At 45.6% G+C, this 72089-nt stretch overlaps 2 protein-coding genes across 3 annotated transcripts; one reads left to right on the plus strand and one right to left on the minus strand.

Annotated features, from left to right (window-relative positions):
- Nucleotides 1–32565: 32565 nt before the first annotated feature.
- On the plus strand, nucleotides 32566–37327 carry LOC125517125 (uncharacterized). 2 transcript variants are annotated; one of them, XM_087531207.1, is made up of 4 exons: nucleotides 32566–33549; nucleotides 33664–35145; nucleotides 35240–36994; nucleotides 37074–37327. In XM_087531207.1, the coding sequence occupies exons 1-2, from the start codon at nucleotides 32635–32637 to the stop codon at nucleotides 33856–33858; spliced, it is 1110 nt and encodes a 369-aa protein (XP_087387333.1). In that variant the 5' UTR covers nucleotides 32566–32634; the 3' UTR covers nucleotides 33859–35145; nucleotides 35240–36994; nucleotides 37074–37327. The 2 variants fall into 2 exon arrangements, with proteins under 2 accessions (XP_087387333.1, XP_048538268.1); XM_048682311.2 differs by having other exon boundaries at nucleotides 32566–35145.
- Nucleotides 37328–39160: 1833 nt separating this feature from the next.
- On the minus strand, nucleotides 39161–40906 carry ATXR6 (TRITHORAX-RELATED PROTEIN 6). Its single transcript, XM_048678914.2, has 5 exons — nucleotides 40532–40906; nucleotides 40124–40440; nucleotides 39937–40037; nucleotides 39629–39841; nucleotides 39161–39533 (listed from the first exon to the last, which is right to left on the minus strand). The coding sequence occupies exons 1-5, from the start codon at nucleotides 40830–40832 to the stop codon at nucleotides 39374–39376; spliced, it is 1092 nt and encodes a 363-aa protein (XP_048534871.1). The 5' UTR covers nucleotides 40833–40906; the 3' UTR covers nucleotides 39161–39373.
- Between the last annotated feature and the right edge of the window lie 31183 nt (nucleotides 40907–72089).

A 72089-nucleotide genomic window follows, 5' to 3' on the forward strand; every position in this document is an offset into this window, starting at 1 on the left:
GAAACAAATAACAGATTTTCAGGAAACAAATAATACATTTTAATCTAACTTTCCTAACTTATCTAAATCAATCGATTTCTTTTATTAGTGAAATTTGTTTTAGGAAACAAATAACACACACGTCACAACTTTCCTCCCAATAAATAGTTTCTTAACATTTGCAAACTTTCCTAATCAGACACGTCACAAACGGGCAGGTACTGATATCACGTTACCAAACAATAAAACCCCATTTGCATAAAAATCAGTTCAAAAATCCTAACTTTCCTAAATTTTTACCTTTCCTTGATAACAACCAATATTTCCTTGATAACAATTCCTCCGCCACATTTGTCCACGGCGGTGTCGAAGGCATGGCGCAGCAGCTTACCAGCGGTAGAGCCGCGCATAGCAGCAGGAAGCAACACGCAGCAGGCGAGGCGAGCGGCCGACGGTGGAGGGCAGAGATGCGGCTGGCGTGGCTGAGGGGGCGGCCGACAGAAGATGGCCACGACTGGAGGCGGCGCGAGGCAGGGGCGCGACAGCGGGGCGGGCGAAGGGATAGGCGGCAGTAGACGGGGCGAGCGCAGCCAGCGAGAGTGTGGCGCGCGGCCAGGGTGTGTGTCGCGCGGGGCACAGTGGTGCGGTGGCTGCGGCGAGCGCGACGGCAGCGGCGGGTGCGACCGACGCGGTGTAGCACGGGCGTGGACATGGAGAGGGAGTGGCCCTGCGAGCGCGGAAGAAGAGCGGTAGGCTCGGGCATGGGCGTGCATAGGAGCGGGCATATGCCACGGGGTCAATCCGAGGAGTTCGGTGGCTACCCCTGCAATGGCCATGGCGGACGGCGGTTCTCGGCCACGGCGAAATACCCAACGAGAGAAAACGAGAGGGGAAACAGGGGAAAGGCAAGAGGAGATCATGGTGGTGTCAATGGCGCCCTAGGGGAAGACATGGGAGCTCGGGGCGGCGCGGATCGAACGGCAATGTCGCGGTGGCCCAAGGTTGAGGAAGACGGCAGCGACATCGATGTGGGGGTGCTAGACTTGATCTCGTTGGTGCAGACGAAGTAGCGAAGGCGTTCGGAGCTCCTCGACAAGCTCCTGGCCCGCAGGGAGGGCAGTGGCCATGTGGACGGGGTCGGTCATGGTGGTCGTGGCGTCTGACTTCGTCTAGATCGATGGGATCGAGCGAGCAAGGAGGAGAAGTGGATTTGGGAGGGGCGTCGAGGAGGAGTGAGGCCATGGGGGCAGGGAAGGAAGGCGTCACCCTTATCCATTCCCCTTCCATGCTAGCAAGGTGGTCGGGCGGGAGCCCGGCTTTGTAGCGACACGGCTCGGGGAACAGGAGAAGACGACCGCGCGGGGACTGGACCGCTGAGCCCGTTCGGTGGCAAGGCCCGGGGGTAGGGTGAATCCCCTTTTACATCGTCCTTTTGGTTTTTCAATGTATTCTAATCTGTTTCTCCTTGTTAACACCATTTTCTACTTATTCTTATCAACTAAATGATCTCTACTCCTAATGTCTCAGTTGGCAGTCTCCGTTCTGGGTTTATTTTTGTCCCACCTCCTGAGTGAGGGAGAGGGGAAGAGAGAGTGAGGAAGAGGGAGGGAGAGGGTGTGTGTGTGAGAGAGAATTTGATGGTAAAAAGGTCGTCAATGTCACTTAATATGTATGAGAATATTAAATGTAATATTAACATAATTGATATTGAACTTTTAAAGTTAATGTGGCCCCGTTGCAACGCACGGGCGTTTTTTCTAGTTCATTATAAAGGTGACCTTTTTCCTTCGCGGTTTTGCTTTTTCTGTCTGGTTGATTTGATGGGCCGGCCCAAATCGTGTTGTCTTCGAGCGCTAGGGGCGCGGACGGACGCCTGCAGCGCCGTCTAGGGGGACCTCCTATTCAGTGGTTCAGCGCCGATGAATCAAACTGCCGCTTACTGCGGCACCTTGGTGGGCCGGCCCACGAACACATAGAAGCGGCGAAAAAAAGTGGATGCTACAAATCATCCAGATGATTTCTCAAGGAAATCATCCGCCTAGCCATCCGTCGGATCATCGTGTTGGTGGTCGTTCGATGCAGCAACGCCACAACAGTAGACCAGCTCCAACGCAGCGCTACTGGCTCTCCGGCAAAGCTCCACTGCAGCACTGTGCGGCGTGTCTATAGCTCCAACGCAGCCCGACAGCGTCCGGCGAAGCTCCATTGCAACCCCGGCGGAGCTCCAACGCAGCACCGATGGAGTCCGGTGAAGCTCCAACGCAGCACCGAGGGAGTCCGGCGAAGCTCCATTGCAACTCCGGCGGAGCTCCAAGGCGGCACCGCGGACTCCGGCGAAGCTCCATTGCAACTCCGGCGGAGAGCCAACGCAGCACCGACGGAGTCCGGCGAAGCTCCATTGCAGCGTCGTCTATGCTTCCGCCGGAGTTGAGGGAGATTCCCCGACGCACCGTTCCGACGAGCCGCACGACCACCCTTAGAGTAGCAGTGGTGTTGTTGCAAAAAAGCAGCAGCATCAAACGTGCTCACCACAGCCTCCTCACTGTCAGCACTGGTGCCGTTGCAACGCAGCACCGTCGGTGGCGACGACCAGAGTTGAGGAAGATGCTCGTCACAGCAATGGTGCTGCTACAAAAACATGGATTGCGGCGTGGAGTGGCAGTGACGAGCAGGAACCTTACAGCTGTGCTGGCCAGAGATGCCCTCTGCCCGACCTTGCTGCAACCGCGTTGTAGCGTTCCCGGTGTCGACCTTCGCCTGCTTGCATCAATGGCAGCTGCGGGCCATGCATGAATGCCGTAGTAGTGTGGCTGCTTTGCAACAGGGGTGGTGTTGCACTAGTACAAAAAGGGCCATTTGTCCCGGTTCGTAAGGGCCATTTGTCCCAGTTATTGAACCGGGACTAAAAGGTCGTTACTAAAGCCCTAGGCCTTTAGTACCGGTTCTTACACGAACCGGGACAGATGGGCCTCCACGTGGCCAGTGCGGCGAGCCCAGGCAGGAGGCCCTTTGGTCCCGGTTGGTGGCACCAACCGGGACCAATAGGCATCCACACATCAGCAGCTCGCAGGAGCTGAGGTTTTTGTTTTTTTAAGGGGTGGGTTTAGTGGGTTTTGGGGGGTTAATTTAAGTGTTTCATATATTGTGTTAGTTAGCTAATTAATAGAGATAAGTGTCCTCTCTTATCTCTGTGCTTGGTCGATGCTACGTACTATACGTATAGAAAGGACTCGACACGCTAGCTAGTAAGCAAAAATGAAGGAAACAGAAGATCGTCATGAACATATGCATACAGAGAGAAGTGATATCGACCTCTCCTTCTCCGAGAGATTGGTCGAACAACAAGTTTTCGTATATCTATCTGACGCTACTGGATACATATATACAATATAAGATCTCTTACAATACAATCCCCTAATTATATATGAACTCAGGGTCCACATGGTATTCTTCGTCTTTATCGATCACGTGGTCAAGAATGAATGCCGCCAATTCCTCTTGAACTGCTCGCATACGATCTGGTGCTAGGAGTTCATCCCGCATTCGAAACATCTAATTTGAAGAAGGGGGTTGTCGGTGTCAAAACCGGCGGATCTCGGGTAGGGGGTCCCGAACTGTGCGTCTAAGGCAGATGGTAACAGGAGGTAGGGGACACGATGTTTTACCCAGGTTCGGGCCCTCTTGATGGAGGTAAAACCCTACGTCCTGCTTGATTATTCTTGATAATATGAGTAGTACAAGAGTTGATCTATCACGAGATCAGAGAGGCTAAACCCTAGAAGCTAGCCTATGGTATGATTGTATGTTGTCCTACGGACTAAAACCCTCCGGTTTATATAGACACCGGAGGAGGCTAGGGTTACACAAGGTCGGTTACAAAGGAGGAGATATGCATATCCGTATTGCCTAGCTTGCCTTCCACACCAAGTAGAGTCCCATCCGGACACGGGACGAAGTCTTCAATCTCGTATCTTCATAGTCCAGCAGTCCGGCCAAAGTATATAGTCCGGTTGTCCGGAGACCCCCTAATCCAGGACTCCCTCAGTAGCCCCTAAACCAGGCTTCAATGACGATGAGTCCGGCGCGCAGTGTTGTCTTCAGCATTGCAAGGCGGGTTCCTCCTCCGAATACACCACGGAAGAGTTTGAATACAAGGATAGTGTCCGACCCTGCAAAATAAGTTCCACATACCACCGTAGAGAGAATAATATTTCCACAAATCTAATCTGCTGACACGTTTTGGCAGCATGACATCACGCCATGGCCCGGTAATTATTTGAACCGTTTTTCTTTAACCAGCCCCGCACATAACACGAGGCGGTTTCTTGACACGTCTTGTCAAAGCAGAGATCATGTTCCCCTTATCACGGGATTCTCATCAATACAAATGTGGGTAACCCAACCGTGCCTGTTGGTATGACTCCTAGATCTTAGGTAAGTCTCGAACGGCCACGAGGAGGATGCCTGATATTCATCCCCTCTATAAAGGGACAGGGCTTTTTCTTTTTTCCCTCCCGCGCTCAATCGAATCCTTCCCCCGCCTCGAGTTCTAATACCCAAAGCCCAGGTCAGGCGCTTCGGACCTTCAATCATGTCCGGATCCAGCCTTCAAGGCCGGTGGATGCCTTCCTCCGTCACGGAGGAGGACATCAAGAAGTTGAGGGAGGCCAGATATCTGACCGCCGAAATTTCGCATAGGCTGCCCGCCCGTGGGCAGGTCGTCCCTACTCCCGAACCCAACAAGAGCGTTGTGTTCGTCTCCCACTTCCTCCGAGGACTAGGCCTCGCTCTGGATCCCTTGTTAGGTGTCTTATGTTCTATTACGGGCTGGATTTTCACGATCTGGCCCCGGGTTCCCTTCTTCACATCTCGTCATTTATTGTCGTTTGTGAGGCCTTCCTCCGCATTACCCCTCACTTCGGCCTGTGGCTCAAGACCTTTGATGTGAAGCCGAAGATGGTTGAGGGGCAGTACGCAGCGTGCGGAGGTGTTCTAATAAGCAAAATTGCTAACGCTCCATGGCCAAAGGGTTCCTTTCCAGAGGTGTCCGGATTGTGGCAACGGGAGTGGTTTTACGTCACAGCTCCTCGAAGTGCCAAGTGGGTAGCTGCCCCCACCTTTCGCTTGGGCCCTCCACCACAACTGATGTCATGGATCAGCAGGGGGCTGAGCTGGGGGTCCAGCCAAGGACGTGCCAATACTGCAGAGCCGTATCCGAGATCTCTTCGAGGGAGATTTCAGTCTGGTTATGGTAATGCAAGTTATGCTGGTTCGTCGAGTCCAGCCTTGCAAACGCTGGCCCCTCCGCATGTGGGAATTCAACCCGGAAGGACCGCGCACTATTCAGAATTTCCTCGGCATGACGCACGAGGAGATGTACAAATCATTCTTCGGACCCCAAATAGAGTGTCCGGACACTACCGAGGACGTGGGCCTGAGCTGCAACCGCCCCGCTGCCCAAGTAAGTAATCCCATGGCCGAACACACTGTCCCTTTATTTATCATGACATCATTCTAAAGAATCGCTCTTTGACCAGGACTGGATAACAAATCATTCTTCGGACCCCAAATAGAGTGTCCGGACACTACCGAGGACGTGGGCCTGAGCTGCAACCGCCCCGCTGCGCAAGTAAGTAATCCCATGGCCGAACGCACTGTCCCTTTATTTATCATGACATCATTCTAAAGAATCGCTCTTTGACCAGGACTGGATAACAAAGGTGAAGATGATCCGGTGTTCGGCCCCCCTTCCTGAAGGCTTGGACAATCCGGTGCTGGAAAAGATGCTCGAGCCAGCACCTTGTCTAGTGCCCTCAAAGGAAGATGAAGGGGGGAATAAAGAGGGCGAAAGCGGGCCTCCATCGTTGTTGGGGAACGTAGTAATTTCAAAAAAATTCCTACGCACACGCAAGATCATGGTGATGCATAGCAACGAGAGGGGAGAGTGTTGTCTACGTACCCTCGTAGACCGTTCGCGGAAGCGTTATATCAACGCAGTTGAGGTAGTCGTACGTCTTCACGTCCGACCGATCCAAGTACCGAAAGCACGGCACCTCCGAGTTCTGCACACGTTCGGCTCGGTGACGTCCTCGCCTTCTCGATCCAGCAAGAGGGGCGAAGTAGTAGATGAGTTCCGACAGCACGACGGCGTGGTGACGGTGTTGGTGAAGAACAATCTCCGCAGGGCTTCGCCTAAGCACTACGAAAACTATGACGGAGGATAAACTAGAGGAGACGGGGTTGCCGGCACACGGCTTGGTGTTTCCTGATGTGTCTTTGGTGCTAGCCCTGCCCCTCTATTTATATGTTGAGCCCTGGGGTCGAAACTTGGAGTAAAAGCCTCCACAAAGTCGGTTTCACCCGAAAGGAAAGAGTCCTTCTCGGACTCCAGGGTTCCCGGCGTCTGGACCCAGACGCCAGGGACCCTGGCGTCTGGCCCCTGGACTCCGCAAAACTTCCTTTTGCGCTTTCCAAAAACCTTGTGGGCTTTCCCCTTTGGCCCAAATAAAGTGTTCTCGTACCCAAACATTTCGGGAAACATCCGGAACCCCTTCCGGTGATTTCTGGAACCCTTCCGGTGACCAAACACTATTATCCCATATATCAAACTTTATCTCTGGACCATTCCGGAGTTCCTTGTCATGTCCGTGATCTCATCCCGGACTCCAAAAAACATTCGGTCACCAACATACATAACTCACATAGTACTATATCGTCAACGAATGTTAAGCGTGCGGACCCTACGGGTTCAAGAACTATGTAGACATCACCGAGACACCTCTTTGGTCAATAACCAATAGCGGGATCTGGATGCCCATATTGGCTCCTACATATTCTACGAAGATATTTATCGGTCAGACCGCATAACAACATACATTGTTCCCTTTGCCATCGGTATGTTACTTGCCCGAGATTCGATCATCGGTATCTCAATACCTAGTTCAATCTCGTTACCGGCAAGTCTCTTTACTCGTTTCGTAATACATCATCTCGTAACTAACTCATTAGTTGCAAGGCTTGCAAGGCTTATGTGATGTGCATTACCGAGAGGGCCCAGAGATACCTCTCCGACAATCGGAGTGACAAATCCTAATCTCGAAATACACCAACCCAACATTCACCTTTGGAGACACCTGTAGAGATCCTTTATAATCACCCAGTTACGTTGTGACGTTTGGTAGCACACAAAGTGTTCCTCCGGTAAACGGGAGTTGCATAATCTCATAGTCATAGGAACATGTATAAGTCATGAAGAAAGCAATAGCAACATACTAAACGATCCAGTGCTAAGCCAACGGAATGGGTCAAGTCAATCACATCATTCTCCTAATGATGTGATCCCGTTAATCAAATAACAACTCTTTGTCTATGGTTAGGAAACATAACCATCTTTGATTAACAAGCTAGTCAAGTAGAGGCATACTAGTGACGTTTGGTTTGTCTATGTATTCACACAAGTATTATGTTTCCGGTTAATACAATTCTAGCATGAATAATAAACATTTATCATGAAATAAGGAAATAAATAATAACTTTATTATTGTCTCTAGGGCATATTTCCTTCAGTCTCCCACTTGCACTAGAGTCAATAATCTAGTTCACATCGCCATGTGATCTAACATCAATAGTTCACATCTTTATGTGGTTAACACCCATAGTTCACATCGATATGTGACCAACACCCAAAGGGTTTACTAGAGTCAGTAATCTAGTTCACATTGCTATGTGATTAACACCCAAAGAGTACTAAGGTGTGATCATGTTTTGCCTGTGAGAGAAGTTTAGTCAACGGGTCTGCCATATTCAGATCCGTAAGTATTTTGCAATTTTCTATGTCTACAATGCTCTGCACGGAGCTACTTTAGCTAATTGCTCTCACTTTCAATATGTATCCAGATGAAGACTAAGAGTCATCCAGATCAGTGCCAAAACTTGTATCGACGTAACCCTTTTACGACGAACCTTTTGTCACCTCCATAATCGAGAAACATATCCTTATTCCACTAAGGATAATTTTGACCGCTGTCCAGTGATCTACTCCTAGATCACTATTGTACTCCCTTGCCAAAATTAGTGTAGGGTATACAATAGGTCTGGTACACAGCATGGCATACTTTATAGAACCTATGGCCAAGGCATAGGGAATGACTTTCATTCTCATTCTATTTTCTGCCATGGTCGCGCTTTGAGTCTTACTCAATTTCACACCTTGTAACATAGGCAAGAATTCTTTCTTTGACTGTTCCATTTTGAACTACTTCAAAATCTTGTCATGGTATGTACTCATTCGAAAAAAAACTTATCAAGCATCTTGATCTATCTCTATAGGTCTTGATGCTCAATATGTAAGCAGCTTCACCGAGGTTTTCTTTGAAAAAAATCCTTTCAAACACTCCTTTATGCTTTGCAGAATAATTCTACATTATTTCCGATCAACAATATGTCATACACATATACTTATCAGAAATGCTGTAGTGCTCCCACTCACTTTCTTGTAAATACAGGCTTCACCGCAAGTCTGTATAAAACTATATGCTTTGATCAACTTATCAAAGCGTATATTCCAACTCCGACTTGCTTGCACCAGTCCATAGATGGATTGCTGGAGCTTGCATATTTTGTTAGCACCTTTAGGATTGACAAAACTTTCTGGTTGCATCATATACAACTCTTCTTTAAATCCATTAAGGAATGTAGTTTTGTTTATCCATTTGCCAGATTTCATAAAAATGCGGCAATTGCTAACATGATTTGGACAGACTTAAGCATCGCTACGAGTGAGAAAATTTCATCGTAGTCAACACCTTGAACTTTGTCAAAAACCTTTTTCGACAAGTCTAGCTTTGTAGATAGTAACACTACTATCAGCGTCCGTCTTCCTCTTGAAGATCCATTTATTTTCCATGGCTTGCCGATCATCGGGCAAATCCATCAAAGTCCATACTTTGTTCTCGTACATGGATCATATCTCAGATTTCATGGCCTCAAACCATTTTGCGGAATCTGGGCTCATCATCGCTTCCTCATAGTTCGCAAGTTCGTCATGGTCTAGTAACATGACTTCCAGAACAGGATTGCCGTACCACTCTGGTGCGGATCTCACTCTGGTTTACCTACGAGATTCGGTAGTAACTTGATCTGAAGTTACATGATCATCATCATTAGCTTCCTTACTAATTGGTGTAGTAGTCACAAGAACAGATTTCTGTGATGAACTACTTTCCAATAAGGGAGAAGGTACAATTACCTTATCAAGTTTTCTACTTTCCTCCCACTCACTTCTTTCGAGAGAAACTCCTTCTCCAAAAAGTTTCCGAATTTAGCAACAAAAGTCTTGCATTCGGATCTGTGATAGAAGGTGTATCCAATAGTTTCCTTTGGATATCCTATGAAGACACATTTCTCCGATTTGGGTTCGAGCTTATCAGGTTGAAGCTTTTTCACATAAGCATCGTAGCCCCAAACTTTCAGAAACGACAACTTTGGTTTCTTGCCAAACCACAGTTCATAAGGCATCGTCTCAATGGATTTTGATGGTGCCCTATTTAATGTGAATGTAGCTGTCTCTAATGCATAACCCCAAAATGATGGTGGTAGATCAGTAAGAGACATCATAGATCGCACCATATCTAATAAAGTACGGTTATGACGTTCGGACACACCATTATGTTGTGGTGTTCCAGGTGGCATGAATTTGTGAAACTATTCCACATAGTTTTAATTGAAGACCAAACTCGTAACTCAAATATTCGTCTCTGCGATCAGATCATAGAAACTTTATTTTTTTTGTCACGATGATTTTCCACTTCACTCTGAAATACTTTGAACTTTTCAGACTTATGTTTCATCAAGTAGTGTATGATTTCCAACAAATCTGTTGCTCGCTCCATTGTTCCGGAGAACGGAGTCTTTAGTCATCTTGCCCATAAGGCATGGTTCGCAAGCACCAAGTGATTCATAATCAAGTGATTCCAAAATCCCATCAGCATGGAGTTTCTTCATGCGCTTTACACCAATATGACCTAAACGGTAGTGCCACAAATAAGTTGCAGTATCATTATTAACTTTGCATCTTTTGGCTTCAATATTATGTGTATCACTACGATCGAGATCCAATGAACCATTTTCATTGGGTGTGTAACCATATAAGGTTTTATTCATGTAAACAGAACAACAATTTATTCTCTTACTTAAATGAATAACCGTATTACAATAAACATGATCAAATCATATTCATGCTCAACGCAAACACCAAATAACACTTATTTAGGTTCAACACTAATCCCGAAAGTATAGGGAGTGTGCGATGATGATCATATCAATCTTGGAACCACTTCCAACACACGTCGTCACTTCACCCTTAACTAGTCTCTGTTTATTCTGCAACTCCCGTTTCGAGTTACTAATCTTAGCAACTGAACCAGTATCAAATGCCGAGGGGTTGCTATAAACACTAGTAAAGTACACATCAATAACACTTATATCCAATATACCTTTGTTTACCTTGCCATCCTTCTTATCCACCAAATACTTGGGGCAGTTCCACTTCCAGTGACCAGTCCCTTTGCAGTAGAAGCACTTAGTCTTAGGCTTAGGATCAGACTTGGGCTTCTTCACTTGAGCAGCAACTTGCTTGCCGTTATTCTTGAAGTTCCCCTTCTTCCCTCTGCCCTTTTCTTGAAACTAATGGTCTTGTCAACCATCAACACTTGATGTTTTTCTTGATTTCTACCTTCGTTGATTTCAGCATCACGAAGAGCTTGGGAGTTGTTTCTGTTATCCCTTTGCATATTAAAGTTCATCACGAAGTTCTACTAACTTGGTGATGGTGACTAGAGAATTCTGTCAATCACTACCTTATCTGGAAGATTAACTCCCACTTGATTCAAGCGATTGTAGTACCCAGACAATCTGAGCACATGCTCACTAGTTGAGCGATTCTCCTCCATCTTTTAGCTATAGAACTTGTTGGAGACTTCATATCTCTCAACTCGGGTATTTGCTTGAAATATTAACTTCAACTCCTGGAACATCTCATATGGTCCATGACGTTCAAAACGTCTTTGAAGTCCCGATTCTAAGCCATTAAGCATGGTGCACTAAACTATCAAGTAGTCATCATATTGAGCTAGCCAAACGTTCATAACGTCTGCATCTGCTACTGCAATAGGTTTGTCACCTAGCGGTGCATCAAGGACATAATTCCTCTGTGCAGCAATGAGGATAAACCTCAGATCACGGATCCAATCCGCATCATTGCTACTAACATCTTTCAACACAATTTTCTCTAGGAACATATCAAAATAAACACGGGGAAGCAACAACGCGAGCTATTGATCTACAACATGATTTGCAAAATACTATCAGGACTAAGTTCATGGTAAATTTAAGTTCAATTAATCATATTACTTAAGAACTCCCACTTAGAAAAACATCCCTCTAATCTTCTAAGTGATCACGTGATCCAAATCAACTAAACCATAACCGATCATCACGTGAAATGGAGTAGTTTTCAATGGTGAACATCAATATGTTGATCATATCTACTATATGATTCACGCTCGACCTTTTGGTCTCAGTGTTCCGAGGCCATATCTGCATATGCTAGGCTCGTCAACTTTAACCTGGGTATTCTGCGTGTGCAAAAACTGGCTTGCACCCGTTGTAGATGGACGTAGAGCTTATCACACCCGATCATCACGTGGTGTCTGGGCACGACGAACTTTGGCAACGGTGCATACTCAGGGAGAACACTTTTATCTTGAAATTTAGTGAGAGATCGTCTTATAATGCTACCGTCGATCAAAGCAAGATAAGATGCATAAAAGATAAACATCACATGCAATCAATATAAGTGATATGATATGGCCATCATCATCTTGTGCTTGTGATCTCCATCTCCGAAGCACCGTCATGATCACCATCATCACCGGCGCGACACCTTGATCTCCATCGTAGCATCGTTGTCGTCTCACCAATCTTATGCTTCCATGACTATCGCTACCGCTTAGTGATAAAGTAAAGCATTACAGCGCAATTGCATTGCATACAATAAAGCGACAACCATATGGCTCCTGCCAGTTGCCGATAACTCGGTTACAAAACATGATCATCTCATACAATAAAATTTAGCATCATGTCTTGACCATATCACATCACAACATGCCCCGCAAAAACAAGTTAGACGTCCTCTACTTTGTTGTTGCAAGTTTTACGTGGCTGCTACGGGTTTAGCAAGAACCGTTCTTACCTACGCATCAAAACCACAACGATAGTTTGTCAAGTTGGTGCTGTTTTAAAGGACCGGGCGTAGCCACACTTGGTTCAACTAAAGTTGGAGAAACTGACACCCGCCAGCCACCTGTGTGCAAAGCACGTCGGTAGAACCAGTCTCGCGTAAGCGTATGCGTAATGTCGGTCCGGGCCGCTTCATCCAACAATACCACCGAACCAAAGTATGACATGCTGGTAAGCAGTATGACTTATATCGCCCACAACTCACTTGTGTTCTACTCGTGCACAACATCAACGCATAAAACCTGGCTCTGATACCACTGTTGGGGAACGTAGTAATTTCAAAAAATTTCCTACGCACACGCAAGATCATGGTGATGCATAGCAACGAGAGGGGAGAGTGTTGTCTACGTACCCTCGTAGACCGTTCGCGGAAGCGTTATATCAACGCGGTTGATGTAGTCGTACGTCTTCACGTCCGACCGATCCAAGTACCGAAAGCACGGCACCTCCGAGTTCTGCACACGTTCGGCTCGGTGACGTCCTCGCCTTCTCGATCCAGCAAGAGGGGCGAAGTAGTAGATGAGTTCCGGCAGCACGACGGCGTGGTGACGGTGTTGGTGAAGAACAATCTCCGTAGGGCTTCGCTTAAGCACTACGAAAACTATGACGGAGGATAAACTAGAGGAGACGGGGTTGCCGGCACATGGCTTGGTGTTTCTTGATGTGTCTTTGGTGCTAGCCCTGCCCCTCTATTTATATGTTGAGCCCTGGGGTCGAAACTTGGAGTAAAAGCCTCCACAAAGTCGGTTTCACCCGAAAGGCAAGAGTCCTTCTCGGACTCCAGGGCCAGACGCCAGGGACCCTGGCGTCTGGCCCCTGGACTCCGCAAAACTTCCTTTTGTGCTTTCCAAAAACCTTGTGGGCTTTCCCCTTTGTCCCAAATAAAGTGTTCTCGTACCCAAACATTTCGGGAAACATCCGGAACCCCTTCCGGTGATTTCCGGAACCCTTCCGGTGACCAAACACTATTATCCCATATATCAAACTTTATCTCCGGACCATTCCGGAGTTCCTCGTCATGTCCGTGATCTCATCCCGGACTCCGAACAACATTCAGTCACCAACATACATAACTCACATAGTACTATATCGTCAACGAACGTTAAGCGTGCGGACCCTACGGGTTCGAGAACTATGTAGACATGACCGAGACACCTCTCTGGTCAATAACCAATAGCGGGACCTGGATGCCCATATTGGCTCCTACATATTCTACGAAGATCTTTATCGGTCAGACCGCATAACAACATACGTTGTTCCCTTTGTCATCGGTATGTTACTTGCCCGAGATTCGATCGTCGGTATCTCAATACCTAGTTCAATCTCGTTACCGGCAAGTCTCTTTACTCGTTTCGTAATACATCATCTCGCAACTAACTCATTAGTTGCAATGCTTGCAAGGCTTATGTGATGTGCATTACCGAGAGGGCCCAGAGATACCTCTCCGACAATCGGAGTGACAAATCCTAATCTCGAAATACGCCAACCCAACATTCACCTTTGGAGACACCTGTAGAGCTCCTTTATAATCACCCAGTTACGTTGTGACGTTTGGTAGCACACAAAGTGTTCCTCCGGTAAACGGGAGTTGCATAATCTCATAGTCATAGGAACATGTATAAGTCATGAAGAAAGCAATAGCAACATACTAAATGATCCAGTGCTAAGCCAACGGAATGGGTCAAGTCAATCACATCATTCTCCTAATGATGTGATCCCGTTAATCAAATAACAACTCTTTGTCTATGGTTAGGAAACATAACCATCTTTGATTAACGAGCTAGTCAAGTAGAGGCATACTAGTGACGTTTGGTTTGTCTATGTATTCACACAAGTATTATGTTTCCGGTTAATACAATTCTAGCATGAATAATAAACATTTATCATGAAATAAGGAAATAAATAATAACTTTATTATTGTCTCTAGGGCATATTTCCTTCAATCGCTACCTGTTCCAACCGAGGGAATGAGCGCCTCCGCGAGGGAGGATAACCAAGGGGAAGAATCTGACATTCTCTCTCCCCGGGGAAGGAAGAGGACTACCTTTGAAGATCCGGAAACTAAGGTTTCCAAACGGGAGAAGAAATCTCCGCCAGAGGGTCCTGCCTCGGAGGGTATTCTTGCCGCACAATGTTCGTGCGGGGATCAGCCCTCTACCGAGCTGTAAGTAATCAAAAATTACTTAATAGTGAAGATATCCTACCTTACTTCCAAAGACAATAACTGATGCTTGTAAATTGTAGTCCGGATCGCAGCCCTTCTCGACAGAGTTCATCTTCGGGGGATCTTTTTCCGGAGATGATGGAGAGTGAAATGCCTCCCCCGGACTCCCCAGCTCAAGAAGCGGGCGACCTTGAAGTGTCATCGCGAAGGGTATCTCCGGATCCAATATCGCCAGAGGATAACCCTTTGGCTGCCCGGCATCCCCAGTATCCGGCTCCTAAGGAGAGCGACAGCAAGGGTCTGTACTGTGTGCGGTCGGACGCGCTGAAGGATCTTCTGGGAAAAGCTGTCGTCTCGGAAGCGCATCGTACGCTAATGGGTACGGTGATTGAAAGGATTTCATCCGCCGAAAGCGGTTTGCATGAAGCTTTTATGAGTCTGCTAAAAAGCTTCGAGGTACGTAAAATAATGTATGCCTTTTAATAGTACCGCATATGTTAGGTATGCCCATGTAGATAGTAGCCCCTGAGACTCTGGTTGTCGTCGAGAACGGCGGCAAACAGAGGATTATAGTCCCAAGTAATAACCAGACCGCCTTTATGTGCAGGTGGTTGAAGCTCCGGTGGCTAGCCGGACTGATGGGTTTGCCAAACTAAAGCAGCAACTGGATGCGGCAGATGCCGACATCGTGCTTGTCAACAAGCGGCTTGACGAGGCACAGGGTGAGTGATTTTTCTGGTGATCGTCACATAATAAGAGCAGCATGATGCCAGTATCTTTAATATGTTGTGACTGCAGACGGAGCAGCCACCGTGGAGACCCTTCGGGCGGAGCTTGCCCGAGCCAAGGAGCAAGCAAGGAGTAGCAATGCGGCCGCTTTACAGGCGGCCGAAGAGTTAAAGGCCGAACAGGCCGCACATTGCGAGGGCAAAGAAAAAATTGCCAAGATGACCGTGGAGTTAAAAGATGCTGCTGACCATTACCGGCTTCTTGAAGAGGAAAACCGGGCGAAGGCGACGGACCTGGAGAAGGACCGGGTGGCTGCCAAGGAAGCCCGCTCCAAAAATAGAGCGACGAAGGAGGAGCTGCATCAAGCTGCGGATACTGTATCCGGGAAGCCCTTCTTGTTGCGGACGAAGTTCGGGGATCCGAAGTATGCACCTCTGGACCGGCTATGGAGTTCTGCGGATGCCTACGTGGATCTGGCTGCAAGTGCTGCTGATGCGGCCAAGTATTTCAAGGACCGGAAAGATCACGAAGTGGAAAAACTGTTTTGGTCGCAGTTGAAGGAAATATGCCCTAGAGACAATAATAAAGTTATTATTTATTTCCTTATTTCATGATAAATGTTTATTATTCATGCTAGAATTGTATTAACCGGAAACATAATACTTGTGTGAATACATAGACAAACCAAACGTCACTAGTATGCCTCTACTTGACTAGCTCGTTAATCAAAGATGGTTATGTTTCCTAACCATAGACAAAGAGTTGTTATTTGATTAACGGGATCACATCATTAGGAGAATGATGTGATTGACTTGACCCATTCCGTTGGCTTAGCACTGGATCGTTTAGTATGTTGCTATTGCTTTCTTCATGACTTATACATGTTCCTATGACTATGAGATTATGCAACTCTCGTTTGCCGGAGGAACACTTTGTGTGCTACCAAACGTCACAACGTAACTGGGTGATTATAAAGGAGCTCTACAGGTGTCTCCAAAGGTACATGTTGGGTTGGCGTATTTCAAGATTAGGATTTGTCACTCCGAATGTCGGAGAGGTATCTCTAGGCCCTCTCGGTAATGCACATCACTTAAGCCTTGCAAGCATTGCAACTAATGAGTTAGTTGCCGGATGATGTATTACGGAACGAGTAAAGAGACTTGCCGGTAACGAGATTGAACTAGGTATTGGATACCGACGATCGAATCTCAGGCAAGTAACATACCGATGACAAAGGGAACAACGTATGTTGTTATGCGGTCTGACCGATAAAGATCTTCGTAGAATATGTAGGACCCAATATGGGCATCCAGGTCCCACTATTGGTTATTGACCGGAGACGTGTCTCGGTCATGTCTACATTGTTCTCGAACCGTAGGGTCCGCACGCTTAAGGTTTCGATGACAGTTATATTATGAGTTTATGAGTTTTGATGTACCGAAGGAGTTCGGAGTCCCGGATGAGATCAGGGACATGACAAGGAGTCTCAAAATGGTCGAGACGTAAAGATCGATATATTGGACGACTATATTCGGACATCGGAAAGGTTCCGAGTGATTCGGGTATTTTTCGGAGTACCGGGGAGTTACGGGAATACGGGGGGAGAAGTATTGGGCCTTATTGGGCCATACGGGAAAGAGAGAGGGGCTGCCTAGGGCAGGCCGCGCGCCCCCCCAAGGCCTGGTCCGAATTGGACTAGGGGGAGGGGCTGCGCCCCCTCCTTCGTTCCCTTCTCCCTTCCCCCTCCTTGTCTCCTACTCCTACTACATGGAAGGACTCCTAGTTGGATTTGGAAAGGGGGAATCCTACTCCCGGTGGGAGTAGGACTCCCCTAGGGCGCGCCATAGAGAGGGCCGACCCTCCCCTCCTCCACTCCTTTATATACAGGGGCAGGGGGCACCCCATAGACACACAAGTTGATCTTCGTGATCGTTCCTTAGCCGTGTGCGGTGCCCCCCTCCACCATATTCCACCTCGGTCATATTTTAGCAGTGCTTAGGCGAAGCCCTGCGACGGTTGAACATCAAGATCGTCACCATGACGTCGTGCTGACGGAACTCCTTCCCGAAGCTTTGCTGGATCGGAGCCCGGGGAGCGTCATCGAGCTGAACGTGTGCCAAGAACTCGGAGGTACCGGAGTAACAGTGCTTGGATCGGTTGGACCGGGAAGACGTACGACTACTTCCTCTATGTTGCATCAACGCTTCCGCTTCGGTCTACGAGGGTACGTAGACAACACTCTCCCATCTCGTTGCTATGCATCACCATGATCTTGCGTGTGCGTAGGAATTTTTTTGAAATTACTACGTTCCCCAATAGTGGCATCCGAGCCTAGGTTTTTATGGTTTGAATCAAGTGGGAGTTAATCTTCTAGATAAAATAGTGATTGACAGAATTCTCTAGTCACCATCACCAAGTTAGTAGAACTTCGTGATGAACTATAATATGCAAGGGATAATGGAAACAAATCCCAAGCTCTTCGTGATGCTGAAATCGACGAAGGTAGAAATCAAGAAAAACATCAAGTGTTGATTGTTAACAAGACCACTAGTTTCAAGAAAAGGGCAAAGGGAAGAAGGGGAACTTCAAGAAGAACAGCAAGCAAGTTGCTGCTCAAGTGAAGAAGCCCAAGTCTGGTCCTAAGCCTGAGACTAAGTGCTTCTACTGCAAAGGGACTGGTCATTGGAAGCAGAACTGCCCCAAGTATTTGGCGGATAAGAAGGATGGCAAAGTGAACAAAAGTATATTTGATATACATGTTATTGATGTGTACTTTACTAGTGTTTATAGCAACCCCTCAGTATTTGATACTAGATCAGTTGCTAAGAGTAGTAACTCGAAACAGGAGTTGCAGAATAAACAGAGACTAGTTAAGGGTGAAGTGACGATGTGTGTTGGAAGTAGTTCCAAGATTGATATGATCATCATCGCACACTCCCCTATACTTTCGGGATTAGTGTTGAACCTAAATAAGTGTTATTTGGTTTTTGCGTTGAGCATGAATATGATTTGATCATGTTTATTGCAATACGGTTATTCATTAAAGTTAGAGAATAATTGTTGTTCTGTTTACATGAATAAAACCTTCGATGGTCATACACCCAATGAAACAAGTTCGTTGGATCTCGATCGTAGTGATACACATATTCATAATATTGAAACCAAAAGATGCAAAGTTAATAATGATAGTGCAACTTATTTGTGGCACTGCCGTTTAAGTCATATTGGTGTAAAGCGCATGAAGAAACTACATGCTGATGGGCTTTTGGAATCACTTGATTATGAATCACTTGATGCTTGCGAACCATGCCTTATGGGCGAGATGACTAAAACTCCATTCTCCGGAACAATGAAGCAAGCAACAGATTTATTGAAAATCATACATACTGATGTATGTGGTCCGATGAATATTAAGGCTTGCAGCAGGTATCATTATTTTCTGACCTTCACAGATGATTTGAGCAGATATGGGGATATCTACTTGATGAAACATAAGTCTGAAACATTTGAACAGTTCAAAGAATTTCAGAGTGAAGTGGAAAATCATCGTGACAAGAAAATAAAAGTTTCTACGATATGATCGCAGAGGTAAAATATTTGAGTTACGAGTTTGGCCTTCAATTAAAACAATGTGAAATAGTTTCACTACTCACGCCACCTGGAACACCATAGTGTAATGGTGTGTCCGAACGTCATAACCGTACTTTATTAGATATAGTGCGATCTATGATGTCTCTTACCGATCTACCACTATCGTTTTGGGGTTATGCATTAGAGACAGCTGCATTCACGTTAAATAGGACACCATCTAAATCCGTTGAGACGACACCGTGTGAACTATGGTTTGGCAAGAAACCTAAGCTGTCGTTTCTTAAAGTTTGGAGTTGCGATGCTTATGTGAAAAAGTTTCATCTCGATAAGCTCAAACTCAAATCGGAGAAATATGTCTTCATAGGATACCCAAAGGAGACAGTTGGGTACACCTTCTATCACAGATCCGAAGGCAAGACATTCGTTGCTAAGAATGGATCCTTTCTAGAGAAGGAGTTTCTCTCGAAAGAAGTGAGTGGGAGGAAAGTATAAAACTTGATAAGGTAATTGTACCTTCTCCCTTATTGGAAAATAGTTCATCACAGAAATCTGTTCCTGTGACTACTACACCAATTAGTGAGGAAGCTAATGATGATGATCATGTAACTTCAGATCAAGTTACTACCGAATCTCGTAGGTAAACCAGAGTGAGATCCGCACCAGAGTGGTACGGTAATCCTATTCTGGAGGTCATGTTACTTGACCATGACGAACCTACGAACTATGAGAAAGCGATGATGAGCCCAGATTCCGATAAATGGCTTGAGGCCATGAAATCTGAGATAGGATCCATGTATGAGAACAAAGTGTGGACTTTGGTGGACTTGCCCGAGGATCGGCAAGCCATTGATAATAAATGGATCTTCAAGAGGAAGAGGGGCACAGATAGTAGTGTTACTATCTACAAAGCTAGAATTGTCGCAAAAGGTTTTCGACAAGTTCAAGGTGTTGACTACGATGAGAGTTTCTCACTCGTATCTATGCTTAAGTCTGTCCGAATCATGTTAGCAATTGCCGCATTTTATGAAATCTGGCAAATGGATAAACAAAACTGCATTCCTTAATGGATTTATTAAAGAAGAGTTGTATGTGATGCAACAAGATGGTTTTGTCAATCCTAAAGGTGCTAACAAAATATGCAAGCTCTAGCGATCCATTTATGGACTGGTGCAAGCATCTCGGAGTTGGAATATACGCTTTCATAAATTGATCAAAGCATATAGTTTTATACAGACTTGCGGTGAAGCCTGTATTTACAAGAAAGTGAGTGGGAGCACTACAACATTTCTGATAAGTATATGTGAATGACATATTGTTGATCGGAAATAATGTAGAATTATTCTACAAAGCATAAAGGAGTGTTTGAAAGGAGTTTTTCAAAGAGAGACCTCGGTGAAGCTGCTTACATATTGAGTATCAAGATCTATAGAGATAGATCAAGACGCTTGATAAGTTTTTTCAATGAGTACATACCTTGACAAGATTTTGAAGTAGTTCAAAATGGAACAGTCAAAGAAAAAGTTTCTTACCTGTGTTACAAGGTGTGAAGTTGAGTAAGACTCAAAGCCCGACCACGGCAGAAGATAGAAAGAGAATGAAAGTCATTCCCTATGCCTTAGTCATAGGTTCTATAAAGTATGCCATGCTGTGTACCAGATCTATTGTATACCATACACTGTGTTAAGAGAAGGAGTACAATAGTGATCTAGGAGTAGATCAATGGACAGCGGTCAAAATTATCCTTACTGGAATAAGGATATGTTTCTCGATTACGGAGGTGACAAAAGGTTCGTCATAAAGGGTTACGTCGATGCAAGTTTTGACACCGATCCAGATGACTCTAAGTCTCAATCTGGATACATATTGAAAGTGGGAGCAATTAGTTAGAGTAGCTCCATGCAGAGCATTGTTGACATAGAAATTTGCAAAATACATGCGGATCTGAATGTGGCAGACCCGTTGACTAAACTTCTCTCACAAGCAAAACATGATCACTTTTTGGGTCTTAATCACATAGCGATGTGAACTAGATTATTGAATCTAGTAAACCCTTTGGGTGTTGGTCACATCGAGATGTGAACCAATCACATAAAGATGTGAACTATTGATGTTAAATCACATGGCGATGTGATCTAGATTATTGACTCTAGTGCAAGTGGGAGACTGAAGGAAATATGCCCTAGAGGCAATAATAAAGTTATTATTTATTTCCTTATATCATGATAAATGTTTATTATTCATGCTAGAATTGTATTAACCGGAAACATAATACATGTGTGAATACATAGACAAACAGAGTGTCACTAGTATGCCTCTACTTGACTAGCTCATTAATCAAAGATGGTTATGTTTCCTAACCATGGACAAAGAGTTGTTATTTGATTAACGGGATCACATCATTAGTTGAATGATCTGATTGACATGACCCATTCCATTAGCTTAGCACCCGATCGTTTAGTATGTTGCTATTGCTTTCTTCATGACTTATACATGTTCCTATGACTATGAGATTATGCAACTCCCGTTTGCCGGAGGAACACTTTGTGTGCTACCAAATGTCACAACGTAACTGGGTGATTATAAAGGAGCTCTACAGGTGTCTCCAAAGGTACATGTTGGGTTGGCGTATTTCGAGATTAGGATTTGTCACTCCGAATGTCGGAGAGGTATCTCTGGGCCCTCTCGGTAATGCACATCACTTAAGCCTTGCAAGCATTGCAACTAATGAGTTAGTTGCGGGATGATGTATTACGGAACGAGTAAAGAGACTTGCCGGTAACGAGATTGAACTAGGTATTGGATACCGACGATCGAATCTCAGGCAAGTAACATACCGATGACAAAGGGAACAACGTATGTTGTTATGCGGTCTGACCGATAAAGATCTTCGTAGAATATGTAGGACCCAATATGGGCATCCAGGTCCCGCTATTGGTTATTGACCGGAGACATGTCTCGGTCATGTCTACATTGTTCTCGAACAGTAGGGTCCGCACGCTTAAGGTTTCGATGACAGTTATATTATGAGTTTATGAGTTTTGATGTACCGAAGGAGTTCGGAGTCCCGGATGAGATCGGGGACATGACAAGGAGTCTCGAAATGGTCGAGACGTAAAGATCGATATATTGGACGACTATATTCGGACATCGGAAAGGTTCCGAGTGATTCGGGTATTTTTCGGAGTACCGGGGAGTTACGGGAATACGGGGGGAGAAGTATTGGGCCTTATTGGGCCATACGGGAAAGAGAGAGGGGCTGCCTAGGGCAGGCCGCGCGCCCCCCCGAGGCCTAGTCCGAATTGGACTTGGGGGAGGGGCTGCGCCCCCTTCTTCCTTCCCTTCTCCCTTCCCCTTCCTTGTCTCCTACTCCTACTACATGGAAGGACTCCTAGTTGGACTGGAAAAGGGGGAATCCTACTCCCGGTGGGAGTAGGACTCCCCTAGGGCGCGCCATAGAGAGGGCCGGCCCTCCCCTCCTCCACTCCTTTATATACAGGGGCAGGGGGCACCCCATAGACACACAAGTTGATCTTCGTGATCATTCCTTAGCCGTGTGCGGTGCCCCCCTCCACCATATTCCACCTCGGTCATATTGTAGCAGTGCTTAGGCGAAGCCCTGCGACGGTTGAACATCAAGATCGTCACCATGACGTCGTGCTGACGGAACTCCTTCCCGAAGCTTTGCTGGATCGGAGCCCGGGGAGCGTCATCGAGCTGAACGTGTGCCAAGAACTCGGAGGTACCGGAGTAACGGTGCTTGGATCGGTTGGACCGGGAAGACGTACGATTACTTCCTCTATGTTGCATCAACGCTTCCGCTTCGGTCTACGAGGGTACGTAGACAACACTCTCCCATCTCGTTGCTATGCATCACCATGATCTTGCGTGTGCGTAGGATTTTTTTTTGAAATTACTACGTTCCCCAACAGCAGTTTCATGCTCCAGCCCGTCCGCTGCTGTTGAATGAGCAAATGGCCGAGTGGGCCGAGCTCCATAGATTATCCGGACTTTCCATGAGGTCCGTTGTGGATCATCTGTGGCCGAGAGGGCCAAGGCCGAATAGCTACTTTAGCTTAGTGCAACAATTCCTTTGTGTTGTGCCACACATCGATGCTGTAAAGAGGTCGGCGTGCATAGAAGGCTCGCGGATGGCCCTTGCCCGTATCAAAACATATTGGGCGGAGATGGATGCCACTACTATTGCGGCACAGGGTTCGTCCATAGGCCGAGTGGCTGTCGAGCACTACTTGAAGAAGTTCTTGAAGGCGCTCGTTCGATAGAGGCTCAGTGCTCGAAGAATATTATGTTTGAGTGACATGTATTAACATTTTAAAAACAATGTTTTATTGAGTTTATCAAGGCTGTATTTATACTTTTTCCCGAAAGTACTATGATGCCTCCTGTGCGGCCGTTTATGTATATATGGATATAACCTGAAAGATGGCAGTCGTCGGCTTCAGCCCCCACGCATATAATGCGGGGGTGTTCGCAGAAGACGCATGTTCACACTTGATCCAACGTCTTGGTCCATTAAGGAGGTGATAGCGCAGCGAACTAGGCAACCGAACTATAATGCTTTAACACTTTCACTTAGCCAGAGGAGTTTGACATTGGGGCTACTATATAGCCCCTGGTGGCTCCGCGCTCATCCAGATTCGGGGCGCGTACATGCCTGGCCGGGAAACGTCCCTTCGTTAAGGCGGAGGAATCCCGAAGATTCTGCTAGGTCATCGAGTGGTTGACCGGTCTCACGCTATATCATGACAGTCAGTTTTCGACTTTATCTACTGAGATGCTCGTCCGGATGAACCAGGGCACAATCGCAGTAGTTCTCCTGGTGCCGCCTTAGCCGATAGAGCGGAACGTAAGGCAGCAAAACACAGGAGCCAGGCAAACCCAACATTTGACCAAAGACATGATTCGGAGCTGATGCATATAAGGCCAAACTCGCGACGCCGAACACTCCCTAAGGTATTCGGTCTTTATGATGTAAACCGGGCCTAAATAGTGCCCTTTGTAATAAGCCCCTGGTGTCCAGGTACGTGCAATATTCTGACGTGGCCACATGCCAATACGTCAGCATCCTTCTCAATTGTACTGAGAATCCGGGGGATGTGTATCAACAATAGACAGTAAAAAAGGTTTACGCAGGGTCTTAATCTAAAAAGAATCCTTGGAGCGGGTCCCTGCTGCACGTCTGTGCCTGTGTCTCCGTTGTGCCGTATCCTGGGCGGGTGTAGCACGATGGTCATCTGTAAAAGAGAGAAACTTAGTTGACAAGTTGTCGTGCAAAAGGTAGGTTATACTAAAGAAACCATGTACAATTCAAGATGAGTAAAGTTGAGTCTAATTGCCACTTGTTTGCGCGCGTTGAGCCCCTTGTATTGTAATAGGGGTATAGCCATCAACCTGTATCGATTACATATAGCTGCGCCGGACTCGTCTAACTGCGTCCGTGGTCTTAACGACCTGTCAGATGCTTTAGTTGGTGAGGCTGTTTAGTGTGCGGCTGCCAAGGTAGCCGCACGGTCTTTCGCGCGCAAGGAGCGCTCAATATTTCCATTTACTTTAATGATGCCGCACGGACCAGGCATCTTAAGCATGAGAGAAGCGTAATGTGGTGTTGCGTTAAAGCGAGCGAAAGCTTCGCGTCCGAGTAGTGCTTGATAACCACTTTGGAACGGAGCGATGTGGAACGTTAAATTTTCGTTGCGGAAGTTATCAGGAAAACCGAATATAACCTCTAGTAGCAGGGAGCCCGTGCAATGGGCCTCTGGGCCTGGCGTTACTCCTTTAAAGGTAGTATTGCTATGGCTAATTTTTGTTGGGTCTATCCCCATTTTGCGGACTGTGTCCTGATATATCAGGTTTAGACTGCTGCCACCTTCCATCAGGACTCATGTGAAGTGGTATCCGTCAATTATTGGATCTAATACCAAGGCAGCACATCCTGCACGCCGGATACTTGCCGAGTAATCCCGATGATCGAAGGTGATCGGTTGGGACAACCAGTGGCAGAACTCCACGGTGATAGGCCCTGGGGCATGTGTCTCTAGGAGTGCCGCTTTGTTTCTCCCCTTTGTCACGTGTAACATGTTTACTGTTTTGACTTCTGGTGGGAATTTCTTCTGTTCCCCAGTGTTTTTCTTGCGAGGCTCGTCCTCGTCTTCGCTTGGTGTATCCTGCCCCTTATGTTCGGCGTTGAGCTTGCCGGACTGCTTGAAGACCCAACATTCTCTATGGGTATGGTTTGCAGGTTTATCGGGGGTGCTATGGATCTGACATATTTGGTCCAGAATCTTGTTTAGGATGGACAGTTCGTCTCCATTGCCTTTGGAGGGTAGCTTTTGCTGACCTGGCCGAGAGCTTCTGAATCCGGCGTTTACCGTCGTGCTCTTCGGGCTGTCTTCTTTTATTCCGGCGCTTGTTTTTGATGCGTCGTGATTTCCCGTTTCCGTCCCTGACTTCGGATGTACTTGGGTCACTGGTGCTGCGTCGGGCTAACCAGCTGTCCTTGCCTGCGCAAAAGCGGGTCATGAGGCTTGTTAATGCTGCCATTGTTCTCGGCTTTTCTTGGCTGAGGTGTCTGGCAAACCATTCGTCTTGAACGCTGTGCTTGAAAGCTGCTAAGGCTTCGGCGTCCGGACAGTCGACTATTTGGTTCTTTTTAGTGAGGAACCTGTTCCAAAGCTTTCGGGCTGACTCTCCGGGCTGTTGAGTTATATGACTTAAATCGTCTGCATCCGGTGGTCGGACATAGGTCCCTTGAAAATTTGCCCGAAAAGCGTCTTCGAGCTCTTCCCAGCTTCCAATGGAGTTTTCGGGGAGGCTTTTAAGCAAGTGCCGACCTGGCCCTTTGAGCTTGAGGGGTAAGCACTTGATGGCGTGGAGATCGTCTCCTCGAGCCATATGGATATGGAGGATGTAGTCCTCAATCCAGACCCCAGGGTCTGTCGTTCCGTCGTACGCCTCTATGTTTATGGGTTTGAATCCCTCTAGAAATTCATGGCCTAGCACCTCATCGGTGAAACATAGGGGGTGTGCGGCACCCCTGTATTTGGGTGTACCGTGGTGTTGGGATGTTTGTTGTGTTGCATTGCATGCTGGAGCGCGCTTGCATGGCCCGTAGATGGATCTGGTTGCGCCGTCCTTTTGATGCGAACCCTCACATGGATCGCGTACTGGCTTATGTGCGGCGTCGTTTGCCGCTCTATGTTGGCCACGAGGTCGTCTATCCGACCGGATGGCCGTTTTGTTTTCTGGTTGCGGGGGATCTAAGGCCTCCTCATCGAATTCAGGTAGCAACTTTCGCTTTGGGTAGCTCTTGGTGTGGCAATTACCGCCGTACTTCACTGCAGTGTTGAGTACTTCACTCCATCTGATTCTGAGTGTGTCTTGTGCAGCCCTGAGCCTTTTCTTCTGCTTTTTCAGACTACTTGCGGTGGCAACAAGCCTTTGATGGGCATTCTGTTGCTCCGGGTGCCTGTTCGGTGTGATGTCGTCCGGACTGTTATCTTCGACGGAGTCGGGTTGTTCGGTTTGATTCTCCGTGTTGCCGTGGTCGGGCGATGGTTCACCCTGCTCTATCGCTGGGTCTATATGATCGCTATTTCTGCCGAGGCGGGATTTGGAGCGGCGCTTACGTCGCCGCTTTGACTGCTTCTCGAGGGAACAACCCTTCGTTGCGTCCTTCCGTTCCTCGTCGTCGTTTTCTTTGGGTGTGTCCACCATGTTTACATCATATGATGAAGTGGGCGTCCAGTGCCCTGTGGGCAGTGGTTCCTGTTCATCTCATGCATCATCGTCCATACCGTCGATGTCTTCGGAGTCAAAGTCGAGCATGTCAGTCAAATCGTCGACAGTGGCTACTAAGTGGGTGGTGGGCGGGCGGCGAATTTCTTCGTCATCCACATCCCAATCCTGCCGAACATAGTTCGGCCAGGACTCTCCTGATAGGGGGAGAGACCTTAATGAGCTCAGTATGTCGCCGAAGGGTGAGTGCTGAAAGATATCCGCGGAGGTGAACTCCATGATCGGCGCCCAGTCGGATCCGATAGGCACGGGCGCAAGCGGTTCGGAGTCTGTGGCCGGGGAAGAATCCGACAGTTTGGCGCCACGGCTCTCGTGAAGGGTAAGGTCGATACTCGGCTCGATCGCCGATGAAAATGCGGCCTCCGTGGCGGGGTCTATCCACCCGTCCCTGGATGGTGCAATTGGCTCCGAATTGAGGGTAGGAGCAGTCGCCAGTGCGATCTCCCAAACACTGTCCGATGGTAGACCTAAATCATGCTCATCGTGACCGTGCGGCGCACTCGGCAAGGGCTCGAATCCGTCGAAGATCAAGTCTCCGTGGATGTCGGCTGTGTAGTTTAAGTTTCCAAATCTGACCTGATAGCCAGGGGCGTAGCTCTCGATCTGCTCTAGACGGCCAAGCGAGTTGACCCGCAGTGCGGAGCCGCCGAATACAAGATCTGTCCAGGGAGAAAAGTCTCACCCTGGACTTCATCGCTATCGATGATTGAAGGAGCCATCAAGCCTAATGATGACGACACAGAGGAACTCTCAATGAAAGCACCAATGTTTGGTGTCAAAACCAGCGGATCTCGGGTAGGGGGTCCCGAACTGTGCGTCTAAGGCGGATGGTAACAAGAGGTAGGGGACACGATGTTTTACAAAGGTTCGGGCCCTCTTGATGGAGGTAAAACCCTACGTCCTGCTTGATTATTCTTGATAATATGAGTAGTACAAGAGTTGATCTACCACGAGATCGGAGAGGCTAAACCCTAGAAGCTAGCCTATGGTATGATTGTATGTTATCCTACAGACTAAAACCCTCTGGTTTATATAGATAGCGGAGGAGGCTAGGGTTACACAAGGTCGGTTACAAAGGAGGAGATATGCATATCCGTATTGCCTAGCTTGCCTTCCACCCCAAGTAGAGTCCCATCCGGACACGGGACGAAATCTTCAATCTCGTATCTTCATAGTCCAGCAGTCCGGCCAAAGTATATAGTCCGGCTGTCCGGAGACCCCCTAATACAGGACTCCCTCAGGGGTCAACACATATATATGAATGAATGAAACTCAACATAAATGATGGTAATAAAATAAAATTGTGAATATTATTGCTTACGCACTTCATATTGTTTGTTAGAGTAGCCCCGCTCACAGGTCGTGTGGCGGATGGACTCGCAAACATAGTATCCAGAGTAATTATTCCCGGCTTCCTGCCACAACCACTTTACAAGAAATAGAGGTCAATCAAACTGATAAGCAAGCATGCTAAATGGTATTGATGAAACTAGCGCTTGAATCACTAGGACATGCGCGGAACATGCTAGTAGTACTTACTTTCGGGTGTTTAAATTGCACCTTCTTCGGCAGTCCCGGAGATTTTGAGGTGAATTTTTCCAAACCCTGCCAGACAAAGAAAACAATTACTTGATATCAGGAAGTGAACAAAGTTGCCGATATGGTGCGATAATGATCGATTTAACTTACTTCTCAAGCATTTGAGTCATGTCCGCATACTCCTAGGGATCTTTTCGTCTCGAGTCTAAGACGGTTACTAGTCCCTGCTCAAGCTTAATCTCTAGGAGAATATAGTGGAACCTGCGCACGCATGCATAACTCATCAATTACATTATTATAACCTCAACTAATAAGGGAAACCGAATATGCACAAGAAACTAAGACTCACTTAAAGTTGTAAGGAAAGAGTATTATAGCTTTGTTTTGATTTAATACCAACGATCGTAGCAAGTTGGCATCGGTATCTTTGGCATGAAATTCAACCGTATATGCATCTATGAGATTTGTGTTAATGAACCCAATATCACCGATTTGTCTTTTTTTCAATTCAGCGATCTTCAATCTGCATAATATAGTGAGGATAATTATAAATACATGCAATGAAAGAGCTGACCTATATATAGAGACTTAATGACAGAAGTAGTACTTACAGACAGTAACAAGTGACTGTTAATTTATCGAGGGCCTTTTGATTAAAAAACTGGAAGAACTCCTCAAATGGAACATTCAACAAATTAGTTCCAACGAGGTCATGCTCCTTTTTAACTCTCAGCGTCAAAGTATTCCTCCCCCCAAACTCTCTGCAGGTTTTCATGTACCAATCAGGGAATCTTCGCATCATCATTGTTAGAGATCTTTCCTCTTTGATGAGAGGCTTCCCATACTCGTATCTGTGTTCGTCCACCTCCAGGAATTCATAATGTACACCGTCGGGAAGGTAATCTCCAAGATTGGTATAACCGGGCACCATCTTCGGATCATTAGTGACGATATCGCTAGACACCTTTAGCGGGGGGCACGATTGGTTTGCTAGTTCGCCGAGCTGGGCAATATTTTTCCTAGCTCGTCGTTCCGCTAACCTTTGATCACTGACAGTACTTCTCGACCGCTCCGCTTCGATAAATGACCTTTCAATAATGCGCTCATAGTTGCCTTTCGGCGGAGACTTTGGTGGTTTCTTCATGGCATCCACAGTGCGCTTTGCTTTCACCGGATCTATCTTCTCCTCCGGAGGTGGATGTTTCTTTGCTTTCACCTCTTCAAGGAAGTTCGTCACTTCAGCTCGCACGATCTTCGCGTTTTCCTCCGCGGTCCTCTCATATGGTAACTTCTCTAGAGTCTTCAAAGAAGGACTGAATCTGTATTGCCTCCCGCCTCTGGCTGTACTTCTAAACGCCGGAGCAGACGGAGCGGCTGTGGTTGTCTTCTTTCCTTGCTTACGAGGCGGAGGAGGAGGACTACGACGTGCCGGAGCAACCGGAGCGGTGGCGGTCTCTTCCGCCCTTGCTGATGAGGCAGAGAAGGAGGAGGCTGGCTGCTCGTACGCGCCAGCGCAGGCAGAGAAGGAGGTGGAGTGCCGCCACGCGCTGGAGAAGGAGGCTGAGTGCCCTGATCACTCGCCGAAGGAGGAGGCGGAGGAGGAGGCGGAGTGCCCTGACTCGCCGGAGGAGGAGGAGGAGGCGGAGGCGTCCAGTTCGGAAGGTTGATGAGCTCCTTCCGCCATAGGCATGGAGTCTTCAGAGAAAAGCCCAACCGAGTCTCCCCTTCACCCGTAGGGTGGTCAAGCTCGAGGTCCTCAAATCCGTTTGTTATTTCATCCACCATCACCCTAGCATATCCTTCTGGAATTGGCCGACAGTGAAAAGTTGCGCCAGGTTCAGGAGGTGCAACAGAGCCAACAGCCGCCTTGACTTTCAATTTCATCCATTGCGTCATAAGGTGGCAATGTTGAGACTCCGTGATTATGTCCACGGGGTAGCTAGCAGGAACCATGAAGACAGGCTCAAGCTGAAGCAGCTCGGTGGAAGCCACGCTGCTTCTTCACTGAGATGGCGGGGTAGCTTCGGGGGAAGCTTCGGCAGGTCGCTTGCTGCGATCTGCTTCTCGTTGCACTATCGCTTGTCCCTTGCGTGCAGCGCCTGAATTTGGGTCTGCTCCACTTTCTTCCTCCTCTCCTGTCATTTGTAACCGACTGCGTCCGGAAACCCAGCCTTCCACGAAACAGAGCCTGGCGTGCCTCGTGTCCGTCCAGGGTGCTCAGGATTTCCGAGGGCCATTATGAGCTCGTCATTCTCTCTGTCTGGAACGAACGTCTCTTGCTGCGCTGCATCAATATACTGTCGAAACTTCGTGACGGGTATTCGCAGTTGCTCGTTCGTCCAACGGCACTTTCCTGATACAGGGTCCAAGGTTCCGCCAACCCCGAAGAACCAAGTCCGGTAACGATCTGGCCAGTTCAATGTCTCTGGTTCGACCCCTTTGTCAAGCAGGTCATTCTAAAAAAACAATGGACTTTATTGTATTTATAATTTAAAGCTTGCATAGGACCTCACTTCAGGTACTAATCATGTATGTCCCTTTTTGTTTTCTTTACTTCCGTATGCAATCAAGCTTGATAACCAAATCCCGCAGAGTATAGAAACTCTTATCTGCATATTCAGAAGTTAATGCAAACACACTCTAGGTGCGAGATAAACTTATTTAATTTTACTATGATTTTTACTAGTCAGCTAGTTTTCAACATCCATTCCAGCCTTCTTAACTGTGATCAGAAAATTTTCTTTTTCAGTACTTGAATCTACATAAGTTCACATAGGTAGTATTTAGAGAAGGCGTTTAATTTTTTCTTCATATGTAGGCGTCCAAGCAGCTGATTACATGAACTTCCTACAAGAACGATGCTGAATCTCAGGCTTTTTGGTCAGTAGTGTCAATCTTTTTTCCTTCAAAAGAACATTTACATCAATGCTTCAATTTCTACTGGATTAATTATGCTTGCTATGTGTGCAGTTTCGTATTGTTTCTGCAGACTTCATTTGGCTCACGATTGGCTAAGTTCTTGAAACTTCTTTCTTCTTTTTTACAATTTATTCTTTTCAAGCTCACGGAAAACCCCCGTTTTTTTCGGCCACTGGACAGTTTCCGGTTCGCAGAAAGCCACTGATTTTTGGACCAGTTTTTGTTTATTTTTTCTTTCCATTTCCTGTTTATTTTCATCAATATTTTTTGTTTTTTCCTTTTTCTTTAATTTTTTTCAAAATGCTCGAACTTTTTTAAATTCAATTAATATTTTGTCAAATCAATGAACTTTTTCAAGTTTGATGATTTCTTTTCAAATTTTAGGAATATTTTCAAAATAGATGAACTTTTTTAAAACAATTATTTTTTCAAGATAGATTTACCATTTCAAATTTGATGAACTTTTTTCCAAATTCATGAACTTTTCTGAAGTTTGTGAAAAAAAATCAGAACCTGCAAAACTTTTTGATTTTTTGTTATTCTCTTAAAAAAGTTCATATTTTCATAAAAATCAATGGTTAACCAGTCCGCGACTGGTCAAACACGATCCGAGCCGCAAAAAAAGAACGTGATCGAGTGACCAGGAAGAGATATCCGTCTTCTCGGGCCGAGCCATGAGCGGGTCGCATGGGTGCCAACAAACTTGTTCGAGCTCTTAAGGTGCTGAACAGGAGCTCCCACCATCATCGTCCTTGCAAAATTGTTCTTTAAAATGCTTGGCTTCAGCCGGCGGATCGCACGTGAGCATCCGTCTGTCATCCATGTGACGTGTGTCTTTTGTCTCCCACGTGGCTGCTGCTTGATGCTCGCTACAATGCGTTTCCACAGCAAAGTCTTTGTTGCAAAAAAAAACTGTAACAAGACCTCCGTTGCAAAAAATTAAATTAGAATGAGACCTTTGTTAAAAATAAATTAAATTGCAACAAGACCTTTGTCACAAATTTTTTTGCAACAAGACCTCTGTTGCAAAAAAAACTATAACAAGACCATTGTTTCATATAAACTATAACAAGACCTCGGTTGCAAAAAAATCCGCAACTTGATCTATGTTGCAAAATTTTCTGCAACATAACCTATATTACAGAAATTTCCTGCAACACGACATATGTCGCAATGGTAGAAGATGATGCTCGGGCACTCAATCCGTCAGATCCGACGGCTTGCGAGGCGGCAGATCTTTTAAAATGATCCGCTGGCGAACGTGTGGCAACACCCTTTTTTTAGAAAGTATGTTGTAAATCTTCGGTGTGTAATTCGGACCGACAAAAGGAAATCACCGGTTTCTTTTATGGAAAAAGCCCACAGAACGCGTCTTACACGGTTCCACCCCTCCTATCCCAAATCCAAGCCCAAGCCCAAACCCGCGTCCTCTTCTCCATACGCGCCATCCCAAGATTCAAGATTCAAGATTTCCAGCACTACAAAAGGCGGCAGAGAGCGCGCGCGTCTTTGATCCACCTATCCCAAACCCGCCGCCGGCGCCTCCCACTCCCAGATCCCCAAACCCTAGCCAGCTCCCCGCCGGCCGCCAGCTTCGATGACCCATGGCCTCCTCCCCCATCCTTCCCATGGGCTGCAGGTTCAGCCCGTCCGACGCCGACCTCATCTCCTTCTACCTCCGCCCCATGATCGCGGGCGAGCCCCTCCCTGAGGCCGCCGCCAGGTTCCTGCACACCGCCGACGCGTACGGCGCAGATCCGGCCGCCCTCGTCTCGGGCCTCCTGCCCGCGGTCCCGCTGGCGCCCAAGACCGGGGCCGAGCGGCGGTGCTGGTACTTCTTCTGCTCCGCCAAGGCCCTGTCCGGGCACGACAAGCGCAGGTCCCGCGCCGTCGGCGGCGGCGAGGGCACGTGGCACGCCGAGAAGGGGAGGGCGGCCGTTCTCGACGGCGAGGGACGCGTCGTCGGGTACAAGCAGAGTTTCAGGTACAAGCCCATCCATTCCGACGGATCCGTGGAGGCCGTGTGGCTCATGGTCGAGTTCCGTATGGCTCATGAGCAAGGGGATGATGAGAAAGGCGAGACGGTTCCGGTTCTTTGCAAGGTCTACCAGAGCCCGCGCAAGCCCCGATCTGCGTCCGTCCCGACGTCGCCGGCATACAGGAGGGGGAGGAAGAGGAAGGCCGGAGACGACTCAGCTCCGGTGAAGACTGTGAAGCGGCGGCTGCTTGTTCCTCCTGCTGCACCAATTCTGCTGTCGGCCGTCGAGCCACAGCCAGACTTGAACAACTGCTCGGATGGCGTCTCAGTGGACCAGCTTCTTGATGATCTCATGTCCGGCCTCACGCCTGATCAAGTCTTGGGTGACTTCTTGATGCCTTTACCTGAATCAGATGTCAATTGCAGCTTCTCCATCGCCAATGAGAATTCTGATCAAGTCTTTCTGGGTGACTTGTTGATGCCTGTCCCTGAACCAGTGGTCAACTACAGCTTCTGCATGCCCGACCATGCCGGTTCCATGGTGAGCAACTACGGCACCGTCCTCCATGGTGGTTCAGTCACACCCCTTTTTCACAATTCTGATCAATTTGACTTGTCGGTGCCCATCATCGAACCACTGCCAACTGACTTGCAGAGCCAGACAGCAATGCTAAATTTCAGCTTCCTGTCGTGTGCCCCGTATGCTGGAATTTGCGATTCTTGGACAGTAGGCGAGAGCACGGACGATGAAGCGGCCTCAGTCAGCTGGTATGACTCTGCTCAAAGCTCACCAGAGGTTCCAACCGAGTGGATGATGCAAACACCATTTGCCACCCCATATCTATTCTGAAGCTGACCGGCTTCGTATTGTGTGTGTGTTTTCGCTATCCCATTGACAGGATACATTCAATCGCCATTTACCCCAAGGATAGGATATAATACATGTTTTTGTAGCTTGTACCAAGGTTCAAGACCTTGTTGTGTTTTTGACTTATAATGATCTAGTTATGTATGTCAGGATACATTATTAAGTAGTACTGGCTAAAAGAGATTGGGATGTGTATTGTCATCTTTAACTGAATTAAGATGTCTGTTCAATCTGAATTTAGATGTTCTATTATTCAGCATGTGCTTTCTTGTGTGATTTCCTATGTTGTAAACTGTAATTAATCATTTTTAGCTGCTGTCTTTGATCCAACCGCTGACTCATGCACTTGGGATCCTTTGCCGTTGTATATAATTGATGAACGTAGTATGTATTTGGATCTTAATTAAAGCGCAGTGAGTGGTAAAGGAAAACAATGAAATTTACTACTTACAGTTTAGCATTGTTCTAGCTAACTCTTTCAGTACACGTAGCACTTCAGATCGGGATTCCTTGTTCTATAATTCTCGAACCATATGACTATGGAATATTGGAGACACAAATTATCGGTCTTAGTTTCTCTCTGTATTACTCACACAGTAAACTGTATCCTGACATAGGGTTATGATCACAGTATAACAATTCAGTTAAAGACTATGAGTTAGCTGATGATCGATAGGTTTGACTTATAATGATCTGCTTATGTATGTTAGTATACATTATTAAGTAATGGCTAAAAGATTGGGATGTGTATTGTCATCTTTAACTGAATTTAGATGTCTGTTCAATCTGAATTTAGATGTTCTATTATTCAGCATGTGCTTGCTTGTGATTACTGTGCTGTAAGCTGTAATTAATCCCCTCTAGCTGCTGTTTTTGATCCTACAGCTGGTTCATGCACTTGGGATCCTTTTCTGTATAGGGTTTGGATCTTAATTAGAGTGCAATGCTTTTCTAACAGCTGGGGGAGAAATTGATGAAATTGAACTCATAGAAAAGGAAAAACTATGAAATTTACTAGTCCTATTTACAGTTTCACATTGTTCTAGCTAACTCTTTCAGTACACCTAACATTTCATATCGGGATTCCTTATTCCATAATTCTCGAACCTATGACTATGGAATATTGGACAGTCATGCAGATTATCTCGGTCTTAGAAATAGTTTCCCTCCGTATTACTCATGCGATATTTCCATCTCATTTAGGTGGAATTTTGTGGTAGGCCTATGTGCTGGAGGCCTGGAGCACTCGTACAGTTTCTGCATCTTCTGGTAGGATCTTTGATGAGCAATTGGCGTGCTTCCTTGTTCTGGTTCTAATAACGATTAAAATAGTTTTTCAACGTTTTGTTTTCTCCTTGAACAGGCAAAGGTGCCTATTGTAATGCGCAAAAGATTCATGTCAGTCTGACAGACAAGGTAGCCTTTTTTTTTCTCGTATACAACTGTACAAGAACGATATGTGCACACCAGTGTGTGCCTGCCATGAAAATCTTCCAGTGACCATAGAACCAATGTATCTGTTCATTTAAGTACTTCAGTATGCAGTCATAATTCATGTAATTCAGGTAGGTCATGCAGCAGATGTGAGCCAATATAAATTTGTTCAAGGAATTCACTGACGTTTGTAGGGTAAGTGAATCTTCCCCTGATTAATAAGGAAAAGTATTCTGAGTAGGATGGATTTTTTCCTTTCATTCTTTCAGTTTTATAAATTTCTGAAATGTATTTATCACGCATGCGCCCACTTTTCTCCTTTATGTTGTTTCTCTTGTCCTCCTTTGAAATGTACTTTCTTTTAGGGAGTATGAAGGCTAGGCTCTGCTGCTGCTGATCTGTCCCATGGTGGTCTAGGAATTGCAGAAGCCTATTGGGAATAATGGCTTAAATGATGGAACAATCTCTTCTGGTAACTGGGTTTGGATATGTGCTCCGTGAATTAGATTTTATTAAATAATTATCAGTTTGGTAGAAAGTGGGACCGTCTTATTTTCTTATTCTCAAACCTCACCACATTTTTATCCGGGTAATGTTTTTTCATGTCTTGTGTTACTAGAGTACCTGAATGGACTGCCAGATATTTCTATGAAAGATACATGGAATTTTTACTGGTCTTAGCACTAAATACTCCACAAAAAGAATTTACCTTCAGTTTGCTGGTAATCCACCTGATGCGGCCAAACTTTCACTCGATATGGAAATCCAGCTGTCTGCATAGACAGAAGTTCTTCTTTTGGCTTCTCCTACAAGACATATTGAACACAGGGACCTACTTACCAGAAAGAACTTCTATGTGGAAAACAACAGATGTGTTCTGTGTGATGATGAATCTAATAAGGATTATATCCACCTATTATTTTCATGTGATTTAAGTCAAAACTTCTGGATTGCTCTGGGCTTTGAATGGAATGCAGATTTGACTATATTTGATATGTTGATGGAGGCCAAAAACAGAATTACAATCAAATGTTTCAAAGAATGTTTAGGTTGCTGGGCCCTATGGAAACACAGGAATGGCATCATCTTTGATCACAAGCAAAGAAACTTAGAATATTGCATCAGTTGCTTCAAAGAACACTTTGCTATGGTGATCAAGAGAACCAAACCTAGTCTTAAGGAGGGAATGCAATCATGGTTAGATTATTTGTAGGAACATTTGTAAGACCATAGCTATGCTATACCCCACCATTTGTAATTATTCCATTATATAATGAAAAAAAGTTACAGTAGGGGCCTGTTTTTGCTAAAAACACAGATAGTTCTTATATTCTGGAATCTTATAATTTGGTTTGAATATTGTATAGAGCTAACCCATGGCATGGATGGTGGATAGTTTACAGTCTTTGGTCGTTCTGTTCTTGTTTCCAGTGGTGCTGTTCACAAACAGGCCAATTTTCAAAAGTAGTTTGTTCTCTAATTTGGTAGAAATCACCTCCAATAATGTTATTACAGTACTAATGTATCACGCATTGACAGTCATACTAATATCTCTAATGGCCAGGGCTAGTTCTGACTATGTCTGTGGTGGAAGCCCATACAGCGGCAAAGGAGATGAGAGGACTAGCGCCAAGTATGACCGTGAACGCAGCAAAGGCAGTCCTGCCTATGACATGCGCCGCAGGTTAGCATGCTGAAAATGCTTCCTTGTGTTTGCCAAATTGCGTTGAAGCGCCACACTGAGCTTGTTTTCATCTGTGCAGCCGGGAGGACTGATAAGCATACCATGCTTGCGCTCAACACCACCTGCTTTGGACCGAATGGCTGCACATCTAAGTGATGGTCAAGTGGGTTATGTTAGGCAGCCAGAAACTTCTGTAACCTGGCTAGCTCTAGCTGAATGTTATGTCGATTTGGTTTCAACTGTGATTATTAGCTTAAATGTTGCAAAGGGATTATTTCAGTGAGACCATTGGGGAGCGATGAGATGTACCGTGTATTGAACGACAGTATCACATTACCAGTAAACTTTAATTGTTCTTTCATATGTTCCTGTTCTCTGCTATTGTTTCTATTTTGTGCTGGTCAACATGTCCAAATTGCTTTGCTACCAGCTCTCAACTAGAGCTAGTCTGTGTGTTTGTGGTGTTCCGGATGTTGCATGCAAGTGTTGCTGTGCTGGATTTCTGCACACTTTTCAAATGATTGACGATCAATTCATGTAGATGGAATTTCACATGAATCTGTTCAATTCTTGCATCCCAAGATGAACTGGGATCACATCCTCTGCCTAAATGCATAACTTTGATCTCTGTATCAGGATGAAACGGTGTATCATTATGTGCATAACATGCTTATGTGTTGATAAGAAAAAGAAGATAGTTGTTGCATGCATGTGTTTGCATAACGACATTCGTGACAGTTCTTTGTGTGATCAACGCTTTCTGTTGTTTGAGGGAAAAGATTACTTTTCGGGCGGACCTCTGCACAATGGAATGGCCTTTGATGGCGGCGAGATGGGCGATTCGCTAAAATCTGTCTAGTCATTATTTTTGTAGGCAAGGCGAGCAAACTTGAGAACTTGCATTGTACTAGCAATGTGCCCGTGCGTTGCAACGGATCCAAAGTAAAATAGTACTTGTTCACAAACTTGAAAGAAAAACACTCTTGTTTTGATATAGATATATACCACTAAAAATATATTACTTTTCACTCAAAATATATTTCTCAGGCCGTTTTGATGAGGTGAGGGAGAGATGTGGTTGCTTATAAGATAATAAGGGGGTTTCTGCAAATTGGAGCAGAGAAGTGGGCTATTGTTGCAAAAATGCCACAACTTTTCTCACAGCCGTTAGATGCAGATCTAATGGTCGGAAATGACGGATGGCAGACACACCATCACCACCAACTGAGAAATTTTGATGGCAAGAATATTTGTAAAATTGTCGATGGCTGATCTAGCGTATTCTGCATATGTGGAGGTAAACATTCCTTTCAACCTGTCCAGAATGTGTATGTAGTGCTAATTTTCAATGTGTCACATGAAAGCAGATTTTTTATTTGCTTGCTGCACATGGATAGATTCACTCGATGCATCGGTAATCATTATGTATGGTCAAGATGAATGTATTTTGTAGAACTTCATATTCACGCCAATTTGCACAAATAACGGTCTGAAACAATTGTTCCATCTACTAAAGTAAGTACTCGAAGGGCTATTTCAAAGTTTACACCATTCACCACTGAGAATAAACTGCTATCCATAACTTTGTTCTGAACCCATCCTCACAAATTTCACAAGCTTATTCTCACCACAGCTTATGGTGGACCTAACTGGACATCTAGATGCACGCACAATCCTAAGCCATTTCAAACTTTATTCAACGTTTCAGATGCCCCTAAGACTCACTCTAGAAAGAAAAGAAAAAAGAACTGCTAAGCTAGATCCTTACAGCCCCTGTGAGTTTCACTTGAGAACACTTACTATACTCTCTTTGTGCCACAAATAAGTGACATCATGGATACCTTCAGTTAAGCTTTTTAAACTGACTATGAATACCATTTTAATTGTCCAAAAAATTGAAAAGTACAGATTTGCCTTTAAAAAATTATAGTTTTAAAATCTTGTAAATAGATTGTGTTATGACTTAGTGGTCAAAGTTACCTATTGAATACCCATCTTGAGGACCATGCCAACTGTCTCAAGTCATTTATTTGTGATGTTGATATGGAGGGAGTAGCACAATTTCAACTGAAACTGAATACTCTAAACCAAATATTTCATCTTTTTTTGGCATTTGTGCCTTCAAACAAAAACATTGATAAGCAGCAATTACACCAGGCACAGGCATGAACAGAACAAACCCATTTGCCATTGCACTCCAATCCATTGGATACACAACGTTTAACAATTCCCCTTTTTCCTTTTTCCAGGTAAAAAAATTCGAGATCTATCAACCAACTAGATGACTCTACATGTGGACTTTTGGGGGAATGGATCAGCCCAATCATTTTCCTATGATGACACATAAATGAATATGCAGACTAAACATCAGCTCATGTGTCATACAAAATGGTGAGTTGGGTACTCATGCTCGTCACCGTTGTAGTCGTAGTACAGCCTCTCCCCCTTGGAGATGTCCCTGTTGGCCACCAGGAGACAATGGCACTCACCGTCGATGGCGAACCGCACACACTTGAGGTTCTGCTTCTTCCTGCCTTCCCTGCAATGGTCATCCATCATCACACAAAATTTTCAGACATGGTTCCGAACAATGCATACGTAAATGCACGGTGGTCGGAGGAAGAGGATGCTTACGGCGTGTGGTTGTTGATCCCGTTGATGAACCGCGCAATGTTGCTCCGCTTGTCGGGGCAGATGACCAGGCTCTTGGACGGCGGCGCAGCGGAGAGCAGGGTCATCATGCTGTCGCCATCGTCGTGCTCGCGGTTTCGAAGGTAGTCCACGTCGCCGACATACTCGGTGATGATGGTCAGGTCCTTGATGTGCCTGTCTGCCTCGACCGTGAATCTGTCCAGGAAATTCCACACAATCATCATTAGTGCCTGAATGATTCTGAAGAACAAGTTCAGAAATGAGCAGTGAATTGTGCAGATAATACTAACCCTTCCACCGGGTCGAAGACGACGAGGAGAGGGGGCCATTCCCCTTGCTCCATCATCCTCTTGCACAGGCTCAATGTCTCTGCATCCTCCCTCGGCAGCACCTGAGATGAAATGTCACCCGAGATTCAGCAAAACAGAAACTGAATTTAGTGGAGATCGGGTGGTGGAATTGGAGAACGCGTCTGACCTGCATCCCTCCTGCCTCGAGGGCGGACTGGTTGGCGGACCGAGGCGCCATGCCGGGCACGTAGGTGAGGTCGTTGCTGAAGACGGCGCCGGTGGCCGTGAGCGCGGTGGCGAGCGAGGCCATCTGCGTGAGGCGGCGGCCGGGGTCCTCGCTGGGGGTGAAGGGCAGCAGCTTCCGGCTCTTCTTCTTGGACACCACCAGCGCGCTGGCGGCCTTCCGCTTCCTCTTCTTCCCCTCCGGCGGCTCGGCGGCCGCGAACGCCGTGCGCCGCTGGATCTTGAAGAAATCCACGATCTTCGTCTGGATCAGCGGGAACTCTGAAACCAAATCACGAGATCCGAGTCAGCGAACGAGCAGATCCAATCCAGAAATGGTCAACGAGATAGGAATCTGTTTCAATCGACTTGCGTTTGGGCATCTTGGTCTGGACGGCGGCGGCGGATTTGGCCGAATGGGCGGGGGCGGCGGGGGCGGCGCAGGAGGGGCAGAACCAGTCGCCGGCGGGCACGCGGGGCAGGATGGGGCGGAGGCAGAAGATGTGGAGGCCGCGGTCGCAGCCGTCGCAGAGCAGCAGCTCGTCCGCGTGGCTGCCGGACCCGCACGCCTCGCACCTGACGCCGCCGTCGTCAGCGCCGGCCGCCGCCCTGGGCCGCCTGGCGGCCGGCCGCCCCGCGCGCGTCCGGTGGCGCTGCTGCGTGGCGGGACCCATCTGCGGCGCGCGTCCGCGGGAGGCCGAGGGGAGCCGGGGATCGGGAGACGGAGGGCGGGCGGGGGAGGGGAGGGTGGCCGTCACGAGTTTGTGGATGGGGGGAGAAGTAGCCGGAGAACGGCGGGAGAAGGGGGGCGGGTTTTGGCGCGAACGGGGCTGCTCGGCTTCGGCTTCGCGCGAAGCCGAGAGAGGGAGCGCGCGCCGCGTTTCGCTACGCGGGTTCGGGTTTTTGGCGCGAATCGGCGGGCCTGGGGGAGCGCCTGTGTCTTTTTGGGCCGCCAGGGGGCTGGGGGAGCGCCTGTTTCATGGGCCATCAGGGCCGGTAGGTTCTGGATTTATTAGCTGCCTTGCAACAACTGATGGGCCCAAGCCAGGTACTCTACTAAATTCGCAGCATACAATTCTACAAAAAAAAGATCTCAAAGAAAAAAACTCCTAAAAAGATTAGTTCTCGGGCGAAAAAGAAATACGGTTTTAACAAATTTAAAAACATTATTACGTAAAAAACGATTTGTGCACGCCAGCAATGAGAAGAAAAAAACACATGTACATGCGTGTGCTCGTCAATTTGCGTGGATTGAATATTTTTGTAGCACTGAATTTTGCCCCTTATTAGACACAAAAATGTTGCTTTTGTGCTTCTTGACTGCGCGGGTGGCAAGAGGTACGGCAGTGGGTAGTCTTGACGAAGTTGCTGGTGGTGGTGAAGTATGAGCTCAGATGTCAATTTAGTTGTCGATTCGTTCGTGGTGTGCCTTACACCATTATGGGCTTCGTGACTTTGGTCCCTCCATGTGACGTGGGGTAGATATCGAGCGAAAGCTTTGTGCCCGACTTCTGACAGCGATGCCTGTGGGTATTACATTCCTCTTGGGGCATTATTGTGCTCTTTCTCTCGCGTGTCAAGGTTTTGGGGGTGAAAACTCTTGTCCGCTCTATCGAACTCAATGACTGTGACACTCTATGTCATGACCTTCTTGGGGCATCGTCGGGGATCTCAAATCACGTAGCAACGACATCTGCTACGACATCTTCTGGCGGGCTCAGATCATAGCTCAAAGTATCCTTAGTGCTGGCATGTGGCAATCTTGATGCCCCCTATTCTTTAAACGTGCCCATCTTGTTCGCGCTCTCGTTCCTGGTTGTTTGATAGGTTGCTCTTCGATGATGGTTGGGTGAGGGGCATAGCAGTGCAAACCATATTCCTTCCGGAGGCGCGGGTCATGATTCGTCGGTTCCCACGGGCTATTCTTCTTCCGATGTGGCTTCTACAGTGCTTAAGCTTGCCCATGATAGGGGAGCGCTCCGTGCGTGTCTTGTGCTTTTTTTGATGTATTTATGTCTGTCCGGCTTTTATTTTATCTGATTCCTAACACCTTGTATTGGTTGATCGTATGGGTTTATTATAAAGTGAAGCCAAAGACAGTTTTGGAACAGATTCCTTGATTCTTCCAAACTTTATAGCAAGAATTTTGCTTTATGATCTCTCTATGTAATCGAGTCCGTGAGTTATATATAATAAAGATTAGTGTTGAGTCAAGGGCTTGATTATTTTGCCATGATCTTGGGTGCATAAAAGAAAAGAGAAAAAAAAATAAAAAGAAACAAAAAGTTCATATTGATCTTATTGAGAGTAATGACTTCACATAGAAAGAGTATGATGATTAAAAGTTGTTGGGAATTGGCAGACATAGCCTTGGTCATTGTTGCAATTAATAGGAAGTGATAAGGAAAGAGAGGTTTTCACATATAGATATATTATCATTGACATCTTTTATGATTGAGAGCACTCATTAAAATATGACATGCTAAAGAGTTGATGTTGGACAAGGAAGACAACGTAATGAGTTATGTCTTTCTTATATCTGAGATAAAGTATGTTGTCATGGTTCCTCTAACTTGTTGAGCTTGCCTTTCCCCCTCATGCTAGCCAAATTCTCAGCACCAAGTAGAAATACTACTTGTGCTTCCAAATATCCCTAAACTAGTTTTGCCATGAGAGTCCACCATATCTACCTATGAATTGAGTAAGATCCTTCAAGTAAGTTGTCATCGGTGCAAAGCAATAAAAATTGCTCTAAATATGTATGATTGATTGGTGTGGGAGAAATAAGCTTTATACGATCTTGTGATGTGGAAGTAATAAAAGCGACGGACTGCATAATAAAGGTTCATATCACAAGTGGCAATATAAAGTGATGTTCTTTCGCATTGAGATTTTATATATCCAACCATAAAAGCGCATGGCAACCTTTGCTTCCCTCTGCGAAGGGCATATCATTTATTATTATTTTCTACCTTATGCAAGAGTCACAGTGATCTTCACCTTTCCTTTTTCATTTTATCCTTTGGCAAGCTCAGCATGTTGGAAAGAACATGATATATATATATATATATATATATATATATATATATATATATATCTAATTGGATGTAGGGGAGCATGAACCATTATTGTTGACATTACCCTTGAGGTAAAAGGTTGTGGGGCAAAACTATAAAGCCCCTATCTTTCTCTGTGTCCGATTAAAACTCTGTAACCACAAGTATCGCGTGAGTGTTAGCAATTATGGAGGACTAAATGATAGTTGAGTATGTGGACTTGCTTTTTAGCTCTGACATAGACTCTTTCCGATGTTATGATAAATTGCAAGTGCTTCAATGACTGAGATTATAGTTTGTTGGAACCCGATAAGGATTATGATTTATACTTTTGCATTGTGAATAGATCATCACTTGAACATAAGTAATCATATGACAAAATCTATATATGTTGCTGTTATGAGAATAATCATGATGCCTTCATGTCCGTATTTTATTTTTATCGACACCTCTACCTCTAATCATGAGGACATATTTATTGTTATCGGCTTTTCGCTTGAGGACAAGCGAGGTCTAAGCTTGGGGGAGTTGATACGTCCATTTTGCATCATGCTTTTATATCGATATTTATTGCATTATGGACTGTTATTTCACTTTATGTCACAATACTTATGGCTATGCTCTCTTATTTTACAAGGTTTACATAAGGAGGGAGAATGCCGGCAACTGGAATTCTGGGCTGGAAAAGGAGCAAATATTAGAGACCTATTCTGCGCAACTCCAAAAGTCCTGAAACTCCACGGAACGTCTTAAAATAAATAAAGAAAAATCCTCGCCAAAGATGAAGGCCAGGGGGCCCACACCCTTCTCACGAGGGTGGGGGACGCGCCCCCCCCCAGGGCGCGCCCTCTACCTTGTGGGCCCCCTGGTGGCTTTCCAATGCCCATCTTCTCCTATATGAGGTCTTTCGATGAGAAAAAAATAAGAGGAACTTTTCGGGACGAGACTCCGCCGCCACGAGGCGGAACCTTGGCGGATCCAATCTAGAGCTCCGGCAGAGCTGTTCTGCCGGGGATACTTCCCTCCCGGAGGGGGAAATCATCACCATCGTCATCACCAACGCTCCTCTCATCGGGAGAGGGCAATCTCCATCAACATCTTCACCAGCACCATCTCATCTCGAAACCCTAGTTCATCTCTTGTATCCAATTCTTGTCTCAAAGTCCGGGATTGGTGCTGGTAGGTTAATAGTAGTGTTGATTACTCCTTGTAGTTGATGCTAGTTGGTTTAATTGGTGGAAGATCATATGTTCAGATCCTATATGCATATTATTACCCCTCTGATTATGAACATGAATATGCTTTGTGAGTAATTACGTTCGTTCCTGAGGACAAGGGAGAGGTCTTGCTATGAGTAGTCATGTGAATTTGGTATTCGTTTGATATTTTGATAAGATGTATGTTGTCTAGCCTCTAGTGGTGTTATGTGAATGTCGACTACATAACACTTCACCATTATTTGGGCCTAGAGGAAGGCATTGTGAAGTAATAAGTAGATGATGGGTTGCTAGAGTGACAGAAGCTTAAACCCTAGTTTATGCGTTGCTTCGTAAGGGGCTGATTTGGATCGACATGTTTCATGCTATGGTTAGGTTTACCTTAATACTTTTCTTGTAGTTGCGGATGCTTGCAATAGGGTTAATCATAAGTGGGATGCTTGTTCAAGTAAGAACAACACCCAAGCACCGGTCCACCCACATATCAAATTATCAAAGTATCGAACGCGAATCATGTGAACGTGATGAAAACTAGCTTGACAATATTCCCATGTGTCCTCGGGAGCGCTTTTCCTATTATAAGAGTTTGTTCCGGCTTGTCCTTTGCTACAAAAGGATTGGGCCATCTTGCTGCACTTTATGTACTTTTGTTACTTGTTGCTCGTTACAATTTATCATATCACAAAACTATCTGTTACCACTTATTTCAGTACTTGCAGAGAATACCTTGCTGAAAAACGCTTATCATTTCCTTCTGCTCCTCGTTGGGTTTGACACTATTACTTATCGAAAGGACTACGATAGATCCCCTATACTTGTGGGTCATCAGCTAGCAAGGATGGAAGGGTGAGAGTGCGTATAATCCATGGACTCAACATTAGTCATAAAGAACTCACATACTTATTGCAAAAATCTACAAGTCATCAAAAACCTCGGCACTACGCGCATGCTCCTAGGGGATAGATTGGTAGGAAAAGACCATTGCTCGTCCCCGGCCGCCACTCATAAGGAAGACAATCAAATAACACCTCATGTTTCAAATTTGTTGCATAACGTTTACCATACATGCATGCTACGGGACTTGCAAACCTCAACACAAGTATTTCTCAATTTCACAACTACTCAACTAGCATGACTTTGATATTATTACCTCCATATCTCAAAACAATCATCAAGCATCAATCTTTTCTTAGTATTCAACACACTCATACGAAAGTTTTATTATTAATCTTGCATACCAAGCATATTAGGATTTTAAGCAAATTACCATGCTAATAAGACTCTCAAAATAATCTAAGTGAAGCATGAGAGATCAATAGTTTCTATAAAACAAATCCACCACCGTGCTCTAAAAGATATAAGTGAAGCACTAGAGCAAAACTATAAAGCTCAAAAGATATAAGTGAAGCACATAGAGTATTCTATCAAATTCGAAATAATGTATGGCTCTCTCAAAAGGTGTGTACAGCAAGGATGATTTTGGTATACTAACAAGCAAAGACTCAAATCATAAAATACGCTCCAAGCAAAACACATATCATGTGGTGAATAAAAATATAGCTCCAAGTAAAGTTACCGATAGAAGTAGACGAAAAAGAGGGGATGCCTTCCGGGGCATCCCCAAGTTTTGTCTTTTAGGTGTCCTTAGATTATCTTGGGGGTGCTATGGGCATACCCAAGCTTAGGCTCTTGCCACTCCTTGTTCCATGATCCATCAAATCTTTACCAAAAACTTGTAAACTTCACAACACAAAACTCAAAGTAGAAAACTCATGAGCTCCGTTAGCGAAAGAAAACAAACGACCACTTAAAGGTACTGTAATGAACTCATTCTTTATTTATATTGGTGTTAAACCTACTGTATTCCAACTTCTCTATGGATTATAAACTATTTTACTAGCCATAGATTCATCAAAATAAGCAAACAACACACGAAAAACAGAATCTGTCAAAAACAGAACAGTCTGTAGTAATCTGTAGCTAGCGCAAGATCTGGAACCCCAAAAATTCTAAAATAAATTGCTGGACGTTAGGAATTTAACTATTAATCATCTTCAAAAAGAATTAACTAAATATCACTCTCCAAACAAAAATGACAGCAGTTCTCGTGAGCGCTAAAGTTTCTGTTTTTTACAGCAAGTTCAACAAGACTTTCCCCAAGTCTTCCCAACGGTTCTACTTGGCACAAACACTAATTAAACACAAAAAACACAACCAAAACAGAGGCTAAATAATTTATTTATTACTAAACAGGATCAAAAAGCAAGGAATAAAAATAAAATTGGGTTGCCTCCAAACAAGCGCTATCGTTTAACGCCCCTAGCTAGGCATAACAAGCAAGAATAGATCTAGGTATGCCATCTTTGGTAGGCAATTCTTCAATGAGGCATCTATCTCCCTTAGGAATTTCTTTCTTTCTAGTGATTATCAAACTCTTAGGCACAAGATCGAAAAATTCATTTGTAGCAATTGGTTCCTTAATGATAGCAAAAAGATTGGGATGAATACTTATAGATTTAAGACCCGTAGTTTCCTTACTAGATGATTCACCCTTATTTTTAGGAACATACATAAGCTTGGCAATTTTAGTAGGAGGACTTGGAGTATTATTTACGGAATAAAAAGCGGTTCCCAAGTTTGTAATGATACCCTCAAGTTTATCGATTCTAGTAGAATCTAAGTTTATTTTCTCATTAACTATGGGTTCCTTTTCCTTAATATTTTTCAAAGTCATTCCTACCCTAGATCCATATTGGGTAATTTGGTTGTGGATCTTTTTTATCTAGATTTTCAATTAATTCAATGGTAGCAACTTTATTTTCAATAATTTCAAGTCTTTGCATAACATGCTCCAAAGTTAACATAGTTCCATTAACTAAAAGAGGGGGTGAGCCAAATAAATCTATCATAGCATTATAAGAATCAAAAGTATGGCTACCCAAGAAATTCCCTCCGGTAATGGTATCAAGGATATATCTATTCCAAGGATTAGCACCTACATAAAAATTGCGGAAGAACTGAAGTAGATTGCTTCCTGGTAGATCTATTTTGAGCATTGCAAATTCTATACCAAGCATCTTTTAGATTTTCTCCCTCCATTTGTTTAAAATTTAGAACATCATTCCCGGGAGACAACAGAGAAGATAAGAGACTAGCCATAACGACAAGCAAACAAACTAACACACAAGCAAACGGGCAAAAGAGGCAGATAGAGAAAGAGATGGAGGATAGAGAGAGAGAGGGCGAATAAAATGACAAGGGTGAAGTGGGGGAGAGGAAAACGAGAGGCAAATGGCAAATAATGTAATGCAGTAGATAGGGATTGTGATGGGTACTTGGTATGTTGACTTTTGCGCAGACTCCCCAGCAACGGCGCCAGAAATTCTTCTTGCTACCTCTTGAGCACTGCGTTGGATTTGCCCGAAGAGGAGATGATGATGCAGCAAAGTAGCATAAGTATTTCCCTTAGTTTTTGAGAACCAAGGTATCAATCCAGTAGGAGGCTACGCGCGAGTCCCTCGTACCTACACAAAAACAATAGTCCAATGCAACCAACGCGCTTAGGGGTTGTCAATCCCTTCACGGCCACTTACGAAAGTGAGATTTGATAGAGATGATAAATAATATTTTTTTGGTATTTTTAGTATAGAGATGCAAAGTAAAAAGTAAAAGCAAAGCAATAATAAAGTAATGGAGATTGATATGATGAGAAAGAGACCCGGGGGCCATAGGTTTCACTAGTGGCTTCTCTCAAGAGCATAAGTATTCTACGGTGGGTGAACAAATTACTATTGAGCAATTGACAGAATTGAGCATAGTTATGAGAATATCTAGGTATGATCATGTATATAGGCATCATGTCCGAGACAAGTAGACCGAAATGATTTTGCATATACTACTATTACTCCACTCATCGACCGCTATCCAGCATGCATCTAGAGTATTAAGTTAAAGACAGAGTAACGCCTTAAGCAAGATGACATGATGTAGAGGGATAATTTCATGCAATATGATAAAAACCCCATCTTGTTATCCTCGATGCCAACGATACAATACGTGCCTTTCTACCCCTTCTGTCACTGGGAAAGGACACCGTAAGATCGAACCCAAAGCTAAGCACTTCTCCCATGGCAAGAAAAACCAATCTAGTAGGCCAAACCAAACTGATAATTCGAAGAGACTTGCAAAGATAACCAACCATACATAAAATAATTCAGAGAAGATTCAAATATTATTCATAGATAGACTGGATCATAAACCCACAATTCATCGGTCTCAACAAACACACCGCAAAAAGAAGATTACATCGAATAGATCTCCACAAGAGAGGGGGGACATTGTATTGAGATCCAAAAAGAGAGAAAAGCCATCTAGCTACTAACTATGGACTCGTAGGTCTGAAGTAAACTACTCACACTTCATCGGAGGGGCTTGTATGATGATGTAGAAGCCCTCCTGTAAGTGCATCTAGTGCCACCCCTAGTTGGTTTTGGAGTATTGACGACAAACCTGGTTGAGGGACTAATGTGTTTGTGAGAATTGCAGGATAACACAGGTAGAAGTCCCTCATTGATTCGGTTTTCCTACCAAAGATGACCCCTAAAAATGTATGAAGACATTGAAGTCAAAGGTGGTAGCTTTGCTTGTAGCTCAAGTAAAGTTGCTGTGTGTGTTTGAAATCTAACCATTAGAACACGTGTCAGTTCCTTAGTGACCCAGGGTCATTTCGGACAAATCAGGTCGGGTTGCCTAGTGGCTATAAATATCCCACCCCCTACACCATAAATTGGTTGGCTGCTCAGAGTTAGTGCACGGCTTTTGTCGTTTGAGAGCAACCCACCTCGAAGCCTTTGAGAGAGAAATCCTTGCGAGGACAAAGCCCTAAACACCCAGAGCCAAAGAGTGTTAGGCATCACTTAAGTCTTCTTGTATGTGTGATCTGAAGACTTATTAGACTTGAGGACTGTGAATCCTCCAGCCGGTTAGGCGTCGCGTTCTGAGCATCCAAGAGTCATTGTGGATCGCCGGTGAACGAAGTCTGTGAAGGTTTGGAAGTCTACCTTGAAGACTTACCAGAGTAATTGGGCGAGGACTGGGTGTCCTTAGCTCAAGGGGAATAAGGTGAAGACGCGGTCTTCTGAGTTGAATCTCAGCCTCCCTAACCAGACGTACAGTTGTCACAGCAACTGGAACTGGTCCAACAAATCATTGTCTTCAACGAGCCGCTGGTTCTATCCTTCCCATCTCTTTATTTGCAGATTGGTCCTTGTGAAGTCATTGTCTGTTTGCATTATCTATTTGTCTTCACTGTGTGACTGCTTGTTTTGATTGGTTTCATACTATCTTCCATCCTGATCTATACTGCCTAGCTGCTATTAGTCTTTGTGCTTTCATTTCATTGAATACTTGACTATGGCTTGCTTAGTGTAGTCTACCTTCCGCTGCATGGTAATAGGTTTATTTCTATCGTTTGTCTTCGAAACCTCCATGTTTTGAAGACTTTCATAAAAATCGCCTATTCACCCCCCTCTAGTCGATCACTAGCACTTTCAATTGGTATCAGAGAAAGGTACTCCCTTGTTCTGTGTGATTTGGTTTAACCACCTGGAGTTTTAGCTATGTCAACTACAGGGATAATCAAAGTCTCCGCTGCGTGCCCAGTCTTTGATGGAACTGAATATCCCTACCGGAAGAATAAGATGCGCATGCATCTGGAAGCCATTGATGTCGACCTCTGGTATGTCGTCAAGAATGGCGTCCCCAAGGCTGGTGAAGGTGTCACCGCTGCTGATGTCAAGAAGTTCATTCAACTGGATTCCGCTGCCAAGAACATCATCTGTGGTCATCTGACCAAAGGACAATATGGCCGTGTGAGTGCTCTGGAAACATCCAAGCTAGTCTGGGACTAGCTCTCTAAGGTCAACGAAGGCGTCTCAACCCAGAGAGATCAAAGAATCAGTGTCCTTCGCAACCACTTCAACCTCTTCAAGAGAAACGACAATGAGAATGTTCAGCTCACGTTTGATCGACTCACTGACATCACAAATGAGCTTCAAGCCCTCGGCGCTACTGAGATCACCAAGCATGAAGTCGTTAAGACACTCCTGAGATCACTTGACAACTCGTTTGACACCCTAGCCCTGATGATTCAAGAACGCCCTGACTTCAAGACACTCGATCCGTCTGACATACTTGAAAGGCTCAACACACATGAGTTTCAGCTTTCTGAGAAAAGAGACATCTACGGTCCCAACTATAGGCGAACTCGTGCTTTGAAGGCAAAAGCTGTTTCCTCATTTGAAGAAGAATCTGATTGCAGTTCTGATGATCCTGAAGACATTGGAAAGGAGCTTGCTATGCTTGTGAAGAAGTTCCAGAAATTGACCAAGAAGAAAGGCTTCAGAAAGTCCTCACGATCCAGCTCAAGGAATGATGAAGCTTCTACTCATGACTACAAGAAGAGAACATGCCACAAGTGCAAGAAACCTGGTCACTACATCTCTGAGTGTCCGCAGTGGGACAATGAGAACAACAACAAGAAGAAGAGCAAGGAATATGATTCTGACGACAAGAAGAAGAAGAAATACTCAAAGTCTTGTTCCAAGTCTTCATCAAAGTCTTCATCACACAAGAAGAGCTCATCTGGCAAGGCTCGTGCGTTTGGTGGCAAGGAATAAGGATGGCAATGGGTCGGGTTTGGATCGGGTTGAACAATATTAAATCCATATCCATATCCATGAAGACAGTCTTTGTCCATCCACGAAAAAATCCATGGGTGATAAATTGTGTCCATGTCCAAACCCGATGGATATCCATACCCACTGGATATCCATTGGGTCCTCTCAAGAAATATAAATTACACATAACACAGCGTTAACATAAGCTCCTCCATTCTTCACCTTGTGGCAGGCTAGGCCTCACTTATGCTAAACATCAACTTATGGTAAATCTGATGGGGAACGTAGCATAAATTCAAAATTTTCCTACGTGTCACCAAGATCTATCTATGGAGTCATCTAGCAACGAGGGAGGAGTGGATCTACATACCCTTGTAGATCGCGCGCGGAAGCGTTCAAGAGAACGGAGTTGATGGAGTCGTACTCGTCGTGATCCAAATCACCGATGATCCTAGCGCCGAACGGACAGCACCTCCGCGTTCAACACACATACGGAGCAGCGACGTCTCCTCCTTCTTGATCCAGCAAGGGGAGAGGAGAGGTTGATGGAGATCCAGCAGCACGACGGCGTGGTGGTGGAAGTAGCGGGATTCCAACAGGGCTTCGCCAAGCGCTGCGGGAGGAGGGAGATGTGTCATGGGAGGGAGAGGGAGGCGCCAGGGCTTAGGTGCGGCTGCCCTCCCTTCACCCCACTATATATAGGGCCAAGGGAGAGGGGGGCGCAGCCTTGGCCCTTCCTCCAAGGAAGGGTGCGGCCAGGGAGGAGTCCATCCTCCCCAAGGCACCTTGGAGGTGCCTTCCCCCTTTAGGACTCTTTCTTTCCCTTATCTCTTGGCGCATGGGCCTCTTGGGGCTAGTGCCCTTGGCCCATATAGGCCAAGGCGCACACCCCTACAGCCCATGTGCCCCCCGGGGCAGGTGGACCCCCGGACCCCTTTCGGCACTCCCGGTACAATACCGATAATGCGCGAAACTTTTCCGGCGACCAAAACAAGACTTCCCATATATAAATCTTTACCTCTGGACCATTCCGGAACTCCTCGTGACGTCCGGGATCTCATCCGGGACTCCGAACAACTTTCGGGTTACCGCATACTAATATCTCTATAACCCTAGCGTCACCGAACCTTAAGTGTGTAGACCCTACGAGTTCGGGAGACATGCAGACATGACCGAGATGACTCTCCGGTCAATAACCAACAGCGGGATCTGGATACCCATGTTGGCTCCCACATGTTCCACGATGATCTCATCGGATGAACCACGATGTCAAGGACTTAATCAATCCCGTATACAATTCCCTTTGTCTAGCGGTACGATACTTGCCCGAGATTCGATCGTCGGTATCCCGATACCTTGTTCAATCTCGTTACCGGCAAGTCTCTTTACTCGTTTCGTAACACACCATCACGTGATCAACTCCTTGATCACATTGTGCACATTATGATGATGTCCTACCGAGTGGGCCTAGAGATACCTCTCCGTTTACACGGAGTGACAAATCCCAGTCTCGATTCGTGCCAACCCAACAGACACTTTCGGAGATACCTGTAGTGTACCTTTATAGCCACCCAGTTACGTTGTGATGTTTGGCACACCCAAAGCACTCCTACGGTATCCAGGAGTTGCACAATCTCATGGTCTAAGGAAATGATACTTGACATTAGAAAAGCTTTAGCATACGAACTATATGATCTTGTGCTAGGCTTAGGATTGGGTCTTTGTCCATCACATCATTCTCCTAATGATGTGATCCCGTTATCAATGACATCCAATGTCCATGGTCAGGAAACCGTAACCATCTATTGATCAACGAGCTAGTCAACTAGAGGCTTACTAGGGACATGGTGTTGTCTATGTATCCACACATGTATCTGAGTTTCCTATCAATACAATTCTAGCATGGATAATAAACGATTATCATGAACAAGGAAATATAATAATAACTAATTTATTATTGCCTCTAGGGCATATTTCCAACAGTCTCCCACTTGCACTAGAGTCAATAATCCAGTTCACATCGATATGTGATTAACACTCAAGGTCACATCCCCATGTGACTAACACCCAAAGAGTTTACTAGAGTCAATAATCTAGTTCACATTACCATGTGATTAACACTGATGAGTTCTGGGTTTGAACATGTTATGCTTGTGAGAGATGTTATAGTCAATGGGTCTGAATCTTTCAGATCCGTATGTACTTCGCAAATCTCTATGTCATCTTGTAGATGCAGCTACTATGCTATATTTGGAGCCATTTCAAATAACTGTTCTACTTGGAGCTATTCTAAATTGTTGCTCCATTATACATATCCGGTATCTCTACTCAGAGCTATCCGGATAGGTGTTAAGCTTGCATCGACGTAACTCTTTACGTTGAACTCTTTATCACCTGCATAACCGAGAAACATATCCTTATTCCTCTAAGGATAATTTAGACCGCTATCTGGTGATCTGCTCCTAGATTACCTTTGTACCCTCTTGCCAGATATGTGGCAAGGCACACATCAGGTGCGGTACTCAGCATGGCATACCGTATAGAGCCTATGACAAAAGCATAGGGGACGACCTTCGTCCTTCCTCTTTCTTCTGCCGTGGTCGAGCTTTAAGTCTTAACTTCATACCTTACAACTCAGGCAAGAACTCCTTCTTTGACTGGTCCATCTTGAACACCTTCAAGATCATGTCAAGGTATGTGCTCATTTGAAAGTACCATTAAGAATTTTGATCTATCCTTATAGATCTTGATGCTCAATGTTCAAGTAGCATAATCCAGGCTTTCCATTGAAAAATACTTTCCAAATAACCCTATATGCTTTCCAGAAATTCTACGTCATTTCTGATCAACAATATGTCAACATATATTTATCAGAAATTCTATAGTGCTCCCACTCACTTCTTTGGAAATACAAGTTTCTCATAAACTTTGTATACACCCAAAACTTTGATCATCTTATCAAAGCATACATTCCAACTCCGGGATGCTTACTCCAGTCCTTAGAAGGATTGCTAGAGCTTTGCATACTTATTAGCATCTTTCAGGATTAACAAAACCTTCCGGTTGTATCACATACAACCTTTCCTCAAAAATCGTCGAGGAAACAATGGTTTTTGGCATCCTATCTGCAAGATTTCACAAATAATGCAGTAATTGCTAATATAATTTCAACAGACTCTTAGCATCGCTACGAGTGAGAAAGTCTCATCGCAGTCAACTCCTTGAACTTGTCGGAAAACATCTTAACGACAAGTCGAGCTTTCTTAATGGTGATACCTACCATCATTGTCCGTCTTCCTTTTAAAATCCATATGTACCTAACAGCCTTGCGACCATCAAGTAGTTCTCCCAAAGTCTACACTTTGTTTTCATATATGGATCCTCTCTCGGATTATATGGCCTCGAGCCATTTTGGAATCCAGGCCCACCATCGCTTCTCCATAGCTCGTAGGTTCATTGTTGTCTAGCAACATGACTTCCAAGACAGGATTACATACCACTCTGAAGTAGTACGCATCCTTGTCATCCCACGAGGTTTGGTAGTGACTTGATCTAAAGTTTCATGATCACTATCATAAGCTTCCACTTCAATTGGTGTAGGTGCCACAGGAACAACTCCTGTGCCCTGCCACACACTAGTTGAAGAGACGGTTCAATAACCTCATCAATTCTCCACCATCCTCCCACTCAATTCTTCCGAGAGAAACTTTTCCTCGAGAAAGGACCCGATTCTAGAAACAATCCCTTATTGCTTTCGGATCTGAGACAGGAGGTATACCCAACTGTTTTGGGTGTCCTATGAAGATGCATTTATCCGCTTTGGGTTCGAGCTTATCAGCCTGAATCTTTTTCACATAAGCGTCGCAGCCCCAAACTTCTAAGAAATGACGGCTTAGGTTTCTCTAAACCATAGTTCATATGGTGTCATCTCATCGGAATTACGTGGTGCCCTATTTAAAGTGAATGTGGTTGTCTTTAATGCCTAACCCATAAACTATCGTGGTAATTCAATAAGAGACATCATGGTATGCATCATATCCAATAGGGTGCACTTATGATGTTCGGACACACCATCGCACTATGGTGTTCTAGGCTGTATTAGTTGTGAAACAATTTCCACAATGTCTTAATTCTGTGCCAAACTCGTAATTCAGATATTCATCTCTATGATCATATCATAGATATTTTATCCTCTTGTCACGACGATCTTTCAACTTCACCCTGAAATTACTTGAACCTTTCAATAATTCAGACTCGTGATTCATCAAGTAAATATACTCAACATCTACTCAAATCATCTGTGAAGTAAGAACATAACAATATCCACTACATGCCTCAGCACTCATTGGATTGCACACATCAAAATGTATTACTTCCAACAAGTTGCTTTCTAGTTCCATTTTACTGAAAACGAGGCTTTCAGTCATCTTGCCCATGTGGTATGATTTGCATGTCTCAAGTGATTCAAAATCAAGTGAGTCCAAACGGTCCATTTGCATGGAGTTTCTTCATGCATATACACCAATAGACATGGTTCGCATGTCTCAACCCTTTCAAAACAAGTGAGCCCAAAGATCCATCAACATGGAGCTTCTTCATGCGTTTTATACCGATATGACTTACGTGGCAGTGCCACAAGTAGGTGGTACTATCATTACTATCTTTTGGCATGAACATGTGTATCACTACGATCGAGATTCAATAAACCATTCATTTCAGGTGTAAGACCATTGAAGGTATTATTCAAAAAAACAGAGTAACCATTATTCTCTTTAAATGAATAACCGTATTGCGATAGACATAATCCAATCATGTCTATGCTCAACGCAAACACCAATCTCGATGGTAGAGGGAGCGTACGATATTTGATCAACCTTGGAAATACTTCCAACACATATCGTCATCTCACCTTTAGCTAGTCTTCGTTTATTCCGTAGCTTTTATTTCGAGTTACTAACACTTAGCAACCGAACCGGTATCTAATACCCTGGTGCTACTAGGAGTTCTAGTAAAGTACACATTAACATAATACATCCAATATACTTCTATCGACCTTGCCAGCATTCTTATCTACCAAGTATCTAGGGTAATTCTGCTCCAGTGGCTGTTCCCTTTATTACAGAAGCACTTAGTCTCGGGTTTGGGTTCAACCTTGGGTTTCTTCACTAGAGCAGCAGCTGATTTGCCGTTTCATGAAGCATCCCTTTTTGCCCTTGCCCTTCTTGAAACTAGTGGTTTCACCAACCATCAATAATTGATGCTCCTTCTTGATCTCTACTTTTGTGGTGTCAAACATCGCGAATATCTCAAGGATCATCATATATGTCCCTGATATATTATAGTTCATCACAAAGCTCAAGCAGCTTGGTGGTAATGACTTCGGAGAACCTCACTATTTCATCTGGAAGATCAACTCCCACTCGATTCAAGCGATTGTTGTACTCAGACAATCTGAGCACAAGTTCAACAATTGAGCTTTTCTCCCTTAGTTTGCAGGCTAAGAAAATCGTCGGAGGTCTTATACCTCTTGACGTGGGCACGAGCCTGAAATCCCAATTTCAGCCCTCGAAACATCTCATATGTTTCGCGACGTTTTAAAACGTCTTCGGTGCCTCAACTCTAAGCCGTTTAACTGAACTATCACGTAGTTATCAAAATGTGTATGTCAGATGTTCGCAACATCCATAGGCAACGTTCGAGGTTCAGCACACTGAGCGGTGCATTAAGGACATAAGCCTTCTATGAAGCAATGAGGACAAACCTCAGTTTACGGACCTAGTCCGCATAATTACTACTATCAACTTTCAACTAAATTTTCTCTAGGAACATATCTAAACAGTAGAACTGAAGCGCGAGCTACGACATAATTTGCGAAGACCTTTTGATTATGTTCAGGACAATTAAGTTCATCTTGTGAACTCCCACTCAGATAGACATCCCTCTAGTCATCTAAGTGATTACATGATCCGAGTCAACTAGGCCGTGTCCGATCATCACGTGAGACGGACTAGTCATCATCGGTGAACATCTTCATGTTGATCGTAACTACCATACGACTCATGCTCGACCTTTCGGTCTCTTGTGTTCCGAGGCCATGTCTGTACATGCTAGGCTCGTCAAGTCAACCTAAGTGTTTCGCGTGTGTAAATCTGTCTTACACCCGTTGTATGTGAACGTTAGAATCTAACACCCGATCATCACGTGGTGCTTCGAAACAACGAACTGTCGCAACGGTGCACAGTTAGGGGGAACACATTCTTGAAATTATTATGAGGGATCATCTTATTTACTACCGTCGTTCTAAGTAAACAAGATGCATAAACATGATAAACATCACATGCAATCAAATAGTGACATGATATGGCCATCATCACTTTGCTCCTCTTGATCTCCATCTTCGGGGCTCCATGATCATCATCGTCACCGGCATGACACCATGATCTCCATCATCATGATCTCTATCATCGTGTCTTCATGAAGTTGTCTCGTCAACTATTACTTCTACTACTACAGCTAACGGTTAGCAATAAAGTAAAGTAATTACATGACGTTTATGTTGACAAGCAGGTCATAAATAAATTAAGACAACTCCTATGGCTCCTGCCGGTTGTCATACTCATCGACATGCAAGTCGTGATTCCTATTACAAGAACATGATCAATCTCATACATCACATATATCATTCATCACATCCTTTTGGCCATATCACATCACATAGCATACCCTGCAAAAACAAGTTAGACGTCCTCTAATTGTTGTTTGCATGTTTTACGTGGCTGCTATGGGTTTCTAGCAAGAACGTTTATTACCTACGCAAAAACCACAACGTGATATGCCAATTGCTATTTACCCTTCATAAGGACCCTTTTCATCGAATCCGATCCGACTAAAGTGGGAGAGACAGACACCTGCTAGCCACCTTATGCAACTAGTGCATGTCAGTCGGTGGAACCAGTCTCACGTAAGAGTACGTGTAAGGTCGGTCTGGGCCGCTTCATCCCACAATGCCACCGAATCAAGATTGGACTAGTAACGGTAAGCATATTGAACAAAATCAACACCCACAACTACTTTGTGTTCTACTCGTGCATAGAAACTACGCATAGACCTAGCTCTAATACCACTGATGGGGAACGTAGCATAAATTCAAAATTTTCCTACGTGTCACCAAGATCTATCTATGGAGTCATCTAGCAACGAGGGAGGAGTGGATCTACATACCCTTGTAGATCGCGCGCGGAAGCGTTCAAGAGAACGGAGTTGATGGAGTCGTACTCGTCGTGATCCAAATCACCGATGATCCTAGCGCCGAACGGACGGCACCTCCGCGTTCAACACACGTACGGAGCAGCGGCATCTCCCCCTTCTTGATCCAGCAAGGGGGGAGGAGAGGTTGATGGAGATCCAGCAGCACGATGGCGTGGTGGTGGAAGTAGCGGGATTCCAACAGGGCTTTGCCAAGCGCTGCGGGAGGAGGGAGATGTGTCATGGAAGGGAGAGGGAGGCGCCAGGGCTTAGGTGCGGCTGCCCTCCCTTCACCCCACTATATATAGGGCCAAGGGAGAGGGGGGCGCAGCCTTGGCCCTTCCTCCAAGGAAGGGTGCGGCCAGGGAGGAGTCCATCCTCCCCAAGGCACCTAGGAGGTGCCTTCCCCCTTTAGGACTCTTTCTTTCCCTTATCTCTTGGCACATGGGCCTCTTGGGGCTGGTGCCCTTGGCCCATATAGGCCAAGGCGCACACCCCTACAGCCCATGTGGCCCCCCGGGGCAGGTGGACCCCCTTGGTGGACCCCCGGACCCCTTTCGGCACTCCCGGTACAATACCGATAATGCGCGAAACTTTTCCGGCGACCAAAACAAGACTTCCCATATATAAATCTTTACCTCCGGACCATTCCGGAACTCCTCGTGACATCCGGGATCTCATCCGGGACTCCGAACAACTTTCGGGTTACCGCATACTAATATCTCTATAACCCTAGCGTCACCGAACCTTAAGTGTGTAGACCCTACGGGTTCGGGAGACATGCAGACATGACCGAGATGACTCTCCGGTCAATAACCAACAGCGGGATCTGGATACCCATGTTGGCTCCCACATGTTCCACGATGATCTCATCGGATGAACCACGATGTCAAGGACTTAATCAATCCCGTATACAATTCCCTTTGTCTAGCGGTACGATACTTGCCCGAGATTCGATCGTCGGTATCCCGATACCTTGTTCAATCTCGTTACCGGCAAGTCTCTTTACTCGTTTCGTAACACACCATCACGTGATCAACTCCTTGATCACATTGTGCACATTATGATGATGTCCTACTGAGTGGGCCCAGAGATACCTCTCCGTTTACACGGAGTGACAAATCCCAGTCTCGATTCGTGCCAACCCAACAGACACTTTCGGAGATACCTGTAGTGTACCTTTATAGCCACCCAGTTACGTTGTGACGTTTGGCACACCCAAAGCACTCCTACGGTATCCAGGAGTTGCACAATCTCATGGTCTAAGGAAATGATACTTGACATTAGAAAAGCTTTAGCATACGAACTATATGATCTTGTGCTAGGCTTAGGATTGGGTCTTTGTCCATCACATCATTCTCCTAATGATGTGATCCCGTTATCAATGACATCCAATGTCCATGGTCAGGAAACCGTAACCATCTATTGATCAACGAGCTAGTCAACTAGAGGCTTACTAGGGACATGGTGTTGTCTATGTATCCACACATGTATCTGAGTTTCCTATCAATACAATTCTAGCATGGATAATAAACGATTATCATGAACAAGGAAATATAATAATAACTAATTTATTATTGCCTCTAGGGCATATTTCCAACAAAATCAACATCCACTAACATGCTAAGATCATTTAGTATTTTTCTAATAGTTGTGAATGACGAGTCATTTAACAAGGAGATAAAAATAAGGGAAGGGGCATTGGAGTATGTTACAGAGGGGATTGAATGTCAACTAATAAAAGTTACGACGGAGATTGTGCAATTTCTTTTACATGTTTTAGATAACAAAGTGTAAAATTATAGTGGGACATGTGCTTTGGGGTAGGGATAGCAGATTTTGGCCCATTAAGTCACACTATCGGGTCGGGTTTGGATATATCCATGGGCACAATATTATATCCATGCCCTACCCACGAGCAATCAGGTCTGGTTTGGGCGGTGTCCATGGACACAAAAGCATATCCAGACCCTATCCATTCCGGTCGGATATCCATGGATATCCATGTCCATGGATAAAATTGCCATCCTTAGCAAGGAAATGGGTTCAGAGGAGGAGTCTGCTTCTGAGGAGGTGGAGGTGGAGTCTGAGGAGGAGTCCGATTCTGGCGTTGCAAGTCTGGCTATAGCCTACGTTGCCAAGTCCATCTTCAACATTGAAGACAATGACTTCATCACCGACGCCGATGCTAATGACAAGGACAACTCCGCTCCCACCTACTGCTTCATGGCACGCGGTGCCAAGGTAAACATACGCACTACTCACTATCAAACATCCAGTGAAGATGACTCTGATTGTGGTTCCAAACCCAACTACAAAACACTTGCTAAAATTGCAACTGAACAACAGAAAGCTATGGAACATATTCAAAAACCATTAGACAAAAGCGATGACCTGTTAGACGCTGAAATGACTCGATCTCAGTCCTTAATTGAAGACATAAAAAATCTTCATGTTAAGTATGAGGAACTTGAAAGTTACCATGAAACGCTCTCAACAACTCATGAAAAGCTTTCCTATGATTATCTTCAAAGGAAGCAAGATCTTGAGAAATTGAGAGCGGCTCATGAAGATCTTCAAAAGGAAAACGAGTCACTTCGCGCCAAACAGATCAGTTCTGCTCAGGAAGGATTTGAACCACCATGTCTTAAATGCATTGAGCGTGACAACGCTACTTCTGTTGCTGGATGTTCTACTGCTGCTACTGTTGCAATATCTTCAACTGTTGATGTGGTAACTAACCCCTCTGCTGAGTATGCCACTGCTATTGCTGATGAAAATGCTAGGTTGAAGACATTGCTTGAAACAGGGATGTACAAAAGTCTCAAAGGGCATTAAACACTATGTGATGTCCTCAAAAGGCAAATCCTAAACCGAAACCCTAGGAAAGAGGATGTTGGGTTCGAAAGGAAAATGAATGCTGATGGCTCTTACTGGAAACCTGAGCAGTACCCCAAAACCACATGGGTTGCTGCAAAGGAACCTTCAGTGGATCCATCCACCCTATCTGGCTTAACTTGTGCTAATCCCATTGTTATTGATGAATCCTTTGATGCAAACTATAAACTGTTTCAGAATCAGAATGGTGAAGTGTTTGCCAGGTATATTGGTACTAACTGCAGGAATGGGCCACCTATGAAGAAAGTCTGGGTGCCGAAAAAGTGTCTGGAAAATCTTCCTGTGTATGTCGTCATGACACCACAAGTGAAGAAGACAAACCCCAGACCACGGGCTTCATATGGTCCAAAGGCTTCATACAGATAGAGGACTAACCCGAGTCGCACTAACGCAAATGTTTTGCAGGGAAACCATACTCAGGCCTATGAATATGAGCACGTTTCATCAAACCGCCATGTTCATAAGACCAAGAACTACTCTGCTTATTCTTATGAGCACTATTGTCCACCTGCAAGACTATTTGCTAGGGCTCCAAAGCCAAAGTTCTCAGATGCTGCACTTAGACTCATTGCTTCGAAGCCACCCTTGAAGATGTGGGTGGCTAAGAAAGCTTAACTCTTTTTTGCAGGGAAGGGTCTCCAGCCGAAAATCAAATGCATCTGAAGCTATTGCTAGGGACCTTAAACATCTTGTAGGGTGCAAGATCAAATGCCCAAATGGTCTTATTATGTATTTTGTTCCTGAGTCGCTTGCTACTTGCCCTATCAGTCCTAACCTCGATCTAAGCTTTCATAATCCACTTGCTCGTCAAATGTTTATGCTTCACAATTCTCTTCGTGAAGCCTATCCCCCTAACTGCACTGTAGGGTATGACACCAGCTGCTTCAGAATGGATTATTGATAGTGGATTTACTAAACATGACTGGCAAGCAAAGTCTTCTCATGGACTCAACCTTACGTCCATCTGACAAGAGTCACATCACATTTGCTGATACTGGTAAAAGCAAGGTATTGGGTCTAGGTAGAGTTGCAATCTCAAGGGATCAACACATGGATAAAGTGATGCTTGTTGAATCCCTTGGTTTCAACTTAATGTCTGTCTCAATGCTTTGCGATTTAAACATGATTGTGATGTTTGGAAAATATCATTGCCTTGTTCTAATGGAATCTGACAAGTCTCTAGTCTTTGAAGGGTATCGGAAAGATGATTTGTACATGGTAGATTTCTCAGCAGGACCACAGCTTGCCGTATGTCTTCTTGCAAAAGCTTCAGAATGCTGGCTCTGGCATCGGATGCTAGGGCATGCTGGCATGAGGAATTTGCACACTCTTGCAAAGAAGAAGCATATCATAGGCATCGAGGGCGTCAAGTTCAAGAAGGATCACTTATGCGGTGCCTGCGAAGCTGGAAAGATGACGAGGGCCAAGCATCCCTCGAAGACAATCATGACAACGACTCAACCCTTCGAACTGCTACACATGGACCTCTTCGGTCCCACTCACTACTCAACTCTTACTACCACTACAAAAAAATACACTTCCGTGATGATACGTGTTTGTCACAGTAGGTCGCTTTTTTTTTCATGCATGTACATCCATGACAAATTTATGACAGAATCAATATAGTCATACCTGTGTTGTCGTAGAAGTCTTCCATGACATTACCAAAATTATCATCATGGAAGTGTCCACTTCCATGACGATAAATCGCGTGTCATAGAAGTGCTTTCGTCAAGGGTGACCGACACGTGGCATCCACCGTAACGGAACGCCATTAAGCTATCGGGTCGGGTTTTGGATCCGATAACCCGTTAACAGTCCCGACCAATGGGGATTTTCCACGTGTAAAATCATCATTGGCTAGAGGAAACACGTGTCGGCTCATCGTCGGGATAGATGTCATCCACTCACTGGACAGAAGGCGCCTATGATACGTCGACACGTGGCACGACCCAACAAGTTTAAATGGGCCGGCCCAACTAGAGGCCCACAAGATTTTGCGGACCATAATGGGCCGGCCCAGCTAAAGGCCCACGAAATTTTGCGGACCATAATGGGCTGGCCCAGCTAAAGGCCCATAAGATTTTGCGGGCCATAATGGGCCGGCCCAGGTAAAGGCCCACAAGATTTTTTTGTGCCATAATGGGCCGGCCCAGGTAAAGGCCCACAAGATTCTTGCGGGTCATAATGGGCCGGCCCAGCTAAAGGCCCACGAGATTTCGCTGACATTAATGGGACGGCCCAGCTGTAGGCCCACAAGATTTTGAGGACCCTAGTAGGCCGGCCCATTAACTAGCTGCCATGTTTTGGGCCAAATGCCGGCCCATATTTGATCCGGTCCATTAATGGCCTGCCACGCTCCAGGCCTAATAGTAGCCCATATGAGATCCAGCCCGTTAAAAGCCTACCACGTTCTGGGCCAAATTACGGCCCAGATCAGGTCCGACACTTTAAGAGGCTTTGGGCTCAATTATGGCCCATATCAGATTCGGCCCGTCAACTGGACACTATGCTTTTGGGCCCACTTGCTAAAGGCCCACTTAGTAATTCGGCCTGATATTAGTTTTGGCCTGTTAAGGGCCCGTTTAACATTTCGGCCCTATATTAATTTCGGCCTGTTAAAAGTCCGTCATATAGTTGGGCCTAACTATAGCCCGGTTTGCATCCAGCCTACTCGCAGCCGATATCTGATTGGGCCAAACAAGGACCCAGACAATTTTGGCCTGTTAAAAGACCGTGATTTGATTCGCACAATCATGGGCTGGGGTTCATTTCGGGCTGTTGCCGGCCCGTGAGCTGATCGGCATGTTTCAGGCCCAACCTACATCGTGATTGCATGACGGCCCGATTATGTACCGTAATTTTATGGTTTGGCCGGTTTACTGCGAAGACAGGATATATATATACAGTAAAATAACTGTAGCATCGTGAATAAGAAAAAAATCTATACTATACAATAAAGAAATTACGGCATATTACATCCACTGGGCATCAAAGTTCGCCACTATGATAATAAAGCACAAGCAGACAGCAGATTACATACACTGGGCATCAAAGATCGCCACCAGTGCAAATAAACACGCCGACAGAATAATATACAAAACCGACAACACTTCAATAGAGTTCAAGAAAGGTTAGCCCCGTTGAGGAGCTGCAACGGAAGCAGCTGAGCAAGATGATGAGACCGCGCTTGTTCAACACTTATATCTTCCTCACTCTGAAAGATAAACAAGCAGATAGATGACAGGTTTTGCACATAAAAGTATCAGTGCTGACAATTCATCACATTTCTTACTGACGAATAAAGTGACACAGTTTAAATTTGCTTTAACACAATATGGTATTGTTCAGGTCAAGACATGGTAGGAAATGACATTGTGAGGAGTTGGCAGCTTCACGACACCACTGGATTACAGATCAAGAACTCATAAGTATCAATTGTTAGTGTGCTGTCAATTTATACCATTTCAGATTGGCAAATAAAGAGACGGTTTAAATAATAGTAGAATGATATGAAATTTTTCATAGTTAAAACATTGCAGAATATGACATTGTGCTGTAGTGGGTAGGTTCACCACACCACTAGATTACAGATGAAGAACAGAAGCATACATGCAGTGCAAAAGAAGATCACTTGCTCTGTATAGTTTAATTTACATGGTATGAAGAAGGAACTTGGTTGTACAACTGAAAACTTAAATTGAGAAAGGACGAACTTTTGTTTATGAACTACATATAATAAACTTTAAACAAGCAATTTGATGCAAACACCAAAAATAAATAGCTATTGCAGTCATGCCTAACCAAATATATACAACAAAGTTTGAAGGCTTGAGATGGAAAAACTTACATTATTGGTGAAGACATGCTCTATAAAGGCCTTGTCCATGCTGATGGGGGGGGGGGCAATTCAAGAAGTTTACCACAGAATCTTCTTCAAAAGTATTGCCTTTATTCTACATTTTGTTAAGAGTAAATATATATGTGATAATATACGGAAAAATGGAGAATATTTAAGATAAGATGAAGAGTGATGCTACATAACCAAGTAGCTATAAATGTAAGTGTAGCGATACAGGCAAAAGGTACAGCCAAGAGCAATGCACAACTAAACTTCTTCAGTACCAACCTTATGGTAAGAGTAAATATAGATCTGATGTGTAGAAAATGGAGGGCAAAGGAAAATAAGCTGCAGAGTGATGGTACATGAACAACTACCTGTCATTATAAGTACACTGATAAAGGACAGCATGTACTTACAAGAACAATGCAGAGCTAAAAAACATTGGCATTGGATATATTCTACACTAATGTAACCATTCATACAGATTAGATAATTTGGAGCGAACAATTGATAAGCAAGCTATCATGCATACTGCTGTCACATAATGAACCAGGTATGTATGCAAGTACAGTGATACAGGACAACAGGTACTAACAAGAGCAAAGCAGCGGGCAACATATTTGAGATATCCTATCGTTCTTGTCAAACCGGAATTCTTCTTTGAGCAGATTTCCTGCAAAAAAGATCCGTAAGGCACATGCGGAAAAGTAGAAGTTCAAATTGTCATGTGATTTCATAGACAGTACCTCATCCTGGGAATGAGACCAGTGCATAACAAGGTTTTTCCATTCAATGTCTTCTAAATTTAGCATAGGAGACTTCACCAGGAATTCGTTTATAGACTTACTGTCGGTGTCAAAACCGGCGGATCTCGGGTAGGGGGTCCCGAACTGTGCGTCTAGGTCGGATGGTAACAGGAGGCAGGGGACACGATGTTTTACCCAGGTTCGAGCCCTCTTGATGGAGGTAAAACCCTACGTCCTGCTTGATTAATATTGATGATATGGATAGTACAAGAGTAGATCTACCACGAGATCAGAGAGGCTAAAACCTAAAAGCTAGCCTATGGTATGATTGTCGTTCGTCCTATGGACTAAAACTCTCCGGTTTATATAGACACCGGAGAGGGCTAGGGTTACACAGAGTCGGTTACAGTGGTAGGAGATCTACATATCCGTATCGCCAAGCTTGCCTTCCACGCCAAGGAAAGTCCCTTCCGGACATGGGACGAAGTCTTCAATCTTGTATCTTCATAGTCCAGGAGTCCGGCCGAAGGTATAGTCCGGCCATCCGGACACCCCCTAATCCAGGACTCCCTCAGTAGCCCCTGAACCAGGCTTCAATGACGACGAGTCTGGCACGCAGATTGTCTTCGGCATTGCAAGGCGGGTTCCTCCTACAAGTACTTCATAGAAGATTTTGAACACAAAGGTAGTGTCCGGCTCTGCAAAATAAGTTTCCACATATTGCCATAGAGAGAATAATATTTACACAAATCTAATCTGCTGACGTATTCCGTAGCGTGACATCACACCATGGCCAAGTCTTTATTCGAATCATTTTATTGTTCCACCTTAGCGTGTTTAGCGAGGCGGTTTCCTTGGCACGTCTTGTTAAAGCAGAGATCGTGTCCCCTTATTCCGGGATTCTCATCAATACGGGCGTGGGTAACCCAACCGTACTCGTTGGTATATTTTCTCGATCAAAGGCGAGTCCCAAACGGTCACGGGGAAGGCCCTTAGTATTCAACCTCTTATAAAGAGACCAAGGCCTTACTCCTTTCTTTCACTCTCAAACGAGTTCGCCCTTCGCCTCGAGTTCCAACACCCAAGGCTCCAGATTTCAGGCACTTCGGACCTTCGACAATGTCCGGTTCCGACCTTCGAGGCCGATGGATGCCCTCCTCCATCACGGAGGAGGACGTGCTGAAGTTGAGAGAGGCCAGGTTCTTTACCGGCGAAATCTCGCATAGGCTGCCTGCTCAAGGGCAGGTCATTCCCACTCCCAAGCCTGATGAGAGTGTGGTGTTCATGTCTCACTTCCTTCGGGGGCTAGGCTTCCCGACGGATCCCTTCGTGAGGGGGCTCATGTATTATTATGGGCTGGAATTTCACGACTTAGCCCCGGAGTCCATCCTCCATATTTCCTCATTCATCGTCGTGTGTGAAGCCTTCCTCCGTATCACTCCTCACTTCGGACTATGGCTCAAGACCTTCAAAGTAGAGCCGAAGATGATCGAGGGACGGCATGCGAAGTGCGGAGGTGCTTTTATAAGCAAGAATGCTGGTACTCCATGGCCCGAGGGCTCTTTTCAAGAGGAGTCCAACTTATGGCAGCGAGAGTGGTTTTATATTACCGCTCCCAGGGCCCCTAAGTGGGTGGCGCCACCTGCCTTTCGCTCGGGTCCCCCGCCACGACTGGCATCATGGGTCAATACGGGGCTGGACTGGGGGCCGACAAAGGACGTGCCCCTATTGCAGGGCCACATCCGAGATCTCCTAGAAAGAGACATCAGTCTGGTCATGGTGACGCAGGTTATGTTAATTCACCGAGTTCTGCCCTGCAAACGTCGCCCCCTCCGCCTGTGGGAGTTCAACCCGGAGGGACCACGAGTTCTCCAACATTTTCTTGGCATGACGCCCGTGGAGATGTACAAATTGTTCTTCGGACCACAAGTAGTGTGTCCGGATTCTACCGAGGATGCAGGCCTGAGCTACAATCGTCCGGATACTCAAGTAAGTAGCCTTGTGCCCGGACTCGCTATCCGTATATTTATCATAAAATTGCCCCTAAAAGAGCTGTCCTTTAAATAGGAGTGGATAGCGAAAGCAAAGCTAATCAGGTGTCCGCCCCCCTCCCCGAGACCACGCCGGGTCCCGTGCTACTCAGGATGTTGGAGGTTGTGCCTTCAAAGGGAAGTGAGGGAGGGGACAAGGGAGCTACAGCCTCCTCAAAGGAGGTTGTCCGGAAGGGAGGAATCGAAAGTTCCTCTCCTCAGGGGAAGAAGAGGACCGCCTCTAAAGACCCGGAGACCATGGCCTTAAAGCAGGGGAAGAAATCTTCACTAGAGGGTCCTGTGCTGGGGGATACTTCGGCCGAATTATGCCCTCAAGGGGATCAGCCCTCCACCGAGCCGTAAGTAGAGAGGAGTTTTCTTTTGAAGAATCGAGAGAAATCCCTGCTTTATATCTGAGAAAAGTAATCGAAAATTTACCTTGTAGCTCGGACCTTAGCCCTTCTCAGCAGAGCTCGTCTTCGAGGGATCTTCTTTCGGAGATGATGGAGAGCGGAATGCCTCCCCCTGCCGTACTGCCTTGCGAGGCGGGCGACCCTGAGGTATCGTCGCGGAGGGTTTCTCCGAATCTGGCGGGGCTGGAAGGTAGTCATATGGCCCCCCAAAGCCCTCCGTGTCCGGCCTTCGAAAAGGGCCATCGGACGAGTCCGGCGCCGTTTGGTGCACGGTCGGAGGAGCTGGCGGATCTGCTAGGGCGAGCATCTATCTCAGAGGAGCACCATGCATTGATGGGTACGGTGATTGAGAGGATTTCATCCGCGGAGAGCGGATTGCACGAGGCCGTCAGGAGTTTACTGACAGGTTTTGAGGTACGCGAAATAATGTACCCTTTTTGGACAGTTGCGCATAAATAAGATGCGCCCTGTGTAGATAGTAGCCCCTGAGACTCTGTGTGTTGTCAAAATTTACGGCGCACAGAGGATCATAATCCCAGGTCTAATATGCCGCCTTTATACGTAGGTGGCGAAGTGTCCGGTGGCCAGCCGGACTGATGGATTTGCCAAGCTAAAGCGGCAACTTGACATGGCAGATGCCGACATCGCGCTTGTCAACAAGCGGCTTGACGAGACACAAGGTATGTAATTCCTTCGGCGGCGCCTGGTAAGAGGAGCTTTATGCCAGTATCTTACAATGTGTGTGCTTGATGCAGATGGTGCTGCTGCCATGGAGAATCTTCGGGCGGAACTTGCCCGAGCCAAGGAGCAAGCCAGGAAAAGTGATGCGGCTGCCGGAAAGGCAATTGAAGACCTGAAAGCCGAACATGCTGCTCACTGCCGAAGCAAGAAGGAAATGGCCGAGATGGCCGTGAAGCTGAAGAACGCTGCTGACCGTTGCAAGCTTCTTGAAAAAGAAGATCGGGCGGAACAGACGGACCTGAACAAGGCCGTTGCCGGTGCCAAGGATGCTCGCTCTGCGATGAGAGCTATGAAGGAGGAGCTGCGTCAGGCCGGAGAAATCGCGGCTGGAAAGCCCTTTATGCTGCGGAGGAAGTTCTGTGATCCTAAACATGCTCCGTTAGACCAGATGTGGAGTACGGCGGACACCTATCTGGATTTAGCAGCGAGTGTCGCAGATGCGGCCGAGCATTCCGAGATCAAGAAGATCGCGAAGTGGAAAAGCTCTTCTGGTCGCAGTTCCACAATCCAGAGCATCCACTGTCATTAGCCGATCGTTTGGCCGAATGGGCCGAGCTAAATAGGTTGTCTGGACTCCCCATGAAGTATGTCGTGAGTCATCTGTGGCTAGAGAGACCAGAGCCGAAAATTTATTTCAACTTGGTGCAGCAGTTCCTTGGTGCGGCGCCGCATATCAGTGCGATGAAGAGGTCAGCGTGCATAGAGGGTGCGCGAATGGCTCTTGCCCGTGTCAAGACATACTGGGCGAAAATGGAAGCCACCGCTGTTGCATCCCCAGACTCGTATGGAAGCCGAGTACCTGTCGAGCGCTATTTTCAGGAAGTTCTGCAAGGCGCTCGTTTAATAGAGACGCAGTGCTCGAAGGATACTATATTCGAATAGCATGTATTATTGTAAAACAATATTTTGATAAATTGTAGAAGCTTTTTATACTTGTGCCTGCAAGTATTATGATACCTCCTGTGTGGCCGTTTAACATATATGTATATACAATCTGAAAGATGGCAGTCGTCGGCTTCAGCCCCCACGCACATAATGCGGGGGTGTTCGCAGAAGGCGCATTTTCACACTTGATCCAACGTCTTGGTCCTACAAAGGAGGTGATAGCGCAGCGAACTAGGCAATCGGACTATGATGCTTTATCACTTTCACTTAGCCATAGGAGTTTGACATTGAGGCTACTTATATAGCCCCTGGTGGCGCCTGCGCTCGCCCGAACTCGGGGTGCGTATGTGCCTGGCCGGCAAACGGCCCTTCGTTAATGCGGAGGAATCCTAAAGATTCCGGTATGTCATCGAGTGGTTGACCAGTCTCATGCTATATCATGACAGTCAGTTTTCGGCTTTCTCTACTGAGGTGCTTGCCTGGCCAAACCAGGGCACCATCGCATTAGTTCTCCTAGTGCCGCCTTAGCCGATAGAGCGGAACATAAGGCAGCAAAACACAGGAGCCGGGAAAACCCAACATTTGACCAAAGACATGATTCGGAGCTGATGCATATAAGGCCAAACTCCCGACGCCGAACACTCCCTAAGGTATTCGGTCTTTACGAGGGCGGGCGGGATAACGCCCTTAGTAATAAGCCCCTAGTGTCCAGGTACGCGCAAAACTCTGACGTGGCCACATGCCAAAATGCCAGCCTCCTCCTTGGTTATACCAAGAAACCAGGGGATGTGTATCAACAAGAGACAGTAAAAAAGGTTTACGCAGGATCTTAATCTGAAAAGAATCTTTGGAACGGGTCCCTGCTGCACGTCTGCGCCTGCGTGTCCGTTGTGCCGTATCCTGGATGGGCGTAGCACGGTGTTCATCTGTAAAAGAGATGAACTTAGTTAAAGAAAGATCGTGCCGAACATGAGTTATACTAAATAAACAAAGTATAAATAGAAATGGGTAAAATTGAGCTTTATTGTCTCTTGTTTTATATGCGCGGAGCCCCTAGTACAGGGGTATACGGCTATTAAGCCTTTATCAATTGTATGTTTATGCCGGACTCGTCTAGCCGTGTCCGTGGTCTTGACGACTTGTTTAGATGCTTTGGCTGGTGAAGCCGCTTTATTGTGGGGCTGTCAAGGCAGCCGCACTGTTTTCCATGCGGGAGGAACACTCAATGTTTTCCCTTTAATGAGATGATGCCTCGTGGACCGGGCATCTTAAGAGTAAGAGATGCATAATGCGGTATTGCGTTAAAGAGGGCGAAAGCTTCGCGTCCCAGCAGTGCTTGATAGCTACTTGAGAATGGGGCGATGTGGAAAGTTAGCTGTTCGCAACGGAAGTTATCGGGGGAGCCGAACATAACTTCTAGCCGGAGAGAACCCATGCAACGGGCATCCGGGCCTGGCGTTACCCCTTGAAAGGAGGTTTTGCTATGGCGAATTTTTGTTGGGTCTATCCCCATGTTGCGGATTGTGTCCTGGTATAACAGGTTTATACCACTGCCGCCATCCATCAGGACATTTGTAAAATGGAGTCCGCCGATTATTGGATCTAATACTAAGGCAGTCCAGCCTGCATTCCGAATACTTCTAGAGTAATCCTGATGGTCGAAGGTGATTGGTTTTAACAACCATTGGCGAGACTCCTTTGGGATAGGCCGTATGGCACGGATCTCTGGTGGCGCCATTCTGTTCGTCACGTGAAGTAAGTTTACTGTTTTGACTTGTGGGAAATCCTTTTGTTTCCTGGTGCTCTGCTTGTGGGGTTCGTCGTCGTCCTCACTTGGTGTGTCGAGCCCCTTGTGTTCGGCGTTGAGCTTGCCGGCTTGCTTGAAAACCCAACAATCTCTGTGGGTATGGTTCGCAGGCTTCCTGGGAGTACTGTGTATTTGACATATCTTGTCCAAGATTTTGTTTAAGTTGGATAGCTCATCCCTGTTATCCTTGAGGGGCGGCTTTCTCTGATTCTGCCGCGAGCTTTTGAATCCGGCGTTGACCGCCATGCTCTTTGGGTTGTTTCCCTTATTCCGGCACTGGTCCTTGCTGTGCCGGGGTTTTCCGTTTCCATCCCTAACTTCGGATGTACTTGGGTCGCTGGTGCTACATCTTGCCAACCAGCTGTCCTCTCC

Source organism: Triticum urartu, chromosome 6A, assembly GCF_056163025.1.
Source record: "Triticum urartu cultivar PI428250 chromosome 6A, HENAU_Tu73, whole genome shotgun sequence".
Lineage (NCBI taxonomy): Eukaryota > Viridiplantae > Streptophyta > Magnoliopsida > Poales > Poaceae > Triticum > Triticum urartu.

Coding starts and splice junctions, on each gene's coding strand:
- LOC125517125 (XM_048682311.2), top strand. CDS start 32,635: ATGGCCTCCTCCCCCATCCTTCCCATGGGCTGCAGGTTCAGCCCGTCC.
- ATXR6 (XM_048678914.2), bottom strand. CDS start 40,832: ATGGGTCCCGCCACGCAGCAGCGCCACCGGACGCGCGCGGGGCGGCCG. Junction 40,038..40,123: donor TCGAGGCAGGAGGGATGCAG/GTCAGACGCGTT, acceptor ATTTCATCTCAG/GTGCTGCCGAGGGAGGATGC. Junction 39,842..39,936: donor GTCTTCGACCCGGTGGAAGG/GTTAGTATTATC, acceptor TTTCCTGGACAG/ATTCACGGTCGAGGCAGACA.